Below are 72089 nucleotides of genomic sequence, written 5' to 3'. Positions count from 1 at the left end.
GTTTGGGAAAGTCCTTTTATTCCCTCTCATTTAACTTTCAAAAAGTTTCGAATTCACTCACTTTCAGACAATCAATCAAACAATCAATCAAATCTATCTATTTGTTTATAACATTCCAAAATTTAGAATTTTGGGATGTTACAGCCTCGCAGTGTGCAATATAGCTACGAGATCCCGTCATCTGTTGGAATTTCACTTTCATACGGTTGGCCTTTTTCTTTGAACAGTTCACCTACAAGAAGATAGATTTGTGTGGCACATGCGTAAATAGGGCTTCAACATGTGATCTGATCACATACATATAATGTACCTGATACTTTGGATCAGACCAGTGTTTAACGAGGCCTCTCCAATCTTCATCCGATATATTTTCCACTAGAGATGTTTGGGAAAGTTCACTGTTAGCCTTGCCTTCAAAGTGAGTTTTCCTCAAGTTATACCGATACTGTCGCAGAGCAGACTTGAAAACATGGGTGCAAGCTTGTCTGGTTGCATCATCTTGGTTATCCAACTTGAACCTCATCTGTTGAAAATTATGGGAGTCTCATTATCAGCAACCTAGAAAGTATGGCGATATTACTAGTTTCCAACAGAGCAAGACGATATTACTAGTTTCCATACATAACCATACTTACAGATAAATGGTCGAGGAAGGTGTTGAACTGGGTTTCGTCTTTGTCATTCCTGTACTGAATCCATGTTGGGAGGATACGTACATGACACCTAACGGCAACCGCTGCCACTCATACTAACTTGGCTGACTCTGTAGCATTATGTGGCCTTTTTAAACCTGCCTCAAAATGGATCTCCATTCTTCCTCCTCTAGATTTAGTTAACCTATCAAGCATTATCCCTGATGTTTGTTTCCTCTTGCACCTAGGTGCTAGTCCAACAACAAACATAGGAAGTGTTAGTGTACATCAAATTGTGAGACTACACATAAAGAAGCATGCAACTGTAACTTGACTCCAGCAACTACCTTCCTGCTGTTGAAGCTCAAAAAGTTCATCTGATCTTGCCAACTCATCTTGTGTCAAGAGTGCTTCGGAAGTAGTGTCAGGTGGCAAGGGAGCTTGGGAACGTGCTGCTAGCTGAGTTGACCAACGAGTAACTCGTGCAGATGGTGGTACTGCGGAAGGTGTTGCAACAAATATGGTTGTCTCTGCTTGGTTGGTGGCAGCTATTTGTTTCTGTTTGGCTTGTTCTGCAGCTCGTGTAGCATGGGATACCCTGTTTGTACAATTTTCCGCTGGACATTGACCTTCTATTACACCATCAGTACCAGTAGAATCTGCAGGATTCTTCTGCTTCCCTTTCCCTGTCATTATGTGTTGCTTCCCCTTTCTCTATGCCATGTTAAGTCAAGCCGACAAGAAAAACGAATAACAATTTAGTTCTTCAGAACAAATTGATGTGTGATACAGACGAATGAACTTTGATGTTAGATAACCACATGATAGGAGGATGTAATATGTACGAAAAACATGACGGCATGAGATAACCAGAACTATGATGTGTAAACTAAGCAGAAGACATTTCACTAAATTAGAAGCAATGCAATGGAAGGTAGACGTCGTATGAAAGATGCTACAAATATCGCTCTGCCAAGTTAACAGTGTCCCATCATAAATGGCGTTTAAAGAAATGTGAAGCGGTACAAGAAACAAATCATATGCAAGATGCAAACAATATCACACTACCAAGTTAAAGGTCTCTCGTCATTAGTGCCATTGCATATTCACAGTATTGCATATTCACAGCTTATGATGTGTAAACTAAGGAGAAGGCATTTCAACAAATTAGAAGCAATGAAAGCTAGACACCATATGAAAGATGCAACGAATATCACTCTACCAAGTTAAAATGGTCTCGTCATAAGTGCCATTTCAACAAATTATAAGTAGTACAAGCTAGATAAGAATGTGAGATGTAACCTATATCACACTCCCAAGTCAAACGTGTCTTATGATAAGTGATTATTGCAGGTTACACAACAGTAGTACTTTGATGTAAGAACATGGTGTGATAGACAGATATTGCATGTTCTAGAAACAGGAACACGTGTCTTATTTACAAGTATAATGTGTAAAGTAAGCAGATGGAATTCAACAAAATTAGAAGAAATACAAGCTAGGCATCATACATAACATGCAATCACATATAACAGTGCCAAGTTAGAGGGAGCACCTGTGATGGTGCATGAGGGGAGACGTGCTCATCATCAACACAGTTACGTTGAGTGTCTATGCATGTGTTGTCTTACAAATCATCTTGGGGGGATGGAGGAGTAGAATCTGTAGAGGCCCTCCGTTTGGAAGGATCACTTTTATCCGCTGACTTGCTAACTTCCTTCCTCTTTATTGATTTTGAATTGTCAAGTAAAACCGATAAGAAATAACAATAAAATTCACTCTTCAGAAATCATTCGTGCATGATACTGACAATCACTACTTTGATGTAAGGCAAACACATGATACCAGGATGGAATATGTACGAAAAATAGGATGACATGGCATATTCACAATTGTTTGTGTAAACTAAGCAGAAACCATTCCAACAAATAAGAAGGAATGGAAGCTAGACACCACATGAAAGATGCAACCAATATGACTCTGCCAAGCTAAAAGTGTCCCATCATAAATGGCATTTCAACAAATTAGAAGCAGCACATGTTATAAATCATATGAAAGATGCAACTAATAAAGCACTGCATATACTAAAGGTGTCTCGTCATATTGATTGATGTGGGATACAAAAAAACAATAGTTTTATGTAAGGACATGCTTAATAGACAGATGTACTATGTACTAAAAACACGAAGGCATGTCACATTAACAGGTATAATGTATAAACTAAGCAGAATAGCACATGCAATTTAACCATATTGGAAGAATTACAATCTAGACACCATATGCAACATGCAACCACATATCACACTGCCAAGTTAGAGCAAGCACATGCGATGCTAGTGTAGGGGAAATGCGGTAATCAACTACAGAGCTACGTTCACTATCTTCATCTAGCCTTGTTGTTTCTTGAGAATCGTGTCGGGAGGCTGACGCTGCATTCTTTAAATGAGGATCTTTACTCACAGTAGTCTACTGGCCTAACTGCCTCATCATAAGTGATTGATGAGGGATACACAAGAACATTAGTTTGATGTAAGAACATGGTTAATAGACAGATGTACTAGTATGTACCAAAAACAGGAAGGCATGTCATATTCAAAGGTATAATGTGTAAGCTAAGCAGATGCAATTTAAGCAAAATGGAAGCAATACAAGCTAGACATCCGGCTGGAGTGGTGAGCATGATCATCTAGGACCCGAGAGCCTGGTGGGAGGCGGGTTGCTTCGCCACCATCGTGGCTTTTTAGTTTGCTTCCAGGTGATGCCTGTCTATGCTGGGCTTGTCACTGGCTCGGCCAGTGCCCTGACTAGCTATTTGTATTCTGGTGCTCACGGGATGGTGGTTCATGTAAAAAATATCTTTCCTTATATTAATAAAGACCGACTTCGGCCTTTCGAATACAAGCTAGACACCATATGCAACGTGCAACCACATATGACACCACGAAGTTAAAGCAAGCACCTGGGATGGTGGTTCATTGCGAGCAAGGTCATCAACTCTAGAGCTACGTTTACCGTCTCCATCTGCTGACACTGCACCCTTTATAAGGCTGAAACATGTCTGGCCTATCCATGTACGCCGCTGGAGCGACTTCTCTCTTTTCTTTTCTGCTTCTCTCATGGCAACAGAGTCTGAAATACCCTTGCATAAAAACACAATAGTGAGAGTATGGGTGAAGTGTGTGCAGAACTAGTGCACTGTAAAAGTAGCAGATAACAGGTGGCTAGAAAATAAATGACAGGAGACATATGATAGCTCTACAACATTGCATGGCAAACAAAATTAGATTCTATTCTGTATGATGTTGTAATATATGAGCACAGGAAATGCAGGTACTCCTCCAGTAGACCACCACATGTGGTCCTATCAAGATAACAGTTGACTAAAAATAAATAGGCCAGCCAATGTTTTTTATGAACCGTCTGATCTATAAGGAACGGGCATATGGAATTCGTCTACCTCCCGCAAGTCACTGTTGACGATCTTTCTCGATCCACCAGCGACCATCAGCCCAGACCCCTGCCTCCGCCGCCCCACCCTTCCCTCGACCTCACACCACAGTCGTGCTTGGCAGCGCCCCTAGGCCATCCTTTTAATCTCGGCCGACCTCCAGATCGGGCGCCAGTAGCTCTAGGCCCCACACGCCCCTAAGATAAACACCGAGGCGCTGCTTCCCTGGCATAATAGGCGGACTAGCACCTGTTACGCCGGGGAATGCTTCCGTTAATTGAGAATCAACTGACCAGGAATTGAAATCCAGGGGGGCGACGGACGTCTAGCTAAGGTGAAATAGTATATGAGGATAAACCTTGTGCATCGCGAGTTACTAGGAACCTCTAGTATCAACAAGAAGCGGTCAACTAATGTCTTCGGTGGGATGAATACCGTGCAAGCAGACACGTAAGATTTGCATGAATAAGGGAAGAGGAGTACCATTCCTGGTTGCCAGTGTGGTGTCCTCCATATGTCGCGGCGGTCTTCTTCTTTTTGCCGGTAGAACCGATGTTTTGGAGGAGGGTGCAACCTTGGACGAACCCATGGCCAAATTGTTGATTGTGTTGCCGTGGCCGTTTGTCGGTGGAGGGGAAGCAGATCCGAGGTGGCGAAGGACGACGTAGCAGGAACAGCTCCGGTGTGGTGGACGGTGGCGAAGTTGGAGCGGCAGCGGTGAGGCCCAGGACAACGTGGTTGAACTGGCTCTGGTACAGACGGCTCGGCCTCGTCTTCAACTACTAGCCGTGGAGGGCGTTCTGGTCAAGGTTGCGGTGGACGACGACGTCGGGGTATCGGCTCCGGCGTGACGGAGGAGGGCGGCGGTTGATGGGTGGGATGGGGTGGTGGGCGGTGGATGTCGGGGTTTCGTGGCTGGTGGAGAGGTAGTTTTGGCGCCCATGGAGTACGAATGGGGAATCGAACGGGGGACGGGGGCGGGGGAGCTAAGGGAGGACCATGTTTCGGTCTGGGACGCGCTTGTTTTTGGTTTTTTTGAACAGATGGGACGCGCTTGTTTGAAATTTGGGGAAAGTAATAACTTTTCCCCCTCATAAATTTCGGACCTACTACGGGTCGGGGTAGGATGGTAATCCCAGGTGTCCCAAATAGTGGGCGGGAGCGATTTCAGCCGCACGCATTTGTGCTTAGGCGGCCATTGTGTATGAATGTTTTCGGAGGCGGTTGTGTGGCGTCTAGATGAAGCTACAAACCTACCCCGGTTTAGACCTTTGGACGTCGGGCCGGTAGGTTTCACGGGTCGAAGTTAGAAAAGTAATTTCCTTCTACTACCAAACATTGGTCTCACGTGGTTTCGGGCGAGTAGAGGCTCTTTTGGCGCTTCGTTCGAAATTTTGAAACAGAAGCATTCGCATTTAGAGTACTCTTGAACTTTGAGGATTGACCTCAATAGACAACGTGAAATTTGACCTTGTATGTTTGAAAACCTCATTAAATTATCTGCTTCTTTTTGAAATTTTGACACTTGAAAATACTATAACTATGATTATTTTGGAATGGATGAGCTAAATTTGAATCTATTTTATACACGACTATATATGCTATTATGTATAAAATCAGAGCAAAGATTGGTGCCCCATAATTTAGGTATGATTTACAAATGCCATGATATCGAATTCCAATAATTGAATGGACTTCATGTTGAATTTGAAAAAAATTTAAATCACCTTAATTTGAATTCAAATGTATGCTAGTTCATAGCTAGCTATTTATGATGTTCATTGTGTAACTTTCGTATGTATAATATGCTTTACACACACAACATGAACTATACTCACCTCGCAAAAAAAACACATGAACTATACTCACGTTTATATTCGATTGCTAAAGTGATGCATTTTCTGGAGTTCAAAATACTAACTATGTGGATCAATTATGTCGAATAATAACATAGACATGCTCAAATTCGATAGAATCTAGATGTCTTATAGATCAATGACCGTTTCTTACGCGAATTTCAAATATCATGATCCCATCCTAATATTTGGATACAATTTATATCTTTGATCAATGTGTACATCAGTCTTTTACGTGTAGTTTCACTGTCCATCGGTGGTCTCTCACACATGCTCACACACTCTCTCCTAAGGTGTCTTTCTCGCAGACATGCTCTCGATATAACCCTCCCTCCCTCTCGTAACCATTTATGACTGTTTTCACTAACCCTTATCACAAGCACTCTTTCTCTCACAAGCATACACATGCACAATCCCCATAGACCCTTTCTATATACATAGACCTGCCTACGTGTCTCCTGTACGCACATTATCTTTAGGCCTGTCTCTCATGCATTGTCTCACACCTCTCTTTCTAATCGACGAGTATGATTCTAGCAGAGCATTATGTAGGATGCCCCTTAAAGCTAGGTTGGATGAATAGTAATATCAGAGATAAGGGGTTACCTTAGTCCGAGGACCTAGGGTTACAAATCATAGCCGGCTTTGTCAGTGGACACAGAGTCCTTCACGATTCTGCTATCTTTGTCTTGTACGACTAGTCATCCATGGGTCTCCCTGAATGTGTCACGGGCCGAGGAATGTGGCGCAAGACGGAACCGAACCAAGGGCCTCACCTCGACCCACCGGACCTCACACGGTGACACACCCTCTGCCCCCAGGTCTCGTTTTCTTCTCACACCCACACATACCAACACAGACATCACACACAAAAAATTCTCCTCATGCCTCTATCCCCTCCCCCCTTGCATATACACACTCAAGGGAATCTCTCACCGTGACATCATATTCGTCTCTCTCTCTAGACCTCTCTCATTTCTCGTGCAATCTCTCCCACGCCTCCCCCTCCCCTCGCCGGCCCCTCTATCCATGCCTCTCTCGAATACGTAATACACACACATACCTCTCTAGGCCCTGCCAAATAGATCAACTACACATTCACACATGTTACATCACGTACCCCATTGATGTAAAAAGCCCTCTCTTCACGTTTATTTCGCATACAACATTCCTTTTGAATAAAGTGTGGCCAAAAAATTATTTTAGAATTTCTACATATACACAACATTACAAAGTTATATGGAGGAGTATGAACGTTAATTTGCATTCCATGGTGCCCACAATGATATTTATTCCGCGCTGTGATTTTTTATATTTTTATACTATATACTCCCTCTTTCCATCTATATAAAGCCTAATGCGTTTTTCAAGACCGTCTTTAACTATTGATAAGATTAATGGTACATGAGATGTATAATGTGAAAATTATATCATTAGAAGCTCCTTTCACATACGAATTTGACGGTATGCTTTATGTAAGTTGCATGTCATATATTGTTGCTCTAACATTTGGTCAAAGTTAGCCTCGAAAAACACATTAGGCCCTATATAGATGGAAGGAGGGAGTATAAAGTTAGTCATAATAAATAGAAACGAAGAGCATCTTCTCTCCATCGCATACACCCCCTCTACGCCCCTTTCACGTATGCACACAAACTATCTCCAAGTCCTCTAAAAGTAAGCCCCCAGCACATTCACGCATGTTTCATCTTTCTCTCGCGATATATACAGTGACGATCATTGTATTTGAAGCGAAAGCACGATACGTACATTGGACTTCAGAATCCACTCATTATGGTCACCATTTACGTTTTGTGGTTATTATACAGTCACGGGCTCACCGTACAGCTCTGTATTTGCTCAAGACACGACTAGTTGACGAGTTAAACGCTCCACGTGGCACCTCTAGCGTTGCATCACATTATCTCACTATCATTGGGCCCACCTGTCGGCTTGTATCTACTCTACACTCTAATAAAAAACAGAGTTGGTGATGATGGTGTTCCTGCCATCCTGCAATATAGGCCGTCCAATTTATATGTGACGGATAGGAAGGAAACTATGGCAATTTTGCAAAAAGGTACCCACACACCTCTCTGCATTTGCAAATAAGGCCTTCCCTCATTCATACTTTTCTCTCACAAGATAAACTAGTCATACAAATGCATCTTGATGTTACGTGCAACGCACGGGCAGTTGCACGGGCATCTTGGTAGTAAGAATGAAAACAAATGACAAAAAAATATTGGACGGTGGTTCGAAGTCATGACCGCGGGCACAGCGGACAAGGTGGCCTTGTATTGGTATGTTGAGCTATCTGTTTTAACACATAGGAGCTGGTGTGGTGATTATACACACACGCACGCATGCACATGAACTGCATGCACGCAACACTCACACAAACACATGTAGCCACGCACGCACGCAACACGCACGCACGCAACACTCACACATACACACGCAGCCACGCACGCATGCAACACTCACACGCACACACGCACGCATGCATGCACACACCACATGACCAACACACACACTCACGCTCAAGTGCTCAACCTACACGTGCATGCACACATATCAGGCTCTGACAGACACATACACAACCTGGTGATTCCAGCGCACGGGTTGGAGTCTTGTCGCGCCTACGTAAATTCGTGTTTATCGACCTTTTTCCTATGCAAACTGATAGGTGGGACCCACAAGGAACGTGGTCCATTTAACTACTCAACATGGTGCCACACAGACTATTTGGCCGGTCAACAGAGTCCACTCTGATGCTGAACGGTGAGCAAGTGACCGTATAATCACCGCAAAACGTATATAGTGACATTAATGAGCGTATTCTGAAGTTTGGTGACCGTATTACGCTTTTCTCTATAGGCCCTCCAAAACTACATCTCTACACGTTCTCGCATGTTACATCTAACAACTATGCAATACAGCACAACTACTACACTCTAACACAATAAATCATATGTGTTTTTAGTTATACTAGATATCATATTGTTACTTAATTATTCAGTTTGCATACATAAAAATTGCCTTTGAAATGTATGGCCAGTATCATCTACCGCGCAGGAAAAATCCCGCCCTTTCCTGTTTAATCGGGTTTGTATCGATGGATCGTGCGAAACAGCAAAACTATAGTACTATAGTACTATGTACAGTACAAGTAACAGTTCACTGGGCCGCCGTGTCGTGTCCTCCTCCGTCGTAAGAGTGGAGCACTAGCTTTCATAAATGTTCTAGTCCCTTTCACCGACATGTGGGACATCAAGTTACCGGGTCCACGCGCCATACCGAAATACAGTGCATAGCAGCAGGGGTGAAGCACCCCAGTCATGGCGCCGGCATAGTAATGAGCAATGAGGCGTCAAATCACAAAGCTACACCTTTCCCGCAGTTAAGTTGGAGGGACAAAGTAATAATGCTAAAAAATAAGTTGGAGGGACGAAGCAACCATCATTTCACTCATTGCTGAATCCGCTTCTCCCTCATCTTCTTCAAGTTAACCATGTGTTGCTTCTGGCGTTGTTCTGCCTCATGTGGGACGTGGATCGGCTTGGTAAAGCACTGAGACGTGGGACTGCATGTTAGCAAACCGACAGGACAATGTCCTCTAAAAATAAGAAACCTCCCCCACCATCTGCGCGGCAAAATCACCTCCTTTTTACTAATCTTGATTGTATAATTTTTAGATCAATATAATTGAGATTTGTATAGATAGCACATAGGAGCAAAACCAAGTGGTACAGTTAAGGACATCCACAATGTGTAACCAAATGTGAAAATAGCTTTTGGCATCGATGGGAACCATTGTGGACGGTGCTACCAAAGCCAAAAAGATGGAACCGAAGCTCCCTTATTGATTGATTGAAGGAATGGAAACATGCAACATCTCTCCTCTTTCTCCCGTGCTTGGACGCATGTACAGTATAGATCACAGAGTCTACTCCCCTGTCCCTTCTATCACAAATCACAAAGCAGTGAGGCATCAAATCACAAAGCACGGACGAAGAAACCATCATTTCACTCTTCGCTGACTCTGCTTCTCCATCGTCTTCTTCGAGAAACCACCTCACCGCACTAAGCTGGACGGATGACGCTATTGTGTAGTACTAGTACATTTACGGGTCCTTTCGTTCAATGGACTTCCTTGATGCAAATAAGGTGGTTGTCTCGGCTTGCAGGCGGCACTTGCGAACGACTTACCGTGGTCTCCCTCAATGGTATTCTCCGTCGAACGCACTTCGCCAAACCACAACGTTTGAGATATCGTCGACGTCACCGCAATGGGGAAGGAAGTCAAATAGTTACTACCTCCATTTTTGTTGTACACAATGGCAGTATATCAAAATTACAATTTGCAAAAGGCCACTAACACTAATCGAGGCAAAATTGATGGGGTTTGCCTCGTACTAGCAACCAAGGACACTAATATACCCTTGCATGCATGCAAAAGTGAGAAGGTTGGTTCGCATGGCGCTGCATTAATCAAGCGATGAGGAGTGAGATGGTTAGCTCTTTGGGCTTTGGAGAAAAAATATGCATTAATTGATACATCAAACAAGGATTTGTATCGATTAATCCCGTGAAGGAAAACCCCGCCTTTCTTTTTTAACACTAGTACTCCTAGTACGTACGTACTTGTATCTTGTTTGGGTCTAGGCCTTGCATTGCCATACTTCACCACACATTTTTTCCAAGCTTGCCTAAAGTTTTCAAAATAAAAATGAGGTACACTTGTGCATGGCTGTCGCGGTCGCACCGCACCCTCACACAATCGCTCCTACACACCGCGGTCGCACCGCACCCTCACACAGTCGCTCCTGCATGCCGCAAACCCAACCAAGGAAACGCACCCTCACTGACACGTGCTACCGCATGTTAAAAAACCAAACTCATCCATCCTACTGCTGACACATAATTTTTCGTTCATACAGTATGTTTATCCAACAGCATGTTGGGGAGGATCTGTATGGCCCGTGCGGTGGTCTTTTGGGGAAGAAGAAGAGGTGAGGAAGAAGGGTTAGGAGACGTAGGATATTCATCTAACCACCTAAAATGGTAGAATGGCCCAAATGATGAAAGTCAGGCGACTTGCATAACAATATATGTTTTTACACAGCAAAAGATCCCTAAAAACAACAACATAAAGAAAAACTATCACTGCTCACGGAACAAGACGGCCTCGTCGTCTTTGGCTGCCGGTGCGAACCAGCCGTAACTGCTGACGTGTGTCTCCGTGCCGTGGTTGTCCTCGGCCTCCAGAAATCGTCCATGAAAACCTCACAAATCTTTTCAAAAAAGTCAGAGAATATAGCCATCATGCATCTTTGAAAGGTAGCAGGTGCATTACATAAACCAAAAGGCATACGTCTATAAGCAAAAGTACCAAAAGGGCAAGTAAAAGTAGTCTTTGATTGATCATTAACTGACACAGGTATTTGAGAGAAACTAGAATAACCATCTAGAAAGCAAAAATGTGTATGTTTGGATAATCTTTCTAGCATCTGATTGATAAAAGGTAAGGGGTAATGATCTTTTTTAGTAGCTTTATTTAATTTGTGCAAATCAATTACCATCCTATAACCTGTAATAATTCTTTGCGGGATCAACTCATCCTTATCATTAGGAACGACAGTAATACCTCCCTTCTTAGGGACACAATGGACAGGACTTACCCACTGACTATCTGCAATGGGATAAATTATACCTACCTCAAGAAGATTTAGTATTTCCTTTCTTACCACTTCCTTCATCTTAGGATTCAGCCGGCGTTGATGATCACGAATTGGTTTGGCATCTTCCTCCAAATTTATTTTGTGTTGACACAGAGTGGGACTAATGCCCTTAAGATCATCAAGAGTATATCCAATAGCAGCACGGTGCTTCTTCAGAGTTTTCAATAATCTCTCTTCTTCATGCTCTGAAAGGTTAGCACTAATAATAACAGGATATATCTTTTTCTCATCAAGATAAGCATATTTAAGAGTATCAGGTAATGGTTTAAGCTCAAACACAGGATCACCCTTGGGTGGAGGAGGATCCCCTAGGATTTCAACAGGCAAATTGTGTTTCAGGATGGGTTCCTGTTTAAAGAATACTTCATCTATTTCCCTTGTTTCATTCATGAACATATCATTTTCATGGTCTAGCAAATATTGTTCTAAAGGATCACTAGGAGGTACAGAAATAGAAGCAAGACCAATAATTTCATCTTTACTAGGCAATTCCTCTTCACGGTGTTGTCTACGAAATTTAGAGAAATTAAATTCATGAGACATATCACCTAAACCAGTAGTAATAACATCCTTGTTGCAGTCTATCTTAGCATTAACAGTGTTCAAGAAGGGTCTACCAAATATAATGGGACAAAAGCTATCTTGTGGGGAGCCAAGAACAAGAAAATCAGCAGGATATTTAGTTTTCCCACACAATACTTCAACATCTCTAACAATTCCCATTGGTGAAATAGTATCTCTATTGGCAAGTTTAATTGTGACATCAATATCTTCTAACTCAGCAGGTGCAATATCATGCATAATTTCTTTGTGTAAGTCAATAGGTATTGCACTAGCACTAACACCCATATCACATAAGCCATGATAACAATGATCTCCTATTTTATCAGAAATAGCAGGCATGCCTACCACAGGTCTAGGTTTATCTTTAGCACAAGGTTTAGCAATTCTAGCAGTCTCATCACGGAAATGAATAACATGCCCATCAATATTATCAGACAAGAGATCTTTAACAATAGCAATATTAGGTTCAACTTTAATTTGCTCAGCAGGTGTATAAGTTCTAATATTGCTTTTACGAACCACAGTTGAAGCTTTAGCATGATCTTTTATCCTAACAGGAAAACGTGGTTTCTCAACATAAGCAGTAGGAACAATAGGATCATTATAAGTGATAGTCTTTTCTTCAACTTTAATAGGTGCAGCTACTTTTACTTCTATGGTAGGATGATATTTAAACCACTTCTCCCTAGGGAGCTCAACATGAGTAGCAAAAGATTCACCGAAAGAAGCTACTATCTCAGAGTCAAGTCCATATTTAGTGCTAAATTTACGGAAAACATCGGTATCCATAAAATATTTAAAACAATCAAACTTAGGTGTCATACCTAACTCCTTACCCTCGTCGAGGTCCCAATCTTCAGAGTTGCATTTAATTCTTTCCAATAAATCCCATTTGAATTCAATAGTCTTCGTTATAAAAGAGCCAGCACAAGAAGTATCGAGCATGGTGCGATTGTTATCAGAAAGTCGAGCATATAAATTTTGAATAATCATTTCTCTTGAGATCTCATGATTGGGGCATGAATATAACATTGATTTAAGCCTCCCCCAAGTTTGAGCGATGTTTTCTCCTTCGCGAGGCCAAAAATTATATATATAATTGCGATCACGATGAACAAGATGCATAGGATAAAACTTCTGATGAAATTCCAATTTCAATCGTTTGTAATTCCATGACCCCGTATCATCACATAGCCTATACCATGTCAGTGCATCTTCCTTCAAAGATAAAGGGAAGGTCTTCTTCTTAATAACATCTCCGGGTACACCTGCAAGCTTAAATAATCCACAAACTTCATCCACATATATTAAGTGCTCATCAGGATGCGTTGTTCCGTCTCCTGCAAAAGGATTAGCTAGCAGTTTTTCTATCATACCCGAAGGAATTTCAAAGCAGACATTTTCATTTTCAGCAGGTTCAGTAGGATGAGGAGCAACTCTTTGCTCTACTGGTCGGGGTGAAGATACCCCGAACAAGCCCCTCAGAGGATTACTTTCCATAGTAACAAGTGACAGCAAATTTCAGCACACTATATAAATTTTTCCTTACCAAATTCCACCTACCAAAGGCACTTCACTCCCCGGCAACGGCACCAGAAAAGAGTCTTGATGACCCACAAGTATAGGGGATCTATCGTAGTCCTTTCGATAAGTAAGAGTGTCGAACCCAACGAGGAGCAGAAAGAAATGATAAGCGGTTTTCAGCAAGGTATTCTCTGCAAGCACTGAAATAATAGGTAACAGATAGTTTTGTGATAGGATAATTTGTAACAAGTAACAAGTAACAAAAGTAAATAAAGTGCAGCAAGGTGGCCCAATCCATTTCATAGCAAAGGACAAGCCTGGACAAACTCTTATATGATGTAAAGCGCTCCCGAGGACACATGGGAATATCGTCAAGCTAGTTTTCATCACGTTCATATGATTCGCGTTCGGTACTTTGATAATTTGGTATGTGGGTGGAACAGTGCTTGGGTACTGTCCTTACTTGGACAAGCATCCCACTTATGATTAACCTCTATTGCAAGCATCCGCAACTACAACAAAAGTATTAAGGTAAACCTAACCATAGCATGAAACATGTGGATCCAAATCAGCCCCTTACGAAGCAACGCATAAACTAGGGTTTAAGCTTCTGTCACTCTAGCAACCCATCATCTACTTATTACTTCCCAATGCCTTCCTCTAGGCCAAATAATGGTGAAGTTTCATGTAGTCGACGTTCACATAACACCACTAGAGGAGAGACAACATACATCTCATCAAAATATCGAACGAATACCAAATTCACATGACTACTAATAGCAAGACTTCTCCCATGTCCTCAGGAACAAACTTAACTACTCACAAAGCATATTCATGCTCATAATCAGAGGGGTATTAATATGCATATAGGATCTGAACATATGATCTTCCACCAAATAAACCAACTAGCATCAACTACAAGGAGTAATTAACACTACTAGCAACCCACAGGTATCAATCCCGGACTTGGAGACAAGAATTGGATACAAGAGATGAACTAGGGTTTTGACAGGAGATGGTGCTGGTGAAGATGTTGATGGAGATTGCCCTCTCCCGATGAGAGGAGCGTTGGTGATGACGATGACAATGATTTCCCCCTCCCAGAGGGAAGTTTCTCGGACAGAACAGCTCTGCCAGAGCCCTAGATTGGTTCCGCCAAGGTTCCGCCTCGTGGCGGTGGAGTCTCGTCCGGAAAGATGGCTTATGATTTTTTTTCCTCATCGAAAGACTCCATATAGCGGAAGATGGCCATCGGAGGGCCACCAAGGGGCCCACGAGGTAGGGGGCACGCCCAGGGGGTAGGGCGTGCCCCCCACCCTCGTGGGCAGGGTGTGGCCCCCTGGTGAACTTCTTGCGCTCAGTATTTTTTATATATTCTGAAAACGTCTTCCGTGAAGTTTCAGGACTTTTGGAGCTATGTAGAATAGGTCTCTAATATTTGCTCCTCTTCCAGGCCAGAATCCAAGCTGCCGGCATTCTCCCTCTTTATGTAAACCTTGTAAAATAAGAGAGAATAGGCATAAGTATTATGACATAATGTGTAATAACAGCCCATAATGCAATAAATATCGATATAAAAGCATGATGCAAAATGGACGTATCAGGGCAGTGCTTGTCATAGGCCGAGCAGCGAAGGTTCTGGTGTGAATAGTGGTTCCGGTGACGACCGGCCAATTGGTTTTGACTGTACATCGCTCTTGTCACATTCGCGTTGCACCCAGGGATGCTGGACCATCCACGTCGCTCACCGAATGGAACACGCTTCGTCTTGCATTTTCGCTCGCTTGTGGGACCATAGTTGAGAGCAAACCGACGTCCCTCCCCCGCCCGCGTCATTTATACTACCACTCCCTCTGTTTTATGCAGAGTAAATAAAAGCAGAGGGAGTATACTATGGATGAGGATCCCCTGACGTGGCTGAACCCATTGAGTAACTGACATGCGGGGCCTAGCAAGCATGGGGTCCGCCAGTAAGTGACCGAAAGGTAGGGTAAGGTACCTACGTCAGAAGATCCACTTCCACTACTACTCCCTCCTTCCATCTACAGGGCCTAATGCATTTTTTGAGGCTAACTTTGACCAAATGTTAGAGTAATAATATATGAAATGCAACTTACACAAAGCATACGGTCAAATTCCTATGTGAAAGGAGCTTCCAATGATATAATTTTCACATTATACATCTCATGTACTATTAATCTTGTTAATAGTCAAAGGTGGTTTTGAAAAACGCATTAGAGCATGGTTAATAATATAGCCAGCCGATGGCTATAAGGAACTGCCATGTCATCTATAGCCATAATCTATATGCACTCATATAATAGTGTGGGCTATAAGGTTGGCTATTTCCCGCAAAAAAATATAACATTGGCTATTGTATTAGTACTTTTTTCCACCTCCTCTCTATCTCTTTCTTCATATTTATTGTATTTACCTTGGAATGTGTATATAGCTAGGCTCTTGCATGAGAGATCACTCCCCTTACTTTTTCACATCTCTCTCCTCCACATAGGCAAACGTGCCATGTAAGTTGGCTCTTAGAATGGCTATTAGGTTGTCTCTAAGAATTTAATATTTGCACGAGCAAGGTATATGATTGGAAGAGAGTTGCATACATACTATTTTTTCTTGATCTATGTGTTATAGCCGGGCTGTAGAATAAGAGCCTGCTTCACTCTCTCTCCTCTCTTCTCACTCCTCCAAGTAGCATTTTAATGACATGACAAGTCTTATAGCCTGCTGACTAGGCCTTATTAAACTTGCTCTTAGGCCCTATATAAATGGAAGGAGGGAGCACTATGAGCACTACATACTCTACTACAGATGTTGTCAGTACTCCACTAGTACTATTGGATAGGGAGCTTAAAAAGTTACTATTGGACTGGCTATACGTGGCGAAATCCTAGTAGGAAGAGCATGCACGAGAACAAGCACATTCACGTGGTTGAAAACAAATTGGAAACCATCTCTGTTTGAATACAAATCTAGGAGTACGTATGAATCTAACAATATTGGTTGGGCATTGTTGAATGTTGATACTTTTTTGTAAGTTTGATCAAAGTAGAGATACTTTGTAAACTAGAAAGGATCGGAGGGAGTATATTGTACGTTCAAAAGTGAAACAAACATTGAATACCCTTTATATATGATTTGCGGATGCTATGATCGCCGGTTCAAAATTTTGAATCTGCCTTAGGTTTCACACATGCACCCACTCATTTTCTCTCGATTTCATCTCAGGGTCCGGAGATCGATTGAAAGAGGACTAGGGTGGGTACAATACGTTCGTTTCGCTTATGAACGTACAATATACTCCCTCTGATCTCCACAGACCCCCCCCCCCGCGGGTCATTTCTATGATAGAAACAGATCAAACCTTTATATCCTTGCATGACACGCAATTGATCTCTCAACATCAATCGATCTCGTCAAGATGTGTCGGGGCATGAACCGAATGGGATGTCAAAACTAAGACGGGAAGCGACACGTAGTGGAGGCAAAGTGAAACTTTAAACAAACCATTTGTTTGTATGCATGTCGAACAAATTACAACATTGGAAATACAAGCATGGTCTAGGCCCACATGCGAATGATACTCGGCGGAATGTTCGAATGAGGCATGCGGGAGGATGGACTCGACCGGAGGGCGATATGATCGACGGAGAAGAGAGTTGTAGAGGAATGAGAAATAAGAAACACCACATGATTATACTTGAACGGCTCAAATAAACAATAAGTTATCTCGTTTTCCCTTCTGTCTTGGTCACAGAGTAAGATACTCCCTATGTTTTTATTTACTTTGCATATTAGGTTTGACTGAAGTCAAACTTCATAAAATTTGACCAAATTTATAGAAAACTAGCAAGGTGCCCATGCGTTGCACTGATAACCCACAAGTATAGGGGATCATAACAGTTTTCGAGGGTAGAGTATTCAACCCAAATTTATAGATTCGACACAAGGGGAGTTGTGAGAACCCGGAATTAACTTCCAGACCCTCCTATGTATATTTGTCAACCCCAGGATCATTGTTGACAACACAGTGAAATGATATCATTGCACAATACATAAAAGGTATTACAATTTTAAATATATCTTGCCACAAGGCATACCTAGATAAATGTCACATGACACTTATTACAATCAAAAAAACAGCGGAAAGTACAATGCGTAGCGACTCCATCTCAGCCATAGGCAGTCGATGCAGTCCACGTGACCTCACTCCTACGGATCGCCATAGTAGTCGTAGTCATCACCTTCGTCTTCATGGAACTCTGTTGTCAACAAAATTATTGCCATGAGTACATTACGTACTCAACATGCCTCCCTCGGGGAAGGACCTAATAGCTACATGTGGCTTCAAAGGAAGGCTGTATGGCTCATTTGCATAAAGCTAATTTTGTTTGTCAAATAAAGTAGTTGGATAAAAGCAGTTTTAGATGAAAACATGTTTTATTTCCAGGACAACTTTCATCAAGTGAGGATCCTTGATCAACTCACGTCCTTCATAGGTTTCAAGCATAGGGGCAAAGAGGGAATAAGCAAGACAGGTCCTGTACGTCAAGAAATATTCATGTGTTGTCCATGACCGTGGACACGGCTATTCGAATAGTTTTACACTCTGCGGAGGTCGTACACTTTACCCACACGACACAATCCCGACTTGTTGCCACTAGTGGTCGCTGGTATAGTACTCCATTTGGTGTACCGGCAGGGGGATTGTGATGAGGTCTTTGGACTAGATCCCCCAAAGATGTGACATGCCCACCGGGTCTGGCGCACAGAACTGAGAGTACGTCCTCAAACCGGTCCCCCCATCTGTGTCGAGGATACTCCTCGCAAGGCAGCTATCCCATCTGCTGTACGGCGACATCGACACCTAAGGCTGACTATACTTGACCAAGACAGTGCCCATATAGCATGTGGTTGTACTGTTATCACAATCTTCAAATCCAAGACTTATTAGGACTTAAGTGGCACGGACGACTGATTGCCCCCTTCAACTCATGAAGGGCGGCCAATCGCTCCTTCAATCCTTGATTCAGCTGTCGCCCGCGCCAGTATTCAGATGCTAAGTTTCACCCAGAGTAGAAGAGGATATGGAGGGTCAACAAGGCCAACCGGCCTAGCTCAGCGATAAGTACCAACTATAAATGACTCAGAGGTCATTCAACAAAGCACCTGTAGGGTGATAAGCATGGCTAAGCATTTTTACTCTACCGGAATACTATAATTCTACTCAGGTGTCAAATGAATAGGCGACAAGCGGATCAAGGTAATGTGTCAATCGACACGCTAGCTACGAGAATTAAAATAGCATGCACATAAAAAATCAATAAAACTCAATGCAATTTTGTAAACCATAGGATAAGTATGATCAAAGAAGAAGGCATGCCTTCGTTGTTGAGTCCTTCTTCGGTAACCTGATTCTGTCCATGTACAACACCATCGTCACTCCCAACTCATTGTAACGATAGCAAAAGACAAACCATAAATACCAAAGCAAAAGTAAATCCAAATAACATCCAAAACAATTAAGAGTGGATGGATAACAAGATATTGATCAGATGGAGATTCCAAAACGAGATATAGCATGATTGGAAGGTAAGTAGAGGACTCAATGAATTGACAGGGTTTAGGTTGATGATGGGTAATCGAGGCTTTCCAATAAGACTAACGTCCCAATATGAACTATGCTATTGACCACAAGTAGTTCCCACTATGCATCTCGACTAACTATAAAGAAAACTACTATATAACAAACACAATGGCATCAAACACACATGAAATTAAACCATCCTATGCATTATAACTACATAATCACAACATGGCATGACGAGGGTAAAGTCAACCACAAATAAATAATTAGACATAATCTAAATATTTATAATGATCATCAATAGCATCCAAACATATACATCATCTATTATATTCAAAAGCAAGTAATCCATATGATAATCAAACCAACATTGTAAACCATACTAGTTAAGCAATCAAATACCATTCAACAACATGGATTTAATTAATCTAGGTCTAGCCATAAAACATTATTAAAAGAAATAGGATCAAGTCTATTATATCAAACCAATTCATTTGTAAAGCAATTAACAAGAAACTGTACAACACATGGAACAAAAGGATGTACAACTATCCTAAACATGAGATGAACTATCACAACAAGTATAAAGCACTCATAATACTACGTGAGACAAGTCAATCATATAAGAGCAACACAAGTACAACTATAACACCTAGAACATCATAAAACATGAAAGATCACTTGCATGAACGACATCTAGATATACAACAATGTAATAACTAGGTACAAATGTATAACGCTAAGTATGAATGATCATCACACAAGATGCCAAAGTATGATACTAATATAATACAACTCGCAACAGTGAGATAACTTAGTTGATGTCAACTAACATGAACATCAAGAATGGCAAGAGCACACAACCTTACATACTAGTTATCTCATATAAGCACATGGACATAGTTATGTCCTATAAGCACATGGACATGTCATACTAAGCATTTAGGCAAGTTAGACAACCAGATCATGACATCAAGCAATGTACTATACTAGAATGAGTGAAAATGACATGCATTTCTAGTTATTACAATCTATAGTTGCAAAGACATAGATACACCACTAGGCATGATCTAATACATGAACTGCTACATACATGCTATACAATCTAGTTATGCAGTCGCATCATCATGCGGGGTATTGATGAAGCATCAAACTTAAGTCATATGAGATCATACACTGGAAACATGTATCTCTAACAGGCAAAGGCTAACCATATGTGTGATCATAAAGTACAAACTAACACTCATATAACACATGTAAAGCATCCAATGGAACACACACAACTTTGAGAAAGTGCTAACAAAATATGACAAGCAATTCATCATGCATAACTACTGCCTAGGTAAGTAAATGGATAATTACTAAGAAGTAATAAACTAAGTTTTATGCCACGAGCACAAATTATATATAGCACTAAGACCTAAATCATGACATAAAGGAACCAACCATGTAATCTACGATGGCGACATGTACGAAAATAGAGGAACACCTACACAAAATGTGTTATGCCACAGGAAACTATAATGGAATTGTTCTAAAGTAACATAGCACTTTATTTAACATATATAACCTAGCATAAAGAAAACTATGCAAGAACACACATGACAAATACCTAAACAACTATCACAGGCATGGCATGATTTCAAACCAATAAAACAACATGTGACATGGATGGAAATGAACATGTGAACCATATCTAAGATATATCAATGCTAAGCAACAATTAAAATTAATCAAGACATGAAGTAATTAATGATTCAATGAACAAAGCAAAGCCTAGAATAATCCTATAGAATTGAAGCATGGCGAACATTCAACAAAAATTGTACACATGCATAAGATAGCGCTACATGCTATGCAACAATATCACATGAGACAATTTACAAATATATAATAGGTAAGTAAAAGAAATCCTTACAATAAATCTAGTCAGTCACATCTAACATCTAACATTATGAAATAATTATGAGCGACTCCTAGGCATGTCATGAACATATAAAAAAATATCAAACCAACACAAAAGTTCACCGATCAACTACCACACATAATAATAATTTGCCGAAACTTGTACATAGTAATATCATACGACTACATACCCCACGAAAGAAATATCACATAACTATAATCGTTAAATAAATAAATCAAGCAATCATATATATACAAGACACACAAATTACAAGATAGCTAGCACACACTCCAAATCAAGAACACAAGAAAATAACATATTAATAAATAGTCCGATAAACAACCAAAAATCTATAATAAAACTCGATTAACCAAACAAGTAACCTAACTCCACTACGGGATTGCTACAGCCATATAAAACGCTTCTTCTACTGGGGAGATCAAACGATGAACAAAAACGATGGAAATGTGACCATGACCTACGGTTTATGCGACGGATAGCATCAACGCACCCAACGATAAAAATAGGAGGAACTATGATGTCTAGGAGATAAATTGAATGATGTTTTGAAGTCGCACAAAAGGAATTGGATAGTTGCTCACCGAGTTTGACAGAACGACGCGAAGAACTCGACGAATAGTGTTGGCGGACATGCAAAATTGTTCGCATCTGGTCAACGGAACGCGTTCTTTCTTCTTTGAATGGATTCGTGGTGTGGAGAGGAACCTTGGGAGCAAGGGTGCTGATGGAGATGGTCTACGCCACTGGGAACGAGCGCCGGCATCCGTGGAGTAGCAGTAGTTCGGAGAGAGTTTTAGAGAGATTGAGGAAGGGAGAAGGGAGGAGTTGATATGGGTCTGCAAGAGGAGGAAGGGGCACACATATATATACTCATGGATTTGAGAATGCTTGAGAGAATCAGGAGTGCTAGTGCATGTACGTTTCAACTTTGTGTGCTCATGTACGTTCAAGTGTGGGTGGAGCCGTGAGGAAGGAGAAGCGCTTGGGTTGGCGTTGGAAGATGGAAGGTGGAGAGAAATAAGGAAGGAAAGAGGAATTAAAGGAGGATGCAGGAGTTTCCTATGTACCTGTAGGCGTTTGTTTCTCTTCCTGTCATTGTGAACATACTGAAGGAAGGGGAGCAGGTGCTTGCTAGCTAGAGAGATGGGCTAGTTTGGTCAGGCCCATCTCTCTAGCTAGTAAGAAAGGAAGTGGGAAAGTGGGAAGAGAGAAGAGGAAAAAGAAATGGGCTTGGCCAATTCGGATAGAAAAATAGAAAAGAGAGGTGGCAAATTGGGCTAGCCAATTTGTCCAGAGTTAGAAAAGAATTTACTCAAAAAGATAGAGAAAAGAGTTAGATTTCCTATGAGAAAATTATAAAAGAAAAGCATTAGATTTTTCTAAAAGACAAACAAGAAAAAGAAATTCCAAAAATACAAATGTGCATAATTTAATATGCTGAAGCGAGAAAAACAAAACCCAACTAAAAGAGAAGAACAAAACTCAAATTTAAATTTAAGTTTGCATTAGATCAAATTAAATCCTCCAAATAATAAAAAGTCCAATTTAAGCTTTGTTAACCAATAAAGCAAACAAAATTTTCCCATCCTGTTTTTTGGAAACAAAATCTTAAACATTTCGAGAATTGGGATGTTACAAGAGCCAAAGCATATTTGAAGGTATTAGCAGCTGAGTTCTCAATTCAACCACACATGGAGATTAATTATCTGCAGCAAAGTGATCAGTAGCAAAGTAGTTTGATAGTTTTGATAGTGGTGATAGCAGCAATAGTAATAGTAACAGTGATAGCAGTAGTTTGTAGCAAGTGTAACGGTGATGATAACAATAGTAACGCAGCAAGATCAATAAGGGTAAATTCGTAGGCATTGGATCGGTGACTTCTTGGATGATATTCATCATGTGACAGTTATAACCTAGGGCGATACCGCACTAGCTCCAATTCATTGATATAATGTAGGCATGTATTCCGTAAATATTCATACATGCTTTATTAAAATAACTTGCATGACATCTTTTGTCCTACCCTCCCGTGGTAGAGGGGTCCATATTAGAAACTAAGGGATATTAAGGCCTCCTTTTAATAGAGAACCGGAACAAAGCATTAACACATAGTGAATACATGAATTCCTCAAACTGCAGTCATCACCGAGAGTGGGCCCGGTTGTTGCCACTCCGGGGTTGTCAGATCATAACCATAGTAGGTGACTATAACTTGCAAGATCAGATCTAAAACATGGATATAATGATGAATTCATAAACGGTTCAGGTCTGAGTTCATGGCACCCGGGCCCAAAGTGACAAGCATTAAGCATGGCAAAGTCATAGCAACATCAATCTAAGAACATAGTGGATACTAGGCATCGGGCCCTAACAAAACTAACTCGATTACATGATGAATCTCATCCAACACCTCACCGACCAACGAGCCTACGAAGGAATTGCTCACTCCCGGTGGGGAGCATCATGGAATTGGTGATGGAGATTGGTTGGCGATGACGAAGAACGAAGATCCCCCTCTCCAGAGCCCCAAACGGACTCCAGATCTGCCCTCCCGAGGAAGAACAGGGCCTGGCGGTGGCTCCGTCTCGTGGATCGCGATAATTCTTTCTCCCTGATTTTTTCTAGAATAATGTGATTTTATAGTATCAGGGGGGCATCCACGGGGCCACCAGGTGGGTACAACTCACCTGGGCGCGCCAGGAGAGGGGGCGCACCCTGGTGGGTTGTGCCCAACCATGGTCCCCTCTCTGGTGGGTCTTGGCTCCAAAAATTCTTATTATTGATATAAAAAAATCCTCACAAAGTTTCATTCCATTCCGAGAACTTTCATTTCTGCACAAAAACAACACCATGGTAGCTCTGCTGAAAACAGCGTCAGTCCGGGGTTAGTTTCATTCAAATCATGCAAATTAGAGCCCAAAACAAGAGGAAAAGCGTGAGAAAAAGTAGATACGTTGGAGACGTATCATGCACGGAACATCAAGATCTTGTGGGAGAAAAGGAAGAACGAGGGAAGACCTTGTCTGCAAATGTGGAGAGGAGTGCCGGTAAATTGTCATAGTTTCCTTCCTATCCGTTAGATATAGATCGAACGGCCTATATTGCAGGATGGAAGGCACACCTTCATCACCAACTCTGTTTTTTATTTACACAAGCAAGATGCCCGTGCGTTGCACGGAACATCAAGATGCATTTGTATGAGTAGTTTATCTTGTGGGAGAAAATGATGAATGGGGGAAGGCCTTATTTGCAAATGTGGAGAGGGGTGTGGATATCTTTTTGCAAAATTGCCATAGTTTTCTTCCTATCCGTCAGATATAAATCAGACGGACTCTTATAAAAAAACAGAGTTGGTGATGATGGTGTGCCTGCCATCCTGGAATATAGGCCGTCCGATTTATATCTTACGGATAGGAAGGAAACTATGGCAATTTTGCAAAAAGGTACACACACCTCTCCACATTTGCAAATAAGGCCTTCCCTCGTTCATCCTTTTCTCTCACAAGATACACTAGTCATACAAATGCATCTTGATGTTACGTGCAACACACGGGCATCTTGCTAGTAAGAGTAGAAATATGAACATTTACAATAGCAAATATATATGATGTGAATGTATATTAAATAATGAATCTAATGGTATTGATTTTTTATTGTATATGTTATTATTTCTGTCTATAAACTTTGTCAAAGTTTACAAAGTTTGACTTTGAGCAAAGCTAAAATGTGGAGTAAATAAAAACAGAGGGAGTACGCGGGGACTAGTATAGTTACTACTGCCAGAAGATGGTAAGTTGGACCCCTAAATGTGGGCATGGACCAGGCACACCTCAATTATTCTTTCAAAGAGTCGGACACCTACATTTAGCAAACCATCCGGCTACTTAATCAAGTGTTACGCTTCACTACTTGAAAAGGAAAAGGGTGGTACCGTACCCAAAACAACCACACCTGGGGCTAGGGTAATAACTTGGTACTGTACCACATTTGAACCAGGGCATAAAAACCATCTGTTCTGCACCTATGCACAACGCGGAGCACTGACGCTCCAATATGGCCGGGAAAACAGGGAAACCGACATGTGGGGCACACCTGTCGAGACGACGTGGCGCAGACTAGTCCAATGGAGGAGCTGTACCACGACCTCCTCGCCACCGGCAACCGTTCATGTGGGTCGTGGGGGCCAGCAATGTGGCGCAGCTCCAGAACCGCCTCTGGACAGGCCGACCACGGTGAGCGGCACGCTCATCATCGCTGGACACGGTCGGTTTCAGTGTGCCGAGGGTGGCGTTAGCGTTGTGGCACGACCAGTAGATCAACACCCGGCTCGTCAAGGATGCACGGGGCGCCGAAGTGCGCGCGCGCCGCAACGCGTCCGCGAAGTGGTGTAGCGCGGCCAACTGCACCCCCATGACCTGAGACCATGCTGGGTCGTCTTGCTTTTTCAATGACATGTGGGGTCGCATGTGAGCAAAGGGCATCTCCAACGTTGCCACAACCGCAGTTGAGTACCCTAGCACACCAAAAACCCTCGTCCGTCGCGCTGTCGCGCGGTGCATTCCCAGCCGGCGCCAGCTACCCGCATTCATGTCGTCCGTTCGTATGCTGTCGTTAAGAGGCTCGGTGCCCGAGGAACTGATACGTCTCCAGCGTATCTATAATTTTTGTGTGTTCCATGCTACTATATTATCTGTTTTGGATGTTAATGGGCTTTATTTTACACTTTTATATTATTTTTGGGACTAACCTATTAACCCAAGGCCCAGTGCAAATTGCTATTTTTTTGCCTATTTCAGTGTTTCGCAGAAAAGGGATATCAAACGGAGTCCAAACGGAATAAAACCTTCGGGGCCGTGATTTTTGGAACAAACGTGATCCAGAGGACTTGGAGTGGACATAAAGCAACCCACGAGGAGGCCACGAGGCAAGGGGGCGCGCCTACCCCCCTGGGCACGCCCTCCCCCTCGTGGGCCTCTCGTGGCTCAACCGACCTACTTCTTCCTCCTATATATGTTCACATACCCCAAAAACATTCAAGAGCACCACGAAACCTTATTTCCACCGCCGCAACCTTCTGTACCCAAGAGATCCCATCTTGGGGCCTTTTCCAGAGCTCCGCTGGAGGGGGCATTGATCACAGAGGGCCTCTACATCAACTCCATGGCCCCTCCGATGACGTGTGAGTAGTTTACTTCAGACCTTCGCGTCCATAGCTAGCAGCTAGTTGTATTTTTCTCTCTCTTTGGATCTCAATACAAAGTTCTCCTCGATGATCTATTCGATGTAAATCTTTTTGCGGTGTGTTTGTCGAGATCCGATGAATTGTGGGTTTATGATCAAGTCTATCTATGAACAATATTTGATTCTTCTCTGAAATCTTTTATGCATGATTGGTTATCTTTGCAAGTCTCTTCGAATTATCAGTTTGGTTTGGCCTACTAGATTGATCTTTCTTGCAATGGGAGAAGTGCTTAGCTTTGGGTTCAATCTTGCGGTGCTCGATCCTAGTGACAGAAAGGGAAACGACACATATTGTATTGTTGCCATCGAGGATAAAAAGATGGGGTTTATATCATATTGCTTGAGTTTATCCCTCTACACCATGTCATCTTACCTAAGGTGTTACTCTGTTCTTATGAACTTAATACTCTAGATGCATGCTGGATAGCGGTCGATGTGTGGAGTAATAGTAGTAGATGTAGGCAGGAGTCGGTCTACTTGTCACGGACGTGATGCCTATATACATGATCATGCCTATGTATTCTCATAATTATTCGCTTTTCTATCAATTGCTTGACAGTAATTCGTTCACCCACCGTAATACTTATGCTATCTTGAGAGAATCCGCTAGTGAAACATATGTCCCCCGGGTCTATTCTCCATCATATAAGTTTCCAATCTATTTTATTTTGCAATCTTTACTTTCAATCTATATCATAAAAATACCAAAAATATTTATCTTATCATTATTATCTCTATCAGATCTCACTCTCGTAAGTGACCATGAAGGGATTGATAACCCCTTTATCTCGTTGGTTGTGAGGTTCTTATTTGTTTGTGTAGGTACGAGGGACTTGCGTGTGGCCTCCTACTGGATTGATACCTTGGTTCTCAAAAACTGAGGGAAATACTTACGCTACTTTGCTGCATCACCCTTTCCTCTTCAAGGGAAAACCAACGCAGTGCTCAAGGTAGCAAGAAGGATTTCTGGCGCCGTTGCCGGGGAGTCTACGCACAAGTCAAGACATACCAAGTACCCATCACAAACTCTTATCCCTCACATTACATTATTTTCCATTTGCCTCTCATTTTCCCCTCCCCCACTTCACCCTTGCCGTTTTATTCGCCCTCTTTTTCCGTTCCCCTTCTCTTTTCCAGTTTGCCTCTTTTGCTTGTTTCTTGTTTGCTTGTGTGTTGGATTGCTTGCTCGTCACGATGGCTCATGATAATACTAAGTTGTGTGACTTTTCTAATACCAATAATAATGATTTTATTAGCACTCTGATTGCTCCTCTTACCGATGCTAAATCTTGTGAAATTAATGCTGCCATGCTAAATCTTGTCATGAAAAATCCGTTTTCCGGCCTTCCTAGTGAAGATGCCGCTACCCATCTAAACAACTTTGTTGATTTGTGTGATATTCAAAAGAAGAAAGATGTGGATAATGATGTTGTTAAACTGAAGCTATTCCCATTTTCTCTTAGAGATCGTGTTAAAACATGGTTTTCATCTTTGCCTAAAAATAGTATTGATTCATGGAATAAGTGCAAAGATGCTTTTATCTCTAATTATTTTCCTCCCGCTAAGATCATCACTCTTAGAAATGATATTATGAATTTTAAGCAACTTGATCATGAACATGTTGCACAAGCTTGGGAGAAGATGAAATTAATGATACGTAATTGCCCTACAGATGGTTTGAATCTTTGGATGATTATACAAATATTTTATGCCAGATTGAATTTTGCTTCTAGAAATCTTTTAGATTCAGCCGCGGGAGGCACTTTTATGGAAATCACTTTAGGATAAGCTACTAAACTCCTAGATAATATTATGGTTAATTATTCTCAATGGCATACTGAAAGATCTACTAATAAAAAGGTGCATGCTATAGAAGAAATTAATGTTTTGAGTGGAAAGATGGATGAACTTATGAAATTGTTTACTAATAAAGTGTTTCTTCTGATTCTAATGATATGCCTTTGTCTACTTTTATTGAGAATAATAATGAGTCTATGGATGTGAATTTTGTTGGTAGGAACAATTTTGGTAATAACGCGTATGGAGGTAATTTTAATCCTAGGTCGTTTCCTAGTAATTCCTCTAATAATTATGGTAATTCCTACAACAATTCTTATGGAAATTATAATAAGATGCCCTCTGATTTTGAATCTAATATTAAAGAATTTATTAGTTCGCAAAAGAGTTTCAATGCTTTGATTGAAGAAAAATTGTCTAAGATTGATGAGTTGGCTAGGAATATGGATAGAATTTCTCTTGATGTTGATTCTTTGAAACTTAGATCTATTCCACCTAATCATGATATCAATGAGTGTCTGAAAGCTATGAGAATTTCCATTGATGAGTGCAAAGAAAGAACCGCTAGGATGCGTGCTAAAAAAGATTGTTTTGTGAAAGCGTGTTCTTCTAGTTTCCATGATGATAAAGATGAAGATCTAAAAGTTATTGATGTGTCACCTATTAAATATTTGTTTTGCAATATGAATCTTGATAATGATGGGACTGGAGATGAGTCAACTTTAGTTAGAAGGCATCCCAATGATTCGTAGTTTTTAGATCTTGATGCAAAAATTGATAAAAGTGGGATTGGAGAGGTCAAAACTTTAAATAGCAATGAACCCACTATCTTGGATTTCAAGGAATTTAATTATGATAATTGTTCTTTAATAGATTGTGTTTCCTTGTTGCAATCCGTGCTAAATTCTCCGCATGCTTATAGTCAAAATAAAGCTTTCACTAAACATATTGTTGATGCTTTAATGCAATCTTATGAAGAAAAGCTTGAATTGGAAGTTTCTATACCTAGAAAACTTCATGGTGAGTGGTAACCTACTATTAAAATTAAGATTAAAGATCATGAATGCTTTGCTTTATGCAATTTGGGTGCTAGTGTTTCCATGATTCCTAAAACTTTGTGTGATTTGCTAGGTTTCCGTGAATTTGATGATTGTTCTTTAAACTTGCATCTTGCGGATTCCACCATTAAGAAACCTATGGGAAGAATTAATGATGTTCTTATTGTTGCAAATAGGAATTATGTGCCTGTAGATTTCATTTTTCTTGATATAGATTGCAATCCTACATGTCCTATTATTCTTGGTAGACCATTCCTTAGAACGATTGGTGCAATTATTGATATGAAGGAAGGAAATGTTAGATTCCAATTTCTGTTAAGGAAGGGCATGGAACACTTTCCTAGAAAGAAAATTAAATTACCTTATGGATCTATTATGAGAGCCACTTATGGATTGCATACCAAAGATGATAATACTTAGATCTATCCTTGCTTTTGTGCCTAGCTAGGGGCGTTAAACGATAGCGCTTGTTGGGAGGCAACCCAATTTTATTTTTGTTTCTTGCTTTTTGATTATGTTTAGTAATAAATAATTCATCTAGCCTCTGTTTAGATGTGGTGTTATGCTTTTAATTAGTTTTTGTGCCAAGTAGAACCTTTGGGAAGACTTGGGGAAAGTCTTTGCGGTCTTGCTGTAAAAAAGAGAAACTTTAGCGCTCATGAGATTTGCCGCCATTTTTTACTGGAGAGTGATATTTAGTTAATTATTTTTGAAGATGATTAATAGATAAATTTCTCACGTCAAGAAATTTAGTTTAGAATTTTTGGGGTTCCAGAAGTATTCCAAACCTACAGATTACTACAGACTGTTCTGTTTTTGACAGATTCTGTTTTTCGTGTGTTGTTTGCTTATTTTGATGAATCTATGGCTAGTAATAGAGTTTATAAACCATAGAAAAGTTGGAATAAAGTAGGTTTAACACCAATATAAATAAAGAATGAGTTCATTACAGTACCTTTAAGTGGTGGTTTCACTAACGGAGCTCACGAAGATTTTCTTTTAAGTTTTGTGTTGTGAGGTTTTCAAGTTTTGGGTAAAGATTTGATGGATTATGGAACAAGGAGTGGTAAGAGCCTAATCTTGGGTATGCCCAAGGTACCCCAAGTTAAAATTCAAGGACAACCAAAAGCCTAAGCTTGCATGCCTGCAGGTCGACTCTAGAGGATCCCCGGGTACCGAGCTCGAATTCGCCCTATAGTGAGTCGTATTACAATTCACTGGCCGTCGTATGTGTTTTGCTTGGAGCGTCTTGTATGATTTGAGTCTTTGCTTTTTAGTTTACCACAATCATCCTTTCTGTACACACCTTTTGGGAGAGACACACACGAATTGGAATTTACTAGAATACTCTATGTGCTTCACTTATATCTTTTGAGTTGGATAATTTTTGCTCTAGTGCTTCGCTTATATCTTTTAGAGCACGGTGGTGGTTTTATTTTATAGAAATAATTGATCTCTCATGCTTCACTTATATCATTTTTTGAGTCCTTTAGAACAGCATGGTACTTCACTTTGGTTATAAATTTTAAATGCTAAGAGAAGTTGGATGCTTGATATAGATGGTTTTGAGATATAAAGGTGGTAATATTAGAGGTGTGCTAGTTGAGTAATTGTGAAATTCATGAATCTTGTATTGAAGTTGGCAAGTCCCATAGCATGCAGGTATGGTAAACATTATGTAACAAATTTGAAGCATGGGGTGTTCTTTGATTGCTTTCCTTATGAGTGGCGGTCGGGGACGAGCGATGGTCTTTTCCTACCAATCTATCCCCCTAGGAGCATGCGCGTAGTGCTTGGTTTTGATGACTTGTAGATTTTTGCAATAAGTATGTGAGTTCTTTATGACTAATGTTGACTCCATGGATTATACACGCTCTTACCCTTCCATCATTGCTAGCCTCTTCGGTATAGTGCATTGCCCTTTCTCACCTTGAGAGTTGGTGCAAACTTCGCCGGTGCATCCAAACCCCGTGATATGATACGCTCTATCACACATAAGCCTCCTTATATCTTCCTCAAAACAGCCACCATACCTACCTATTATGGCATTTCCATAGCCATTCCGACATATATTGCCATGCAACTTTCCACCGTTCCATTTATTATGACACGCATCATCATTATCAGATTGCTTTGCATGATCATGTAGTTGACATCGTATTTGTGGAAAAGCCACCATGCTTAATTTTTCATACATGTCACTCTTGATTCATCGCAATCCCGGTACACCGCCGGAAGCATTCACATAGAGTCATATTTTGTTCTAAGTGTCGACTTGTAATTTTTGAGTTGTAAGTAAATAAAAGTGTGATGATCATCATTAGAGCATTGTCCCATGTGAGGAAAGGATGATGGAGACTATGATTCCCCCACAAGTCGGGATGAGACTCCGGACGAAAAATTAAAAAAAGGCCAAAAAAAGAGAAAAGAAGGCCCAAATAAATAAATAAAATGAGAGAAAAAGAGAGAAGGGACAATGTCACTATCCTTTTTCCACACTTGTGCTTCAAAGTAGCACCATGATCTTCATGATAGAGAGTCTCTTATTTTGTCACTTTCATATACTAGTGGGATTTTTTCATTATAGAACTTGGCTTGTATATTCCAATGATGGGCTTCCTCAAATGCCCTAGGTCTTCGTGAGCAAGCGAGTTGGATGCACACCCACTTAGTTTCTTTGATGAGCTTTCGTATATTTAAAGCTCTAGTGCATCCGTTGCATGGAAATCCCTACTCCTCGCATTGACATAAATCGGTGGGCATCTCCATAGCCCATTGATTAGCCGCGTCAATGTGAGACTTTCTCCCTTTTGTCTTCTCACACAACCTCAATCATCATATTCTATTCCACCCATAGTGCTATGTCCATGGCTCGCGCTCATATATTGCGTAAAAGTTGAAAGAGTTTGAAAAGGCTAAGTATGAAACAATTGCTTGGTTTGTCATCGGGGTTGTGCATGATGGGAGCATTTTGTGTGACGAAAATGAAGCAAGGACAAACTATATGACTTTGTAGGGATAAGTTTTCTTTGGCTATGGTATTTTGATAAGACATAATTGCTTGATTAGCATACTTGGAGTATTACTATATTTATGTCAACAATAAACTTTTATCTTGGTCTTTCGGATCTGAACATTCATGCCACAATAGAGAAAAATACATTGAAGAATATTCTAGAAAGCATTCCACATCAAAAATTCTGTTTTTATCATTTACCTACTCAAGGACGAGCAGGAATTAAGCTTGGGGATGCTGATACATCTCCAACGTATCTATAATTTTTGATTGTTCCATGCTATTATATTATCTGTTTTGGATGTTAATGGGATTTATTTTACACTTTTATATTATTTTTGGCACTAACCTATTAACCCAAGGCCCAGTGCAAATTGTTGTTTTTTGCCTGTTTCAGTGTTTCACATAAAATGGATATCAAACGGAGTCCAGACGGAATGAAACATTCGGGAGCGTGATTTTTGGAACAAACGTGATCCAGAGGACTTGGAGTGGACGTCAAGCAACCAACGAGGAGGCCACGAGGCAGGGGGCGCGCCTACCCCCTGGACGCGCCCTCCCCCCTCGTGGGCCCCTCGTGGCTTAACCGACCTACTTCTTCCTCCTATATATGTTCACATACCCCAAAAACATGCAAGAGCACCACAAAACCCTATTTCCACCGCCGCAACCTTCTGTACCCAAGAGATCCCATCTTTGGGTGTTTTCCGGAGCTCTGTCGGAGGGGGCATTGACCACGGAGGGCCTCTACATCAACTCCATGGCCCCTCCGATGATGTGTGAGTAGTTTACTTCAGACCTCCAGGTCCATAGCTAGTAGCTAGTTGGCTTTTTCTCTCTCTTTGGATCTCAATACAAAGTTCTCCTCGATCTTCTTGGAGATCTATTCGATGTAACTCTTTTTGTGGTGTGTTTGTCGAGATCCAATGAATTATGGGTTTATGATTAAGTCTATCTATGAACAATATTTGATTCTTCTCTGAAATATTTTATGCATGATTGGTTATCTTTGCAAGTCTCTTCGAATTATTAGTTTGGTTGGGCCTACTAGATTGATCTTTCTTGCAATGGGAGAAGTGCTTAGCTTTGGGTTCAATCTTGCGGTGCTCGATCCCAGTGATAGAAAGGGAAACGACACGTATTGTATTGTTGCCGTCAAGGATAAAAATTTGGGGTTTATATCATATTGCTTGAGTTCTACATCATGTCATCTTACCTAAGGCGTTACTCTGTTCTTATGAACTTAATACTCTAGATGCATGCTAGATAGCGGTCGATGTGTGGAGTAATAGTAGTAGATGCAGGCAGGAGTCGGTCTACTTGTCATGGACATGATGCCTATATACATGATCATGCCTAGATATTCTCATAATTATTCGCTTTTCTATTATTTGCTCGACAATAATTCGTTCACCCACCATAATACTTATGCTATCTTGAGAGAAGCCACTAGTGAAACCTATGCCCCCCGGGTCTATTCTCCATCATATAAGTTTCCAATCTATTTTATTTTGCAATCTTTACTTTCAATCTATATCATAAAAATACCAAAAATATATATCTTATCATTATTATCTCTATCAGATCTCACTCTCGTAAGTGATCGTGAAGGGATTGACAACCCCTTTATCTCGTTGGTTGTGAGGTTCTTATTTGTTTGTGTAGGTGCGAAGGACTTGCGTGTGGCCTCCTACTGGATTGATACCTTGATTCTCAAAAACCGAGGGAAATACTTCCGCTACTTTGCTGCATCACCCTTTCCTCTTCAAGGGAAACCAACGCAGTGATCAAGAGGTAGCAGGAACCAACTCCGGCAACTTAATGACGCGCCTGAATGCTTTGGCCTCACTGGAATGCGCTACTTAAAGCGGCAATGCACAGCTAACCTCCACACCATAGTGCATCGTCCTGCTACCTGGCACCACATCCGCCATGAGCGCGGGCGTGAACGCTCTACGGGAGATCTTTGTCTTCGGGGATGAAGCTCGAGGTCGCAGCCCTCGCTCAAGTCGCCGCTCACGACGCAATAGCGGCGTAGCCGGACGCGGACGTGACTGCACAAGCGGTGGCCCCGATGGCGGCCGACAACGGGAGCATCGTCAGCCATGCGTCCTACTTGCCGCCGTCCAATGCCCGACACGGCCGAGGTCGGTGATTCCTCCGAGGATGAGTAGGGCATGGGAGGTGATGTCTACTACACAACCTTCTTCTTGTAGACGTTGTTGGGCCTCCAAGTGCAGAGGTTTGTAGGACAGTAGCAAATTTCCCTCAAGTGGATAACCTAAGGTTTATCAATCCGTAGGAGGCGTAGGATGAAGATGGTCTCTCTCAAGCAACCCTGCAACCAAATAACAAAGAGTCTCTTGTGTCCCCAACACACCCAATACAATGGTAAATTGTATAGGTGCACTAGTTCGGCGAAGAGATGGTGATACAAGTGGTATATGGATGGTAGATAATAGTTTTTGTAATCTGAAATAATAAAAACAGCAAGGTAGCAAGTGATAAAAGTGAGCGTAAACGGTATTGCAATGCTAGGGAAATAAGGCCTAGGGTTCATACTTTCGCTAGTGTAAGTTCCCTCAACAATACTAACATAATTGGATCATAAAACTATCCCTCAACATGCAACAAAGAGTCACTCCAAAGTCACTAATAGCGGAGAACGAACGAAGAGATTATGGTAGGGTACGAAACCACCTCAAAGTTATTCTTTCCAATCAATTCGTTGGGCTATTCCTATAAGTGTCACAAACAGCCCTAGAGTTTGCACTAGAATAACACCTTAAGACAAAAATCAACCAAAACCCTAATGTCACCTAGATACTCCAATGTCACCTCAAGTATCTGTGGGTATGATTATACGATATGCGTCACACAATCTCAGATTCATCTATTCAACCAACACAAAGGACCTCAAAGAGTGCCCCAAAGTTCTACCGGAGAATCACGACAAAAACGTGTGCCAACCCCTATGCATAGGTTCATGGGCGGAACCCGCAAGTTGATCACCAAAACATACATCAAGTGAATCACGTGATATCCCATTGTCACCATAGATATCCACGGCAAGACATACATCAAGTGTTCTCAAATCTTTAAAGACTCAATCCAATAAGATAACTTCAAAGGGGAAACTCAATTCATTACAAGAGAGTAGAGGGGGGAGAAAACATCATAGGATCCAACTATAATAGCAAAGCTCACGATACATCAAGATCGTATCACCTCAAGAACACGAGAGAGAGAGAGAGAGATCAAACACATAGCTACTGGTACATACCCTCAGCCCTGAGGGAGAACTACTCCCTCCTCGTCATGGAGAGCACCGGGATGATGAAGATGGCCACCGGAGAAGGATTGCCCCCTCTGGCAGGGTGCCGGAACGGGTCTAGATTGGCTTTCGGTGGCTTCGGAGGCTTCTGGAAGCGGAACTCCCGATCTAATCTCCGTTCTGGAAGTTTTAGGGTACGATGATATATATGGGTGCAGGGAGTACGTCGGAGGAGCCAAGAGGGCCCCACGAGGCAGGGGGGCGCGCCCCCTACCCTCGTGAGATCCTCCTTCCTTCCTTGACGTGGGGTCCAAGTCCATCGGGTGGCTTTTGTTCCAAAAATAACTTCTCTAGTTGATTTCGTTCCGTTTCGACTCTGTCTGATATTCCTTTTCTTCAAAACACTGAAATAGGCATAAAACAACAAATCTGGGTTGGGCCTCCGGTTAATAGGTTAGTCCCGAAAGTAATATAAAAGTGGATAATAAAGCCCAATATTGCCCAAAACAGTAGATAATATAGCATGGAGCAATAAAAAATTATAGATACGTTGGAGACGTATCAGGGGGCAGCAGGGCATGGTGTGCCAAACTGGTCGGTCCCATCTCCCGTGTTATACTCTTCCTCGCTGGAGACTGCACCTTCGTCTTGAACCCCGCCCCCATACATGGAGATCGTAGATGGAGGACGTCAGTCGCCGCTGTAGAATAGGTTTAGGGTCGTGTTTCTTTTATTTTTCTATCCTATAAAAGTTCAAAATGTAATGAAAATCTGTCGTGTTTGCATTAATCTCGGTCGGTGTATATGAACTTTCAAAATAATATAGTATATTGTAGCAGTACTAGCAAGAAGCCCGTGCATTGCATGGAACATCATGATCTTATGGGAGAAAATGATGAACGAGGGAAGGCCTTATCTGCAAATGTGGAGAGGAGTGCGGGTAAATTGTCATAGTTTCCTTCATATCCGTTAGATATAGATCGGACGGCCTATATTGTAGGATGGCAGGCACACCATCATCATCAACTCTGCTTTTTATTGAACCGAGACAAAGCTAACATGTGAAGTAAATAAACACATAGGGTCTACGCACACAATTTATCTTAGGCACCCCAATAGTACGTCCACTACACTTCACGCATTTCACATCTTTCTACATCTACGGGAACATACGAAAGGGTTAACGTAAATTGCCTCTCTCTCTCCTCCCTGATTTTCATGGTGGTGGGACCATCCCTCCCCCTAATCTACAATCAAAAACTCACACATTTCACATTACGTTAATTACGTAAATGGGATTACGTAGGTGTAGCATTACTCATCCTAAAAACCCAACTAAGCCAATCTCCCAGCATATCGTGCGGGAAAAGACCCGGCTGCGCCGTTTTAGTCGGGATTACCGTATTACTAGTAGTAGTATCGATGGATCACGCGAAGCACCAAGTTTTTTTTGAGGGGGCGAAGCACCTAGTTTAAAAGGAAAAAAGGTGGTACACTCACAGCACCCCTGTTGCGGTCGTAGTGCACCCCACGCACGTTCGGTCCTGCACACGGCTCACGCAAATGGAATGTGCTTCGACTTGCCTCTTCACTGACACGTGGGACTGCACTTGGAGAAACCGACCATGCCCCAAACTCCCCCCGCCCACCACGCGAAAATTCCCTCCAAATCCCAAATTCAACCGCCCTTCGGCCAACTAGCCAATACTATTCCCCAAACCCCCCCCCCCCCTCCCCATCCACTCCATTCGCTCTGCCAAAGTCGCCCTCCCTGCCGCGCTGATACGTCGGCGCCGCGGTTCGTCAAGGGGGTGCACAGCGATCCTCTCGCTCCCACAGTACGCTCTCGTAGACTGCCATCCTCTAGCCACGCCGCCACCGCTGGTGACGTTCTTGTGGAGGCGCACGGCGGTTAGCACCGCCACTGCTGGCGACGCTCATGTGGAGACGCACGACTGTCAGCTTCTCCCATGGTACGCGCATTCCAGACTAAGGCCACGTGCATGTTGGTGTAGCGCTAAATGTTAGATGATAGACGATGTTAATCTCACTGTTTGTCAAAGTAGTTTACAGTCAATATGCTCTTCTTAAGAAGCTTCCTTGCCCTGTTCTGCACTCAATCTGCTTAGCTGAGATGGCATGCCAAGCCTGATTAGTTGCTAAAATATCCTACCATATATTTATTGTGATGTAGATTGCCATGGTCTAGTAGCCAATCTGCTAGGTGAAATAGCTCTACACCATTTTATACTCGATCTTTCTTGCTGCGATGGCCTTCGATAGTTTGATGGTTGTGTGCTTGGCCTCATTGACTACTGAAACAGCCTGCCATAATTTAGCACTCAAATCTATTTGCTAAATTGGCTTTAAATATATTTCGTTACTTAGATCTGCTCGTCCAAATATCTTGCCATAGCTTTAGACATCGACCTAGGTATTTTTTCTGGACTTCATAAAAAAGCATATATGTTTTTCCTGTAATATCTACTAGAAGAACTAATTTGTATGTCTAACAGATGGACAGGACTTGGATAACATCCGCTCAAAGATTCTCTGCTGCACATGTCGAGGGGGTTGAAAACTTCATGAACTTTATCAGAGCTGAGTACGGTGGTCCGAAATCAGATGTGCTCTACCCATGTAGCAGTTGTATGAATTCAGTTACAAGACCCCAGTCAACTATGCAAAATCATCTAAACTTGCATGGGATGTCGGTCACATATACTAGGTGGGTTCATCATGGTGAAGCTGTGAACATCAATGTTACTGACTATGTGGAAGCAGCAGATCACCATCTTGATCTGCCTGATGCTCACGTGGAAGAGGAGGAGGAGGTGGTGGTGCCGGAGCCAGTGAGTTTGACCAACATTGAAACAATGCTACGAAATTCTCGTGCATTTCATGAACTTTCACCTGTAGAAGAAAACGGTGGGCCCGCATGTTGGAACAATGCAACGTGGCTACCACCCCAAGAAATAGCCGTCAATATTCTTAGCTATGGTTACCTTTCTTCAGGTGAAGACATCTGAGCGGATGACCAACAAATCATTCTATGCGATGTTGGCTGCTTTCCGCGAATCTTTCCCAGATGCGTCTGAGCTGCCACAAACCTACAGTAAAATGAAGAATTTCCTTCGTGTAGTTAGAATTGGATATGATATGATCCATGTTTGTAAGAATAATTGTGTTCTGTTCCGGAAGGATTATGCCAATTTAAGTGAATGCCCGAAATGCAAATCATCAAGATGGAAAGATGGCGATGTTGTGAAGAGGATTCCTCATAATGTTCTGAGACATTTTCCAATTACACCAAGATTGCAGAGGTTGTTTCATGATGCTGAAACAAGAGAGGATGTACTGTGGCATTCTAGGAACCAGGAGTACAAAGATCAGAATATAATGAGCCATCCATCTCATGGTGGTGAGTGTAAAAGCTTCAATCAGAAACACAAAAAGTTTGTTGCTGACCCGAGAAACATTAGACTTGGCTTAGCTTCAGATGGATTTAACCCATTTGGCCACCAGAGCGCCACATATAATATGTGGCCAGTGCTTGTTATCCCTTACAACATGCCTCCAAATGTCGGCACCAAAGAATCAAACTACATGATGGCCTTGCTCATCCCAGGTCCAAAAAGTCTTGGAAAGGATTTTGATTTGTTCATGGAGCCTCTTGTGGAGGAACTTCAATAGCTATGGGGGGGTGTTCTCACTCAAGACCTATATAGCAGCCCACCAGCTGATTTCTTTCTGCGTGCTGTTATAGTTTGGTGCATCCATGATTATCCGACTTTGGGCACTATATCAGGGGGAACAACACATGGTTACAATGCATGTGTTCGCTGTGACAGGAATCCGCTGTCATACGCAATACTTAGCAAGATCTGTTACATTGGACACCGTCGTTTCCTTGCCAAGGACAAGCCGAGTCCTACAAAATACCGAAGACATGTGTTCAATGCAAAGCATGAAAACCGTGATGCGCCAAAGAGGCTCACCGTCGATGAGTTGCAAGTGGAATTAGAGAAGGTCGGGCATATTACACCAGGAAACCATATTGGTAATGGTAGTGGGAAAAGGAAGCATGGCAGGGCAGAAGAGAGATTATTGTTTACCCGCAGGTCCACTTTGTGGGACTTGGAGTATTGGAAAGATTTGGATCTGTGGCATAATCTTGATGTGATGCACATCGAGAAAAATATATGTGACAACATTATCGGCACACTTCTTAATATTCAAGGCAAGACAAAAGATACCTTAAAATCTAGGATTGATTTGACACACCTGGGTATCAGACAGGATTTGCAGGTATAAGATAAAGGTAAACCACGGGATATGGCACCAGCTGTGTACGTCGGACAAGGTAAAAAGAAAAGAATTATGCGAGGTCCTGTCATGTGTGAGATTCCCACATGGATTTGCTCCAACCCTGAAAGGAGAGTCAGTGCAGATGGAAACAAGGTACAAGGGTTGAAAACTCATGACTGCCACGTCCAACTTCAAAGGGTTTTACCTGTTATCCTTAGAGGATTGGGCCGCCTTGACTTATACAGAGCATTTGCAGAGTTGGGACAATTCTTCAGGGAACTCTGTAGTAGAAATATCAGGGTAGATGCTTTGGAGCGTCTTAGAGACAAGATACCAACTATCTTATGCGACCTTGAGAAGATATATCCTCCACCCTTCTTGTTGGGGAACGAAGTAATTTCAAAAATTTCCTACGCACACGTAGGATCATGGTGATGCATAGCAACGAGAGGGGAGAGTGTTGTCTACATACCCTCGTAGACCGCTCGCGGAAGCGTTATATCAACGAGGTTGATGTAGTCGTACATCTTCACGATCCGACCGATCCAAGTATCGAAAGCGCGGCACCTCCGAGTTCTGCACACGTTCGGCTTGGTGACGTCCTCGCCTTCTCGATCCAGCAAGAGGGGCGAAGTAGTAGATGAGTTCCGGTAGCATGACGGCGTGGTGACGGTGTTGGTGAAGAACAATCTCCGCAGGGCTTCGCCTAAGCACTACGAAAACTATGATGGAGGATAAACTAGAGGGGACGGGGTTGCCGGCACACGGCTTGGTGTTTCTTGATGTGTCTTTGGTGCTAGCCCTGCCCCTCTATTTATATTTTGAGCCCTGGGGTCGAAAGTTGGAGCAAAAGCCTCCTCAAAGTCGGTTTTGCCTGAAAGCCAAGAGTCCCACTCGGACTCCAGGACCAAATGCCACAATCCTTGGCGTCTGGCCCAGACGCCATGGGCCCCGGCATCTGGCCCAGGGCCAGACGCCAGGGTCTCTGGCCTTTGGGCCCCTGGCCTCCGCAAAACTCCTTTTGCACCGACTTATAGCCCCATGGGCTTGACCCCTTGGCCAAACCATATCATCCAATATATGAATCTTTACCTCCGGACCATTCCGGAGCTCCTCTGCATGTCCGTGATCTCATCCGGGACTCCGAACAACATTTAGTCACCAACATACATAACTCATATAATACTATATTGTCAACGAACGTTAAGCGTGCGGACCCTACGGGTTAGAGAACTATGTGGACATGAACGAGACACCTCTCTGGTCAATAACCAATAGGGGGACCTGGATGCCCATATTGGCTCCTACATATTCTACGAAGATCTTTATCGGTCAGACCGCATAACAACATACGTTGTTCCCTTTGTCATTGGTATGTTCCTTGCCCGAGATTCGATCGTCGGTATCTCAATACTTAGTTCAATCTCGTTACCGGAAAGTCTCTTTACTCGTTCCATAATACATCATCCCGCAACTAACTCAGTAGTTGCAATGCTTGCAAGGCTTGTAGTGATGTGCATTACCGAGTGGGCCCGGAGATACCTCTCCGACAATCGGAGTGACAAATCCTAATCTCGAAATACGCCAACCCAACAAGTACCTTCGGAGACACCTGTAGAGCACCTTTATAATCACCCAGTTATGTCGTGACGTTTGGTGGCACACAAAGTGTTCCTCCGGTAAACGGGAGTTGCATAATCTCATAGTCATAGGAACATGTATAAGTCATGAAGAAAGCAATAGCAACAAACTAAACGATCAAGTGCTAAGCTAACGAAATGGGTCAAGTCAATCACATCATTCTCCTAATGATGTGATCCCGTTAATCAAATGACAACTCATGTATATGGTTAGGAAACATAACCATCTTTGATCAAGGAGCTAGTCAAGTAGAGGCATACTAGTGACACTCTGTTTGTCTATGTATTCACACATGTATTATGTTTCTGGTTAATACAATTCTAGCATGAATAATAAACATTTATCATGATATAAGGAAATAAATAATAACTTTATTATTGCCTCTAGGGCATATTTCCTTCAGTCTCCCACTTGCACTAGAGTCAATAATCTAGTTCACATCGCCATGTGATTTAACATCAATTGTTCACATCACCATGTGATTAACACCCATAGTTCACATCGTCATGTGACCAACACCCAAAGGGTTTACTAGAGTCAATAATCTAGTTCACATCGCTATGTGATTAATACCCAAAGAGTACTAAGGTGTGATCATGTTTTGCTTGTGAGGGAAGTTTAGTCAACGGGTCTGCCATATTCAGATCCGTATGTATTTTGCAAATTTCTATGTCAACAATGATCTACACGGAGCTACTCTAGCTAATTGCTCCCACTTTCAATATGTATCCAGATTGAGACTTTGAGTCATCTGGATTAGTGTCAAAACTTGCATCAATGTAACCCTTTACGACGAACCTTTTGTCACCTCCATAATCGAGAAACATATCCTTATTCCACTAAGGATAATTTTGACCAATGTCCAGTGATCTACTCCTAGATCACTATTGTACTCCCTTGCCAAACTCAGGGCAGGGTATACAATAGGTCTGGTACACAGCATGGCATACTTTATAGAACCTATGGCTGAGGCATAGGGAATGACTTTCATTCTCTCTCTATCTTCTGCCATGGTCGGGTTTTGAGTCTTACTCAACTTCACACCTTGTAACACAGGCAATAACTCCTTCTTTGACTGTTCCATTTTGAACTACTTCAAAATCTTGTCAAGGTATGTACTCATTAAAAAACTTATCAAGCGTCTTGATCTATCTCTATAGATCTTGGTGCTCAATATGTAAGCAGTTTCACCGAGGTATTCCTTTGAAAAACTCCTTTCCAACATTCCTTTATGCTTTGCAGAATAATTCTACATTATCTCCGATCAACAATATGTCATTCACATATACTTATCAGAAATGTTGTAGTGCTCCCACTCACTTTCTTGTAAATACAGGCTTCACCGCAAGTCTGTATAAAACTATATGCTTTGATCAACGTATCAAAGCATATATTCCAACTCCGAGATGCTTGCACCAGTCCATAGATGGATCGCTGGAGATTGCATATTTTGTTAGTACCTTTAGGATTGACAAAACCTTCTGGTTGCATCATATACAACTCTTCTTTTAATAAATCCACTAAGGAATGCAGTTTTGTTTATCCATTTGCCAGATTTCATAAAATGTGGCAATTGCTAACATGATTCGGACAGACTTAAGCATACATACGACTGAGAAACTCTCATCGTAGTCAACACCTTGAACTTGTCGAAAACCTTTTTGCGACAATTCTAGCTTTGTAGATAGTAACACTACTATCAGCATCTGTCTTCCTCTTGAAGATCCATTTAATCTCAATGGCTTGCCGATCATTGGGCAAGTCAATCAAAGTCCATACTTTGTTCTCGTACATGGATCTCATCTTAGATTTCATGGCCTCAAGCCATTTCGTGGAATCTGGGCTCATCATCGCTTCCTCATAGTTCGTAGGCTCGTCATGGTCAAGTAACATGACCTCCGGAACAGGATTACCGTACCACTCTGGTGCGGATATCATTCTGGTTTACCTACGAGGTTTCGGTAGTAACTTGATCTGAAGTTACATGATCATCATCATTAGCTTCCTCACTAATTGGTGTAGTAGTCACAAGAACAGATTTCTGTGATGAACTACTTTCCAATAAGGGAGCAAGTACAGTTACCTCATCAAGTTCTACTTTCCTCCCACTCACTTCTTTCGAGAGAAACTCCTTCTCTAGAAAGGATCCATTCTCAGCAATGAATATCTTGCCTTCGGATCTGTGATAGAAGGTGTACCCAATATTTTTTTTTGGGTATCCTATGAAGACGCACTTCTTCGATTTGGGTTTGAGCTTATCAGGCTGAAACTTTTTCACATAAGCATTGCAACCTCAAACTTTAAGAAATGACAACTTAGGTTTCTTGCCAAACCATAGTTCATACGCTGTCGTTTCAACGGATTTAGATGGTGCCCTATTTAACATGAATGTAGCTGTCTCTAATGCATAACCCCAAAACGATAGTGGTAAATCGGTAAGAGACGTCATAGATCGCACCATATCTAATAAAGTACAGTTACGACGTTCGAACACACCATTACACTGTGGTGTTCCAGGTGGCGTGAGTAGTGAAACTATTTCACATCGTTTTAACTGAAGGCCAAACTCGTAACTCAAATATTTTACTTTTGCGATCATATCATAGAAATTTTTATTTTTGTTACGATGATTCTCCACTTCACTCTGAAATTCTTTGAACTTTTCAAATGTTTCAGACTTGTGTTTCATCAAGTAGATATACTCATATCTCCTCAAATCATCTGTGAAGATCAGAAAATAATGATACCTGCCGCGAGCCTCAATATTCATCGGACCACATACATCAGTATGTATGATTTCCAACAAATCTGTTGCTCGCTCCATTGTTCCGGAGAACGGAGTCTTAGTCATCTTGCCCATGAGGCATGGTTCACAAGCATCAACTGATTCATAATCAAGTGATTCCAAAAGCCCATCAACATGGATTTTCTTCATGCGCTTTACACCAATATGACCTAAACGGCAGTGCCACAAATAAGTTGCACTATTATTATTAACTTTGCATCTTTTGGATTCAATATTATGAAAATTTGTATCACCACGATCGAGATCCAACAAACCATTTTCATTGGGTGTATGACCATTGAAGGTTTTATTCATGTAAACAGAACAATAAATATTCTCTAACTTACATGAATAACCATATTGCAATAAACATGATCCAATCATATTTATGCTCAACGCAAACACTAAATAACATTTATTTTAGGTTTAACACTAATCCCGAAAGTATAGGGAGTGTGCGATGATGATCATATCAATCTTGGAAGCATTTCCAATACACATTGTCACTTCACCCTTAACTAGTCTCTGTTCATTCTGCAACTCCCGTTTCGAGTTACTATTCTTAGCAACTGAACTAGTATCAAATACTGAGGGGTTGCTATAAACACTAGTAAAGTACACATCAATAAAATGTATATCAAATATACCTATGTTTACTTTGCCATCCTTCTTATCTGCCAATTACTTGGGGTAGTTCCGCTTCCAGTGACCAGTCCTTTTGTAGTAGAAGCACTTAGTCTCAGGCTTAGGACAGACTTGGGCTTCTTCACTTGAGCAGCAACTTACTTGCCGTTCTTCTTGAAGTTCCCCTTCTTCCCTTTGCCCTTTTCTTGAAACTAGTGGTCTTGTCAACCATCAACGCTTGATGTTTTTCTTGATTTCTACCTTCGTCGATTTCAGCATCACGAAGAGCTTGGGAATCGTTTCCATTATCCCTTGCATATTATAGTTCATCACGAAGTTCTACTAACTTGGTGATGGTGACTAGAGAATTCTGTCAATCACTATCTTATCTGGAAGATTAACTCCCATTTGATTCAAGCGATTGTAGTACCCAGACAATCTGAGCACATGCTCACTGCTTGAGCTATTCTCCTCCATCTTTTAGCTATAGAACTTGTTGAAGACTTCATATCTCTCAACTCGGGTATTTGCTTGAAATATTAACTTCAACTCCGGAAACATCTCATATGGTCCATGACGTTCAAAACGTCTTTGAAGTCCCGATTCTAAGCCGTTAAGCATGGCGCACTAAACTATCAAGTAGTCATCATATTGAGCTAGCCAAATGTTCATAACATCTACATCTGCTCATGCAATAGGTTTGTCACCTAGCGGTGCATCAAGGACATAATTATTCTGTGCAGCAATGAGGATAAACCTTAGATCACGGATCCAATCCGCATCATTGCTACTAACATCTTTCAACTTAGTTTTCTCTAGGAACATATCAAAAATAAAACAGGGGAGCTAAACTCGAGCTATTGGTCTGCAACATAGATATGCTAATGCTACCAGGACTAAGTTCATGATAATTTAAGTTCAATTAATCATATTACTTAAGAACTCCCACTTAGATAGACATCCCTCTAATCCCCTAAGTGATCACGTGATCCAAATCAACTAAACCATGTCCGATCATCACGTGAGATGGAGTAGTTTCAATGGTGAACATCACTATGTTGATCATATCTACTATATGATTCACGCTCGACCTTTCGGTCTCCGTGTTCCGAGGCCATATATGTTATATGCTAGGGTCGTCAAGTTTAACCTGAGTATTCCGCGTGTGCAACTGTTTTGCACCCGTTGTATTTGAACATAGAGCCTATCACACCCAATCATCACGTGGTGTCTCAGCACGAAGAACTGTAGCAACGGTGCATACTCACGGAGAACACTTGTACCTTGATAATTTAGTGAGAGATCATCTTATAATGCTACCGTCAATCAAAGCAAGATAAGATGCATAAAAGATAAACATCACATGCAATCAATATAAGTGATATGATATGGCCATCATCATCTTGTGCTTGTGATCTCCATCTTCGAAGCACCATCATGATCACCATCGTCACCGGCGCGAAACCTTGATCTCCATTGTAGCATCGTTGTCATCTCGCCAACTTATGCTTCTACGACTATCGCTACCGCTTAGTGATAAAGTAAAGCATTACAGGGCGATTGCATTGCATACAATAAAGCGACAACCATATGGCTCCTGCCAGTTGCCGATAACTCGGTTACAAAACATGATCATCTCATACAATAAAATTTAGCATCATGTCTTGACCATATCACATCACAACATGCCCTGCAAAAACAAGTTAGACGTCCTCTACTTTGTTGTTGCAAGTTTTACGTGGCTGCTACGGGCTTTAGCAAGAACCGTTCTTACCTACGCATCAAAACCACAACGATAGTTTGTCAAGTTGGTGATGTTTTAACCTTCGCAAGGACCGGGCGTAGCCACACTCGGTTCAACTAAAGTTGGAGAAACTGACACCCGCCAGCCACCTGTGTGCAAAGCACGTCGGTAGAACCAGTCTCGCGTAAGCGTACGCGTAATGTCGGCCCAGGCCGCTTCATCCAACAATACCGCCGAACCAAAGTATGACATGCTGGTAAGCAGTATGACTTATATCACCCACAACTCACTTGTGTTCTACTCATGCATAATACATCTACGCATAAAACCTGGCTCGGATGCCACTGTTGGGGAACGTAGTAATTTCAAAAATTTCCTACGCACACGCAGGATCATGGTGATGCATAGCAACGAGAGGGGAGAGTGTTGTCTACATACCCTCGTAGACCGCTCGCGGAAGCGTTATATCAACGTGGTTGATGTAGTCGTACATCTTCACGATCCGACAAATCCAAGTACCGAAAGCACGACACCTCCGAGTTCTGCACACATTCGGCTCGGTGACGTCCTCGCCTTCTCGATCCAGCAAGAGGGGCGAAGTAGTAGATGAGTTCCGGCAGCATGACGGCGTGGTGACGGTGTTGGTGAAGAACAATCTCCGCAGGGCTTCGCCTAAGCACTACGAAAACTATGACAGAGGATAAACTAGAGGGGATGGGGTTGCCGGCACACGGCTTGATGTTTCTTGATGTGCCTTTGGTGCTAGCCCTGCCCCTCTATTTATATTTTGAGCCATGGGGTCGAAACTTGGAGCAAAAGCCTCCTCAAAGTCGGTTTTGCCCGAAAGCCAAGAGTCCCACTCGAACTCCAGGACCAAACGCCACAATCCTTGGCGTCTGGCCCAGACGCCAGGGTCTCCGGCGTTTGGCCCCCTGGCCTCCGCAAAACTCCTTTTGCACCGACTTATAGCCTCATGGGCCTGACCCCTTGGCCAAACCATATCATCCAATATATGAATCTTTACCTCCGGACCATTCCGGAGCTCCTCGTCATGTCTGTGATCTCATCCGGGACTCTGAAAAACATTCGGTCACCAACATACATAACTCATATAATACTATATCGTCAACGAACGTTAAGCGTGCGGACCCTACGGGTTCGAGAACTATGTAGACATGACCGAGACACCTCTCTGGTCAATAACCAATAGCGGGACCTGGATGCCCATATTGGCTCCTACATATTCTACGAAGATCTTTATCGGTCAGACCGCATAAAAACATACGTTGGTCCCTTTGTCATCGGTATGTTACTTGCCCGAGATTCGATCATCAGTATCTCAATACCTAGTTCAATCTCGTTACCGGCAAGTCTCTTTACTCGTTCCGTAATACATCATCCCGCAACTAACTCATTAGTTGCAATTCTTGCAAGGCTTATAGTGATGTGCATTACCGAGTGGGCCCAGAGATACCTCTCCGACAATCGGAGTGACAAATCCTAATCTCAAAATACGCCAACCCAACAAGTACCTTTGGAGACACCTGTAGAGCACCTTTATAATCACCCAGTTACATTGTGACGTTTGGTGGCACACAAAGTGTTCCTCCGATAAACGGGAGTTGCATAATCTCATAGTCATAGGAACATGTATAAGTCATGAAGAAAGCAATAGCAACAAACTAAACGATTAATTGCTAAGCTAACGAAATGGGTCGAGTCAATCACATCATTCTCCTAATGATGTGATCCCATTAATCAAATGACAACTCATGTATATGGTTAGGAAACATAACCATCTTTGATCAACGAGCTAGTCAAGTAGAGGCATACTAGTGACACTCTGTTTGTCTATGTATTCACACATGTATTATGTTTCCGGTTAATAAAATTCTAGCATGAATAATAAACATTTATCATGATATAAGGAAATAAATAATAACTTTATTATTGCCTCTAGGGCATATTTCCTTCACTTCTTTGATGTGATGGTACATTTGGTTGTTCATCTACCTGATGAGGCACTACTTAGAGGTCCAGTATAGTATGGCTGGATGTAACCTATTGAAAGGCGGCTAGGCACTTTCAATAGATATGTTAGGAACAAAGCTAGACCCGAGGGTTCCATTGGAGAGGCCTACATTGCTACAGAAGCGTTGACATTCTGCTCAAAATACATTGAAACAACTGATCGGCTTAGCAAAGAGGTGGGTGAAGACAATTCTCGGTGTCAAAACCGGCGGATCTCAGGTAGGGGGTCCCGAACTGTGCGTCTAGGCCGGATGGTAACAGGAGACAGGGGACACTTTGTTTTACCCAGGTTCGGGCCCTCTCGATGGAGGTAATACCCTAGTCCTGCTTGATTAATATTGATGATATGGGTAGTACAAGAGTAGATCTACCACGAGATCAAGGAGGCTAAACCCTAGAAGCTAGCCTATGGTATGATTGTTGTGTATGGAGTTGATTCCCTATCGACTAGTCTGGCCTCGGTTTATATAATGCACCGGAGGCCTAGGATAACAAGAGTCCTAGCCGAATACGCCGGTGGGGAGAAGTCCTTGTCTTGATCGCCAAGTCTTGTGGAATCTTCATTGTATGCGGTAGCCGTCCGAACTGGCCCATGAGTATACGGCCACGGGGGTCCTCGGCCCAATCTAATAGATCGGGAGACGACGTGGTGAGTACCCCCTAGTCCAGGACACCATCAGTAGCCCCCTGAACCGGTCTTCAAGTTAGGGACGCTCCTCGATTCTTTCGAACTGTTCTTCATCTTCAGTTGCCGGTCTTAAAAACTGGTTCAACAAATCTTCTTTATCTTCGATCTTGAGGATCGCCGAAATGCATTCGACGAGTTTACTCGTCGGGTATCTGAGGAGCCCCTTTAAGTTTCCGGCCTTTATCAATGCCTTGTTTATTTTTATGCCACACCTCGGGTTTGAAGTTGTTCCCAGGAGGCAGGGTCCTCTTGCGTCCGAGCTCCAACGCCGGACTGCATTCGAGGTATCTTATGTATCCGAGCTCCAACGCCGGACTGTATATCCGAGCTCCAACCCCAAAATATATCCGAGCTCCAACGCCGGACTGTGTCCAGGGTCCAATGCCAGACTATATCCGAGGTGTCATATCACCTTGGTTCAAAAAAGTTGAAGGAGTTTAGCCGAGCTTAATGCCGGAAATGCCCTCTACGGAGCCAGCCACTAGCGCCCGAGCTTTATGCCGGACTGCTTCCGAGGTGGTTCACCACCCCGACTATGGGCCGATTTTTTGTCAATATTTTTTATTGGTGCAATTTATTCTCTGCCGAGATATATAGCCAGTAGCCCTCAAGGTGTGTATCGGTCTAAAACCTGAGATGCACGTGAAGGATGACATAAGACCGCTGATCCCAGTAGCCGCTGAGACTCAGGTTGATTTGCAAAATCGGCCTGAGGATCAAGTCCTAGCTCGGCAGAATACTTCGGGACACAAAAGCGGCGTGCTCAGTCCTCAAGACTCGGGTTGGGTGCGGCCGACCAACCTGAGGATCAAAATCTCCTCGGAAACTATATTGCACATAAAATTTTCTGCATTGGACAAGCAATGCAGTAGCCCCCGAGACACTGGTCGGGTGGCAACACCAGATCAGGGGATCGATGTACCCCTTTAATATTTGTAAATAATAAGCCCGAAGCCCAGTAGCCCCCGAGCCTTAATGCGGGCACGGGTGGCCGAATTAAGGATCAATATCCATAGTAAAATCACAAATTATGTGTAATGACTCTATGTATCCAAGTACTTTACGTCATTAATGCTCAGATCCGCATTGTACAAAACTTTGTTGACCGACCATCGTCTTCCACCTCCTTGGCCAGTAGCCGAGGAGTGTTTGTCCTACTTTATAAAGCCTTTATGAGGGCAAAGATTTACGACAAACAAGGCAGGCCACACGGTTTTATAAACAAAGGTACGCAGAGAGATATGTTATATTACTGTTTAACAGAAGAAATGTATTCCAAAGAAAATAGTCCCGCTATCGGTTCCTTTCTTTGGGTTGTCATGCTAAGCATGATCATGAAACCTCAGCTCGAATGTAAGAGCAAAATATCGAGGATTTAGTTTGGCAGGCCAGTTAATAGCCCCCGGTAGTGTTCGGCGACAGTCAAGGTCAAGCCGTAAACACTTCGGCCAATGTTATGAATGGCCCGTCATAGTCATCGGATCGCTGACCAGTTTACGCTTATTGTGACAGTCAGTTTTCGGCTTTCTCCACTAAGGTGCTTAACCATGTGAGCTGGAAGCACAATCGCAGTGGTTCTCCCTTTGCACGCCGAGCCGAACAAAACGGAACGTAGGAAGCAAGTGCAGGAGCCGGGCAACCCAACTATTGACCAAAGACACAATTCGAAACCGATGCATATATAGCAATATCTGAGAATGTTTTTGCCGAATCCCTAAAGGTGTCCGGCGTTGCACTGCGAGACTAATGCTGGAAAAGCACAAATAGTTTAAAAGTGCCAAAAAGCTTGAAAAACCAAGAAACGTCAGTAAAAACATGACGTCCGAACAAGATCAAGTGTTCGGTGCCAATCCGAAAATTGGTCTTAGAAAGAAGTGCTTCTGTCGTCCTTTAACATGACACATCCTATCTCAAGACTTTGAGCGGGTCAGCCTACGGCTTCAACCTCCTATCCCGAGGGCGGAGTACTTCTCATTAGGCCAGTTTAGCAAACTAAACTCTAGCGGCTTTGAGAGAGAAATTAGGCTCCCCGGCTAGTGACCGCACACTCGCGTCGAAAAAAGGAGTGATAAATAATAATAATAATAATAATAATAATAATAATAATAATAATAATAATAATAATAGAACTTTGCAACGACTAAGAAGAAGAACACTTATTATAAAACGGCTCAAATAAACTTAAGAGCCCCCAAGTGACTTGGGTAGAAGAATGATTGCATGTACCGAAGTACTTATATCATATCTATGTTCAACCAAACTTTAAACGCGTCTTAACCGACCGTCGGCTTCTCCCTCTTCGGTTAAGGACCGAAAAGTGTTATGTACTCCATCGGTCGAGAATATCGACGGTGTTTCCAATAACCAGGCAATCAGGCATAAGGCTGTAACAGACAAAGCGCGCTCAGGGAACTTATGCTATATTACTGCGAAGAGTAAGAAGCATCTTCGAAGAAAATAGTACCCCCGCCGATACCTTTCTTCGGTGCTCATTGTTATTATGAGACTTGTGTAATAGGATTTTTGTACTCATGAGTTCCATTGTGTGCCGACCATCATTGAATAACTATAAGAGCGCTAGCTTTCGGCTTCACCCAGTCTGAGGTCCGGCTCGGGTGACCCGATCGTGACAATCGCAGAGGTGCTCCCTTTACTCCCTATCCGAACAATCGGGAACGTAGGGGTAAACACAGGAGCGAGGCAACCCAGCTTGCAAATCGCTTAAGTCAATGTGGTGCATATTGTGGCGTAATACACGAACAAGGAACGAAGCCGTACAAGTATAATCATATGCAAGAGGAAAAAGCTTCATGAAGGAAGCCCCCAAGTAAACGGGGTATTTGAATTTGCGTGTCACAAACAAAGTTTGGACAACGAAAAAAATTTACAAGCAACTTTTTTCCAAAAAAGTATAATGCTTGGTCGAGCCGAACACAAGTTAAAAATTTTAAACTCTGAGCATGAAGGCAACTTAGCTGGCTAATGTGTTCGGTATAGATGACGTGGTCCGAGCTAGATGCGGGACAAGGTGCCATCCCCCAAGCCGGTCCTGAGGTGGCGGAGCGAAGAGCTCGGCACTCCGAAGTGATGACATAGCACGGTCAATGCAGGCCAGCAGAGTGATGCCGAAGTCCCCGGCATGGGGTAATGAAGTGTTGACGAAGCCCCCCGTCCAGCCGAGGTGACGCCAAAGGATATAGTCCGGCTGGATCATTTTCCTGTACCACATAAAATAGTGCAAACCGGGGATAATAGTAATAATAATAAAAAAATCGTTGCATAATCAATAATTTATGCAAAGTGAGTAATAAAAGAAATATGGCCTGGCGCCAAAGTCAATGTCGATGCAGGGCGTTGGCGTGATGCGGTAAGGGCGTGGCAAAGCCTGAATTCACAGGTCAGTCCGAGTTCCGGATGCGGCATTCACCGGACTATGTATGGAGACTGACCGGACCACCATGCGACCGTCGTTAATGCGGCCACCATTTGATAGACCTGTGCACATATGATGGACAAACCAGAGTAATAATTCCTTGGGAAAAATTGAACCCAAACAAGCAAAAAATACTAGGATTAATAGCACCTGGTTTATTTGTTGTAGCAATCCGAAGGAAGGTGATTCCCAAAATTGGGACTCGACCCGCACACCCGTTACCGGAGTAGGTTGATGAAGAGATGATGAAGCCCCCGGTCCAGCTGAGATGTCGAAGTAGGTCGACGTGATGGACACCGGCTCGGAGGAGCAATAGTGCGGCCCTGCCAATGCAGGTCGTGACGTGGTCAATGCCGGCTTGATGAAGTGACCGTGCGGTGATGCCGGTATGCCCGCTCCGTGTAATCCGTGGGGCAGCGATGTTGGTGATGATTTATCCTTCGCGATGCCGGACTCTTGTTCGGCTTGACGAGATGATGATCTGAAGAAGTTGAGCTCGGCTCAACAAAGTGACGACGTGTCTAGCGCAGGTCGGCAGCCGTGGAGCAATATTGCCGGACTGGTTTGACACCAGCATGATGTTGAAGATCATGTTCAAAAGATCTTAAAGTTAGTGGGATGTGTTCGGGAACAAAACACAATACCCCATACAAAACTTCCTTCAAAAGGGATGTCCGAAATCCTGTTCATAAAAAAGATGAACTCGGGTCGGATTCGTTTTCACGCAGAAAACAGATCCGAAAAGTGATGCACTAATCGGAAGGTTCCCGGAGTTTGGACGGTCGGATCGAGCCAAAATTTTGAGAGGTGGTAGATATAGGAATTCCGCAGCCGATCAACGGTTGGATCTTCCAAAGGACGTCCGAGCTAGAAGCTGGACACCACGCCCTAAACTCATCCAAATTCCCGTCCAGATTTGACAGGGCTCCGGTATGTCGTGGATTGCCAGAGATTCCTCCATCGGAACTCGACCAAATTTTCCAGGGTTGTTGTAGACTCAATTCTGCACAATTCCACCAAAGCGATCGTCAAAGCGATACTCGAGGAGATAGTGGTGGCAGATACGAGTTCGCTGTCCAGAAAAACAGCACGGTCGCTTGAGGGCAATGTTGATGTTGAGCCCCTGAGCTCCATAGATGATCCCTCCGTGATCTTGATAGAGATCGGAGTTGATGTTTGATGAAGGCCCTCGTCTGGACATGGTGATCCGAACACGGGGCGCAATTCTTGGTCGAACCAAGGTGACCAGTCGAGCTGGTGACGAAGATGCCGAAGTCGCAGTTGATCTGCAGGCGAGCCATTGATCCTTTTGTCGATCACACAGCGGAACTCTCAATGAAAGCACCAATGTTGGTGTCAAAACCGGCGGATCTCGGGTAGGGGGGTCCCGAACTGTGCGTCTAGGCCGGATGGTAACAGGAGACAGGGGACACTTTTTACCCAGGTTCGGGCCCTCTCGATGGAGGTAATACCCTAGTCCTGCTTGATTAATATTGATGATATGGGTAGTACAAGAGTAGATCTACCACGAGATCAAGGAGGCTAAACCCTAGAAGCTAGCCTATGGTATGATTGTTGTGTATGGAGTTGATTCCCTATCGACTAGCCTGGCCTCGGTTTATATAATGCACCGGAGGCCTAGGATAACAAGAGTCCTAGCCGAATACGCCGGTGGGGAGAAGTCCTTGTCTTGATCGCCAAGTCTTGTGGAATCTTCCTTGTATGCGGTAGCCGTCCGAACTGGCCCATGAGTATACGGCCACGGGGGTCCTCGGCCCAATCTAATAGATCGGGAGACGACGTGGTGAGTACCCCCTAGTCCAGGACACCGTCAACAATCATGGGCTCAATGTTTTCGATTATTCTGTTCGAGTTACAGGGAAGAGTCGATAACAGGACAAACCTAAAGATTTCGACAAAATGGTTTGGTATGTCTTGAATAATTGTCCTAAGATACTACCTTATATCAAGTAAGTGCTAAGTACTGCAGCTTATACATCGTAATCTACTAAACTTGCAGCACATTCTTATATATTTAGATGTTTGACGCGATCGCTATGTTGTATGGCATCTACAAAAAGGAGTTACTACTGCAAAATCCAAGAAACATTGACAAACTGATTATGACAGGATTTGCGAAATGGTTCAAGAGCCATGTAAGCTTTTGAATTGCACTGTCAGGTTTTTTTTAATATATTGAGTACATAAGATGATCAGCTTGTCTATTTTCTAACCATAGGTTAAGAAGATGCGGGAGGATGGGCAAGCAGTTGATGATGCCCTTTACGCACTAGCAATGGGTCCTGATACTCGGGTAATACATTATGAATCTTGCATTGTTGGATATGTGCGCTACAACACCCTTGCACGAGACGAAGGCAGGAAGACACAAAACAGTGCCATCATGAGAATGGATACGTACGACAGAGAGACAAGTGAAATGTATGCTAACATAACAGACATTGTTCAGTTGCAGTATATCTCCAGTTTCGAGGATTATCGGTGTGTGGTTCTATTGTGTTGTCGTTGGTATAACCTGTTTTCCAGGATCGCAAAACCCAGAGCTGATGATTATTTCAAATCCATCAATGTCAAGGCGGCGTACCAGACCAACGAGCCTTTTATTTTCGCCAATCAAGCAACACAGATATTTTTCTTGGAAGACACATTTGCATGTAGCGATGACTGGAGAGTATTGCAAAGGTTTGAGCAGAGGAATTCGTTTAATGAAGTTGCACAGCAAGATGATGCTTACACTGCTCCTGATGTACAAGATTCCACAGATGTTCCTAATATCTTTGCAAACCATCACGTCAATGACGCTGGCGAAAAGATTGCATGTCATGCTATGGACATACAAGAGTTGATCAAGAAGAAGCCAACGTTCGAGGACATTGAGGATGAAGAAGAAGATGACACTCTGGGGAATTATGATTCAGACTGATACACATGGCGAAGATGTTGACGCTGCTGCTGCTGATGATGATTAGATTGTTTTTGTCGTATTTGCCTGTCAGAAGACGTTTTTTATCTACTATGTGAAATTGTGTTTGCTATGACAACTGAAACCTGATGAACGTGTTCTTTAGTATTTTGCTATGAGAACATCACTTGTTACGTATGTTCATTTGTGTTTGGTGATTGTATGACGACTAAAACATGATGAAATTGTTGTTTAGTTGTACTCATATTTGGCAGTGAAACTTGAATTTGATGACATAGTTTGCAGTTGGCCAGCAATTTGCTCGATGTCTTTGAATGGGAACAAAGCTGACCCAATAGGGCCTCTGCTAATTTATTTATTTATTACCAAAAGGGCCTCTGCTATTTATTTATTTATGAGCAATAGGTGATACCCCCTGATTTCCGTTAATAGAAATAATTAGATGTTCACAACACTACGCCCAGCCTGCTACATAGGTTTCATTCATTACTAGTTTCAGCAAAGTGCTCGTGTCATAGCCACTGAGTACATCACAAGTGCTACATACACTGCAAATAAAGAGACAATCATCCTACAGAGCACATCAATTTTTCCCATTGTCTTCATGAGCTCTTTCATCTCCTCATTGCTATCAAGGTCGTTCAACAAATGTTGCTTAGCCATGATCAGAGGAACTGCATCTTTAACCTTATGCTCTACATCTTCCTCTTCTGGTGTTCCTTCAGTTACTTGTCCAACACCCCAACCTACTGGTATTGGGATTCCTCGGCTAACCAAATAGTCAGCGTAGTTGCATTACCACACATCAGCAACTTCCCAGAAATACAAATCACAAGAATCTTTCCTTTTCTGCACGAATCAAATTGGAAGATCATCAACCAAACTATTAAAAAAATCAACAACTGAAAGCAGCAGAACAACACTTAAACATATTATTACCCCATGATTCGGGCATTTGTACATGACTCAGCCAGGGTTGAGGATTGTGGTTGAGATGCGATGGATGACTCTTCGTGATTTGCAGCAGTGGCACCACACCAATGGCAGCGGGTTGCGATGAGCAACCGGCTGCGGTGCGTGTGTCGGCGGGGGTGTGATAAGACCCAAAAGCGATGGTACGGGTGGCGACTTGGCGCATATCTGGTTGTTGCCTGCTAAAGAGCAGGTGGGCAAGTAGCCAACGGACATGGTTGCTACGGCCAGAGCTTCTGATGCTAGGCAGAGTAAGTAGAGAAGAGGAGAAGCGAACGTTGGATATGTCCGTTTCATTACTTGCAGAGTAGCATAGAACCATACATAGTCATAGTCTAGGTTTGGATTTGAACCAACTACAGGAGCACATTTCTCTTTTTTTCTAAAACTCAGCAACGTCTCTTTACTGGTACACTAGCTTGTTCTGTACGCCTTCTCAAGTCTTTGATTTTCTTTCTCTCTTTTTTGCGAGGAATGGAGGAGGACAAAATTGAGAGTCCTGGGATTCGAACCCAAGACTTCTCGGTTGAAAACCAAGGGTGCTAGTCACTTATGTGGCAAACGTTCCCTGGGAGGAGGACGGTAGACGAACGCATTTTCCTCATAGTTTTAGTTGCGACGCAAGATCGAACGGTCGTAGTTTCAGGAATGTTATCAGGCGAACGAGCCCAATTTTTCTTTTCTTCCTATATATAAAAAAGTATGCTACTTGGTGTCAGCTTAGTCAACAAACGATTGTGCCAACCTTGACCGTTGGATTGACATTCAACGTATATTGTGTTTCTTCAGTCTCTTCTTCCTCCAGCCGCCAAAGCCAAACCAGCGTCAGCGGGACTGCCTGCTCCCGCCTCCCATGGCTGGCTATGCTGCCGCGCACACATCGTGGCCACATTCCAGCCTAAAACTCTGTGCATCTTCCCCGGCTCCTGTTCGTTCCTGTCTAAGGCCTCAACATCGTCCTCCGCCTTGGTTCGCTCGCCGCGGCGCCGCCCTCCGGTGTTGTCAACATGGTCAACAACCAAGAGGAATAAGGAGATGACTGTACATGGTGAGGATGACAGTACGGACCCAGCAGCGCGCGCAGTACTTTTGGTTTTTGGGACGGAGAAGGGTATCAACTGGGTTGTTCGGGAGCTATGACCCGCCTAGCACATGACCAGCCCAGTTTGTTTTTTTCCTTTCTAAAAATGGCTAGCCCAGCTATTTTGTTTTTTGCAGAATAACCAACGTAGGCCTACTTGCTTTTCTACGTCCTGCTGGGCCGGAAATCTTTCAAGACGAGGAGGGATGCATTTTGCCCAGAAAATGGGCTATAAGTAATAAGAAATGGGTTGTAAAATGAAAAAATACAGCAAACAGGCAATGTAACATCCCAAAATTCTAAATTTTGGAATGTTATAATAAATAGATAGATTTGATTGATTGTTGTGTGATTGATTGACTGAAAGTGAGTGATATTCGAAACTTTTTGAAAGTTAAATGCGAGGGAATAAAAGGACTTCCCCAAACTTTCACCTTTTGCATTTTGATCTCCGTGAATTCAAATTCTTTTCAAATACAAAACCCTCGAGAGAAGATGACATGACTTCTTCCATTTAAATAAATGAAAAGGGTTTTGAAAAGATTTGAATCTCATTTGGAAATATTTTTTAATTCAGAAACTTCAAGCAACTCAATGATTTTCAAGAGCGAAGATAAAATGACTTCTTCAAAACATATGAAATATGAGTTGGGAGTTTCAAAGAATTAAATTCAAAGCCCCTTTGAATTTATTTCCAATTTGGAGTTATTTGGGTTTTATTCAAATTATTTGTCTCCAAAAATAAAATATATAGAAATTAGGGTAAAATGATTCCCTACATTAGAAAATTGGAGAGAGATAAATTTGAATTAATTTTGGTATTTTTAAAATGATTTTTATGGGCTTTTACTAGAGCAGGAGCACTCTTTGAATTATTTGAATTTTTCTGGATTTTATTTGACTTTAAAAAAATGTTCATGTTGTAAATATTCTTTTTCTGAAAATTTTGATATATTATATGCCTATATAATGTTTTTATTTATTTTGTCTTATTGTTTTTATTTGTATGTGTTAAAAAATGTGTTTATTAAAAAAAGAGAACTACGCCGACTGGCCGGCCCAGCACCCAGCAAGGCCGCGGCCCAGCCAGCCCGGCAACATCGCCCCCGACCTCACGACGGGAGCCCTGCTCCCGCACGCCACCGACGCCGCCGTACAACCGCCGGAGTCCTCCCTCTCCTTGACCCCTTCCCCAAGCCGCCGTCGCCCCCCCCCCCCCTATAAATTCGGGCACCCCGGGCCCCTCCCTCTCTCTCCTCTCCCCGCAATCGCCGCCTCCCGCCGCTGCTTGCTGCTCGTCGCCACCGCCGCTTTGCTTCGCCGCGCCGCTGCTACGCCGGTGCAGCACTCCACCGCCACGCCGCTGCTCTACCGCATCACCTGCCGCCGCCCGCGCCGCATCGCCCTGCCCCGCGCCGCCTTCGCTGTTGCGCCATCGTTGACCGCCGCCGCCACTGCCGTCGTCCGCCGTTGCCTGATCCGATCTGTAGCCGGCCGAACCGGTTACCACCCCGGTTTTTTCTCGGTTTAGTTCGGTTCTTTTAAAAAAAACCTAGACCGTTTTTTATAAAACCGGTTTTCTTTTAGATGGATCTATTTAGAGAACGTTCGCTGGTTAGGTTTAGAAAACGAATGTTCGCTTTTTAGTCTTTTCCTTTTTTTTGTTAGTTTTAGACAGGGACTTCTTTGTAGATGTTTTATTTACACTTTAGCCCCTAATCTTCAAACCCTCACTACTTTTTGCTCGTTAGTCCAAATCCAACGAAACCAACGCCCACTTCTTCATTATGATCTCCTCTATCCAGTAATCCAACTCAAACATGTTTTTGAAATTTTAAAATTTGAATTAGATCAGATTTAGATTCAAACTTCGTTTAATCATAACTTGAGTTTCATAGCTCCGTTTGAGTTGATTCTTTTTGCAAATCGAAGCTCTCGTCCTAAACTTTTTGATAAGGCCAAATTCAAATAATTTGTGTACTATTTGAAATTGTTTTATGTTGCAAGAGTTATTTGCTTGGTTTGAAGTTTTTTGAATTGTTTTCTTCGTTCTTTTCGATCTCTTGAGTGATTGCCTATGTGTGGTTACTATTGCTTCCTTACGATAGATTGACCGGAGTGTGACGAGTAAAACTATCAAGAGTGTTGAGTGCGAGTCATCTTCATCAACATTGCAGGCAAGTGCACACTTTGATCATATCCCTTTCATACCTAGTTTTTATGCATTAGTTTCACCCTCAAACATTGCATGAGTAGGATTGATAACATGTGGGTTGGGAAGTAGTTGATGAGGTAGAACCTATTGCCCTGTTACATTCAAAACCTTGGGAGTTACTGTTACATTATGCTTACATCCCAAGTTCTGGTAATGCCTAGTACTAAAATATGGTGTTGCATCATGTCTACTTTACTCAGAAAATTGAAATGGGGATAACAGAACCCCCAGCACCCCATTAATCCAACTAGGATTTACTAAAATCTTTTTCAATGAACCTGAAATGCCCTTCTAAAATGTTCATCATCTTTGCCTTGGTCTTAAACCTCTGACAGAAATGGTGCACATATTTCTAGGACATCATAGGGTCACTGAATTAAATCATACTTTATTTGCATTCGGGCATTTAAATGCTATAGAATATTTTAGATGTCCAAATAATCCTAAATTGAAATGTTCCATGTTGGTTATATGCTAAACAGTGGGCATGAGCAGTTTGGTGATTTTTGAAAGTGCCTAAGCATTTTTAGAAAAGCCACAAAGTTGCAGAAAAATATAAAACAGGAAATAAAATAGAGAAAGGAGAAACTTACCTGGCTTACCTGCAGCCCAGCTGTGCGGCCCAACACTGTAGCTAGCCCAGCCCAACTCCTCCCCTGTCTTCAACCTCGTGCCAGTAGGCACGAGGGCGTGTGCCCGCGGCACGCACGCGCGCGCCCGGCCACCTCCTGCTTTCCCGGGGCGCCCTGAGCCTTCCGTCGCCACGCCACCCCCCAGACCCGTATGGATCAATCTCTCCCTCCCTCGCTCTCCCCCTCGCCCGTTCCCCGCCATGGCCGAAGCCTCCATGGACGCACCGCCGCCCGAGCCACGCGGCCATCGCCTCCCCCCTGTTCCCGAGCAGCCCAGAAGCACCGCCGCGTCCTCCCCTTCCTCTCCACCGAACCACGCCCCGCCGGAAGCCCTGCAGCGTCGCCTTCGAGCTCTTCTTCAACCTTCGGCCGCCGGCGACCTCGTCTTCGATTCGCCGCCGTCCGTGCTTCCCCGACCTCGACTTCGACTCCGTTCGACCCCTCTGTGAGCCTCCGTCGTTTCCCCCTTGTTTTCCCTCTCCAACCCTTCCTCTAGCTGTGCTTTTCGCCGGAGACCGAACCACGCCACCGCCGAGCCTCTCGCCGCCGTGGCCACAGCCACCGCAACCTCCAACCGAGCACACCCACGTGCTCACCGCGCCACGTAGGTGTCGTAGGAGCCAAGCACGCCACCCCACGGGCACCGTAGCCCTGCTCCCGAGTGCACCCGTACTCCGGCCGCCGCAAAAGCTGCCGCCGCCGTCGATTTCGTCCACTCCGGCGCGAGTCGTTGCCCCCTTTAGATGCGCGAGACTTTCAGGTTTCCGTAGCCGCAAACCGCGTCCAAAACCGAGCTCTGTGGAGATTTTCCAAAGCCCGCGGCCGCCGCTGACCTCGCCAGCGGCTTAACACCGGTGGGTTGAGCCCGCTGACCGAGTTGACCCCGGGTGGGCCCAGTTTGACCGCTCTGGGTCAATGACAAATGGGAACCGCCTGCTAATTAAGTTAGGATTAGGACTAACTAAATTAGTTGGGCTAATCACTGACAGTGGGCCCAGTGGCTGTTAATTTGATTAGTTAAGATTTAATTAACCCTGTTAGTTAATTGTGTCACTGACCAGTGGACCCCACTGGTCAGGTTTGACCTGGACCGGGTCAGTTGACCTGCTGACGTCACAGTGACATAGCGCTGACGCCATAACTCATTTTCTGGATTAAAAATAATTCATAAAATTCCAAAAATTCGTATAAACTTCTAAAATTCATAGAAATTCAACCGTAACTCCAAATGAAATAAATTATATATAGAAAATGATCAGAAAAATCCAAGGAATCTGAATATGGCATTTTCATGCATGTTTGAACAACTTAACCTCACTGTTTAGTCCAAAACATGATAATGCACTATTTGAATTCATAGTTTGAATTTGAATTTGAACCTAGTGTTCAAACCAACTCCATTTAACTTGTTGCTAGTTGCATTAGCTCAATAAACGGCATATTGCCATGTCATGATCATGCATCATTTGTTGCATCGCATTGATTATGTTCTTCCTTGTTTGCCGGTAAATGTCCCCTCTCGGTAGACGCTGCTCTGACGCTGTGATCGTTGACACTGATGAAGACTCAATGTTATCTTCAGAAGTGCAAGGCAAGCAAAACCCCCTTGTTCATTCCGATTCAATCCCACTCTCTCGCTCCTGCTCCCTTTTACTGCATTAGGACAACAACAATTTTACATGTTGTGGTAGTTGAACCCCTTTCCTCTGCATGACCTGTCATTGCCACAGTAAATAGATGAAACCCACTAGCATGAGTAGGAGTTGTTTGAGCCCTGATGTGCCTACTCATTCATGCTGTGTTTGTCATGCCTGCTACTGCTTAGAGTTGAGTCAGGTCTGATTCATCGGGGATGAATTGGAATAGTGATGAACACGTCCTACTATGTGTGAGCTAAGGGTGTGAACACAATTTGGTAAAGGTAGCAGTGAGAGTCCATGTAGGAGTACATGGTGGGTTGTCTCATTGGAGCCGTCCTCAGGAACTGAGTTATGTGTCTGTGATCCATGAACAGTTACTACCACCCATTGGGATCCTTAATTGACCCTCTCGGCTTCTTAATCACCCTAGTACTCTGTCCAGGAGTTGCAACTAGTTTCTGGTGTTTGTAGGTTATGTGTTGGCGGCCGTGCGTAGCGCTGACCCTAGGGGTGGGCTATGTTGCGGTAGATACACCGTGGCACGGTGTACCGGGCGCCCGTTTGGTGTCTCGGGAACCCTGTTCACATCGTTCGGGGCCGTATGTGGAAACCTCGGCCGGACTCCCTGCGGATGGAACCTGGATAGGCGATAAACCTGGACTAGAGACTTAAGTGTTTAGGTAGGCCGTGGCCGACACCCTCGCCAGGCTTCCGCTTGAAGGTTGCCGAGATACATGACGTGTATATGGTGGTAAGTGGTGGGAGCGTGTGTGAAGAAGTACACCCCTGCAGGGTTATCATTATCTATTCGAATAGCCGGATTCCTCGGATATGGAAACTTGGACCCCTTGCATAGTTCATAGACAAGTGAAAGTGGATACTCTAAAACTCGCAAGATAAGCAGGAGTGCTATGGATGGCGTTCTCGTAGGGAGGCGGGAGCGGATCCATAGTGGTGTATTGAATGGTGAATATGTGGACTCATGTGCGCCACCTCAAAAGAGTTGCTTGCAGTCGTAGTTCAGGTTAGCCACTGAGTCAAAGCTGGCTTGCTGCAGTTAAACTCCACTACCCCTTTGTTGATACCGATGCATATGTAGTTAGTTCTGATGTAAGTCTTGCTTGGTACATTTGTACTCACGTTTGCCTATTCTATGTTTTTGCAGAGAGATGTCAGTCTCGCTAGTAGTTCCGTTGGACTTCGACGTTTAGCTTGATACCTCAGCTACAATCTTGTGCCCTCGGCAGGATCTGGTAGATAGTCAGGCTTCTCAGGCTTTTTCTTTTGTAGATGTCTGTACTCGGACATATTAAGCTTCCGCCTGTGCTTTGTCTGGTATTCTCTGAATGTTGGGTCATGAGACCCATGTTTGTAATATCTAGCTCTTCGGAGCCTAATGTATAATACTTGAGTTGTAGAGTTTTGTTGTGATGCCATGTTGTATTCGCACATATCGAGCATATTGTGTGTATGATTGCTTGGCAGCCTCTCTTATGGGGAAATGTAGTCTAGTGCTTCCATGAGCCATAGTAGTCCGCTACAGCCCGGTTCACTGGAGTCCTGTTAGCCCAGCACTACTGCTCAGGACACTTGACTGGCCGACATGTGTTTCACTTCGTTCCTGTGTCTGTCCCTTCAGGGAAATGTCACGCGGTGACATCCGGAATCCTGCCTAGCCTGCTACAGCCCGGGTTCTCGGAGTCCTGTTAGCCCAGTGCTACAGCCCGGATTCACACGCTGCTGACCGACATGCTCGATGTGATTCATGTATGCCTGTCCCCATAGGTTAGTGCCACTTTGGGTTCACGACTAGCCATGTCGGCCCGGGTTCTCTGTCATATGGATGCTAGCGACACTATCATATACGTGAGCCAAAAGGCGCAAACGGTCCCGGGCCATGGTAAGGCGACACCCGTGGAAATACCGTGCGTGAGGCCGCAAAGTGATATGAGGTGTTACCGGCTAGATCGATGTGACTTGGAATCGGGGTCCTGACAGCGTTGGTATCAGAGCCTGACTGCCTGTAGGATTACCAAGCCAAACTGGTTGAAGTCGAGTCTAGAAATGCTTTAGTTATATAAGGGAATTGATTGTGGAAGGAAACGTAAGGCTCTTTTTACTCCTTATATCTTATGCCCTTCTGGTCTGAGTCATCCTCTTCTCTTCTACGGGGATTAAGAACTAGGCCTTCTCATCTATCTATCAGGATGACGTGTTACTAATCCGTAGACTTATAGGATTGTTGGATTCGAGTTTCAGTTCAGTTTCTACTACTTTTAGTATGTTGTCAGTTAAATCAGACCCTTGATATGATGATGTTAAGTGGTTATGCCACTATTTTGCAGGATGTCTCAAATCTTTTTGAGCATTTACAGTCGTTATGCTGTCCGAGTCATCCCAGGTTTCTAAGTAGTCTGATGCATTTGCAAACCCCTTCCTCCTGTTCCTGATGTCCATTTGGGCCAGATTAATCACACTAACAGGTCAGTTGAGGTACTCTATTGCCTCGACATATATGTTGGAGCTATTATTATGACCCTAGGTGTTTTAGGAAGTCACCTAGTAATCTAGCCATCTTTTGTGTTCCGGTGTGATGATTCTGGCCACCATTCTCGAAAGCATCCCGTGATGCCATGTAGTGGTAGGTATTCTATTCATGGGTTCTTGAACCCGAGATTCACCCTACTTACCTCATGTTGATAGTGTTGCTAGTTCCTTTAGGATATTAGTAACGTTTGCGATAGTCCTCGAGGTCCGTGGTATTTCCTTCTTCCAAATACTATGAACCACTTATGGCAGAAGTTTGTTGTATCAAAAGATCACAACCAGAGTGCTCTTAATGAGTTCTCCATTCTACATTGTGAATCTGCCAGTCCTACCTATCTGCATGGGTTGTCCGGAAGAAATGTTGAGCTTTGCTCGACATACTAATCTATGCATCCACAACTCAGAAAATTATATGTTCCTCGAGTTGTTCCTCTTCAGTTGTATTCCGACCATCTTCTATCAGTTGATAGTCAAAAATATCTATGCATTGATGTTATCGATGCCTATTATTCTTGTGGTCCGTCAAGCCATTCTATTCCAGAATGACTAGGAGAAACAAACTCCAGTACCTCATCCATATCTAGGATTGGGTCAAAGTAGTTGTTTTTTGTAGATCAAAATGCCAATCCAGCTTTTGATTCTGTTCTACCCTATAGTATTACCGTCTTATGTCAAGAATGTCATGGGAATTGCGCACCATCCTATGAACTCTTGATACAGTGTTACTTCTCGCCATCATTATTCATTCCTCGGTTCCGTGTTGTTGTAACCGGAATGCCGACAAGTGAATTGTGATGTGTGAAATCAATACTCCGAGCAACTCATTGCTTTGTAGTAAATGGACTATATTCTCATTCTTAGCGTGTTGGTTATTGAATCACCATCCTAGGACTGATCGTGCTACCTAGTCCATATTTCCGGGTGCACTCATCGACCAAGGAGTTAGGATTGTGACAATCCCTTGCTCCTTGATCATATCGTCTTGCCTGAAAAGAAAGATTGTTCTCGAGCTTAATAACATATCGGTGGTTCGTGATTTTCCGAAGATCTTCTCGGAAGTATTACCTGGTTGTCACCTGACCGCTATGTTGAGTTCGTGATCAAGTTGGTTTTCTTATAAATCACCCCTTCTCCAAGATTCCGTGTTGGATATCTCTGAGCTAGTTGGTTGAGCTAAACAACAACTTGGAGAATTGGAAGATGGAAGCTTGTCTGACATAGTTCTTATTAAGGGATATCCTGGTGGTGTGTGTGTGTGTGTTGAAGATAGATGATATCTTCATCGACCGATCCCCGTGATCAGTTGTTGAACCTATTATCTTGTCCAAACCCTGATTTGAGTATGGGCTATCGTCAAATCAAGTTAAAACCAACGATATTCGTAATGTTGTCTTACTCGTGGTTGATTCCTCGAGCATACCCATTACATCTTTTGGTCTGACCAATGCTATCACCGTGTTCACATGATGGTGGAAGTCCAGTGATATGGAAATTCCGATGAGTTGTTGTTGAGCCCATCAGCAACATTTTGTCTCCCCCATGATTCATGTTGAACATCAACCTAGTGTTGGAAACTTTATAAGTAATGCCTTCGTATTCCATTCATGAAGCTTATGCTTGGATGGAAGAAGTGACTTCCTCGAATTCATGTGCATTTGGGGCAAGTTACCGCCGTGAGTTCGAGAAAGATTGTTTTTGTTTTCCCTGGTACCATTCCAAGTCAGTTATGCATGTGTGAATGTATTCTATGGTTTGGTAGATTAATTACCTCCACTCCATATGTATTCCCTAGCACACCAAGCCACTGATTGAATTGTCCAAGGCAAAGAAGTCAACGCTTGGGATCTAATCCATGGACTTGCGTAAAGACTTCGAAATCCTTGATGATGGTTCCCCACCTGAACTCGATAGTGTTTTACTATAAGACTACTACGTGGTCATGCTCGTCTTGGATAGCGTGTTCACAGGTTTGTAGCAGAACCAGCTCATGTTTTGGAGCTTGCTATCGTAGTTCATTCCCCGAGAATCTCGCAACGTCATCTCGTCAAATTGTGTTGCAAACTCTCATTTTCTTTCTAGACTGGATGGGTCTGGAATATCCTAACACCAACCAGATCTGAATCTCAGGCAGATATGATGGTTGGAACGTACTCCAAGAACTATAATGTTGGTCTCTCTGTAACCGGTAACGTGGATGTCGTGGCCAACACACCTAGCCAGAAGCCTATTATTGTAGTATCTTGGTTAAAGAAGTTGGTCACCTCCCCATAAAGATCTCGCAGGATCTGCCTCCGTAGTTATTCCTTATGGATTCTTGAGCTTCCGAAGTCCGACCTTTTACTTGATGTTCTATATATCAAACCATATCTATGATTGGGATACACTAGCACATCAAGGAGAACATTAGAAGCGGAGTGCTATATGTCTCTCGGTCGATCATCCATATTTTGTTCCCTTGGCCTCGCTAAGGTGAAATCTGAGAAAGTGTTATCTTCCTTTGCACCTGCATCACCCATCACCATTCATCATGGTGGTATGTTGTTTTGCCAGGATCCTTGACACGAATATTGGTAAAACCTTGATGAATATGGAGATGCTCAAGTTCTTGAGGGCACGCGCAAGCACCAGATTTTACCGTTGGCGTTAACTAGGATTTGCTTCCAGTTTCCTCGGTTATGTTATAACCTTTTCAAACAGTGGACTCACTCTCGACTGTTGAGTTCTTCCCCAGTTACCAGAATCATTCCCAACATTTGCATTTTGTTCCCAGCTTGCACCTCAGTAGTTGTTGTTCAGGATCATCTTCAAAAGTGGACTTACCATGGGTCCCATCCATTTCCGATGATAAGCAAAAATCATCCATTGCATTGTCTTCAATAAGGTAGTCCACATCATCCATCCTAGTCCGAGTATGTCATTCTTTCGAACTCCTTCAAATGATCGTTGTGATTGCCTTAGGCTGGTATAGAGAGTTTCAATGATCTTTGTATCAAAAGTAATTCTTTTTGCCACCTAAGGGAAAATCCCACGGGTAATCCCCCTTAAGGTGCCCCATTGTGGAATCATGGCAATTATTTCCTCGCTATCTTGAAATCATGCACCATCCTTTTCAGCGTGGAATTTTTGCCTACCCGGTAGAACCTTGTCATCTACCTCTTTTCCATCACTCCTGATCTGTGTTTTGTGTCTCAGCTCAAGAGATGTTCTAATGTCTCACTCCATGAGTTGATCTTGAGTTGCTCGATCTTTGAGAAGATCGTTTCCTATAGAGTTTCCTTCCCTCTTCATCGTGTTGGATGAAGATCTCGAAGACAAAGACGTAAAGAGCAATGTGATGCAATATATCGATATCTTCGAGAAGGGCAGTTGGATCAAGAAGACTGTGATAGTTTTGTGTCCCCTCTGTCTTCTTACTCCACTTCTTGAATCTCGGGACGAGATTCTTGTTTTAGTGGGGGTGAGTTGTCACATCCCAAGTTCTGGTAATGCCTAGTGCTAACATATGGTGTTGCATCATGTCTACATTACTCAAAAAATTGAAATGGGGATGACAGAACCCCCAGCACCCCATTAATCCAACTAGGATTTACTAAAATCTTTTTCAATGAACCTGAAATGCCCTTCTAAAATGTTCATCATCTTTGCCTTGGTCTTAAACCTCTGACAGAAATGGGGCACATATTTCTAGGACATCATAGGGTCACTGAATTAAATCATACTCTATTTACATTTGGGCATTTAAATGCTATAGAATATTTTAGATGTCCAAATAATCCTAAACTGAAATGTTCCATGTTGGTTATATGCTAAACAGTGGGCATGAGCAGTTTGGTGATTTTTGAAAGTGCCTAAGCATTTTTAGAAAAGCCACAAAGTTGCAGAAAAATATAAAACAGGAAATAAAATAGAGAAAGGAGAAACTTACCTGGCTTACCTGCAGCCCAGCTGTGCGGCCCAACATTGTAGCCAGCCCAGCCCAACTCCTCCCCTGTCTTCAACCTCGTGCCAGTAGGCACGAGGGCGTGTGCCTGCGGCACGCACACGCGCGCCCGGCCACCTCCTGCTTTCTTGGGGCGCCCTGAGCCTTCCGTCGCGCCACGCCACCCCCCCAGACCCGTATGGATCAATCTCTCCCTCCCTCGCTCTCCCCCTCGCCCGTTCCCCGCCATGGCCGAAGCCTCCATGGACACACCGCCGCCGCCGACGAGAACCACCACGGCCACAGCTACCCCCTCGCCCCTCTGTTGTGCCCACGAGTTCCGCGACGTCGTCCTCGACCCCCCCACCGAACCACGCCCCACCGAAAGCCCTGCAGCTCGCCTTCGAGCTCTTCTTCAACCTTCGGCCCCCGGCGACCTCGTCTTTGATTCGCCGCCGTTCGTGCTTCCCCGGCCTCGACTTCGACTCCGTTCGACCCCTCTGTGAGCCTCCGTCATTTCCCCCTTGTTTTCCCTCTCCAACCCTTCCTCTAGCCGTGCTTTTCGCCAGAGACCGAACCGCGCCGCCGCCGAGCCTCTCGCCGCCGTGGCCACAGCCGCCGCAACCTCCAACCGAGCACACCCACGTGCTCACCGCGCCGCGTAGGTGCCGTAGGAGCCAAGCACGCCACCCCACGGGCACCGTAGCCCCGCTCCCGAGTGCACCCGTACTCCGGCCGCCGCCATGAGCTCGTTTCCGGCGAACTCGCTCCACCCCAGCTCCTCCCACTTGCCCCACTAGATGCGCGCGAGCCCCAGCTACGCGTAGGACCAAACCGCGGTCGATTTGGTCGCCTGTGGGCGATTCCCGAAGCCCTCCGTCGTCTCTGTCGTCGCCGGCGATGAGCCGTTGACCTGGTCCGGCGGGTTTGACCCAGCTTGACCGGGGTTTGACTTCCCCTGACTCACTGACATGTGGGCCCCAGGCCACTAACTAAACTAGGATTAGTATTAGTTTAACACAAACTAACTTTAGTTAGTTAACTAACTACTGACCAGTGGGTCCCACTGGTCAGGTTTGACCTGGCCAGCCACAGTTGACCTGATGACGTCACACTTACATCATGCTGACGCGGTATTTGTTTTCTGGAATTAAAATAAATCAGAAATGATTTATAAATTTCAGAAAATGCTCTAAACTTCTAAAATTCATAGAAATTCAACCGTAACTCCAAATGAAATAAATTATATATGAAAAATTATCAGAAAAATTCAAGGAATCTTTTTATGGCATTTTCATGCATGTTAGAACAACTTATGGCTGCTGATTAGGCCAATTCATATAAATGGAATTTAAACTCTCACTTATGGAGTTTGAATTTGAACATAGGGTTCAAACCAACTCCATTTAACATGTTGCTAATTGCATTAGCTCAAACCACAGCATATTGACATGTCATGATCATGCATCATATTGTGCATTGCATTGATTGTGTTTCTTTCTCTGTTGCCGGTATTTGTCCCCTCTCGATAGACGTGGTTTCGACGATGAGATCGATGACACCGATGAAGAACTATGTTATCTTCATGAGTGCCAGGCAAGCACAACCCCCTTGTTCATTCCGATACAATCCCATCCTCTCGCTCCTGCTCTCTTTTACTACATTAGGACAACATGATTCCTCTGTTACTTGCTGCGGTAGTTGAACCCCTTATCCTCTGCATGACCTGTCATTGCCACAGTAAATAGATGAAACCCACTAGCATGAGTAGGAGTTGTTTGAGCCCTGATGTGCCTACTCATTCATGCTTGTTTGTCATGCCTGCTACTGCTTAGAGTTGAGTCAGGTCTGATTCATCGGAGATGAATTGGAGGTGTGTAAACATGTCCTACTGTTGAGAGCTAAGTGTGTGAACACGATTTGGTAAATGTAGCGGTGAGAGGCCATGTAGGAGTACATGGTGGGTTGTCTCATTGAAGTCGTCCTTAGGATCTGAGTTCTGTGTTTGTGATCCATGAAACAGTTACTACCACGCATTGGGCCCGAAACCAATGGACCCTCTCAGCTTCTTGATCACCCTTGTCCTCTGTCCAGGAGTTGCAACTAGTTTCTAGTGTTTATAGGATATGTGTTGGTGGCCGTGCGTAGCGCTGACCCTAGGGGTGGGCTATGATGCGGTAGATACACCATGGCACGGTGTACCGGGCGCCCGTTTGGTGTCTCGGGAACCCTGTTCACATCGTTCGGGGCCGTACGTGGAAACCTCGGCCGGACTCCCTACGGATGGAACCTGGATAGGCGATAAACCTGGACTAGAGACTTGAGTGTTTAGGTAGGCCGTGGCCGACACCCTCGTTGGGCTTCCGCTTGAAGGTTGTCGAGTACATGTCGTGTAAACGGCGGTAAGTGGTGAGAGCATGTGTGAAGAAGTACACCCCTGCAGGGTTAACATCATCTATTCGAATAGCCGTGTCCGCGGTAATGGACTTCTGGGTTGCCTATAACAGTTCATAGACAAGTGAAAGTGGATACTCTAAAACTCGCAAGATAAGTGTGAGTGCTATGGATGGCCTTCTCATAGGGAGACGGGAGCGGATCCCTAGTGGTGTATTGGATGGTGAATATGTGGACTCGTGTGCGCCACCTCAAAAGAGTTGCTTGCAGTCGTAGCTCAGGTTAGCCACTGAGTCAAAGCTGGCTTGCTGCAGTTAAACTCCACCCCCCCCCCTTGTTGATACCGATGCATATGTAGCTAGTTCTGATGTAAGTCTTGCTAAGTACCTTTGTACTCACGTTTGCTTAATTTATGTTTTGCAGAGAGATTTCAGTCTCGCTAGTAGTTCCGTGTGGACTTCGACGTTTAGCTTGATACCTCAGCTACGATCTTATGCCCTCGGCAGGATCTAGTAGATAGTCAGGCTTCTTAGCCTTTTCCATTTGTAGATGTCTGTTCTCAGACATGTTAAGCTTCCGCATGTGCTTTGACTTGTATGCTATGATTGTTCGGTCATGAGACCCATGTTTGTAATATCTCGCTCCTCGGAGCCTAATTAATAAATACTTGAGTTGTAGAGTTATGTTGTGATGCCATGTTGTATTTACACATATCGAGCATATTGTGTGTATGATTTAAATGCTTGGTATGTGTGGGATCCGACAATCTAGTTGTTTATCCTTGGCAGCCTCTCTTATGGGGAAATGTAGT

Source organism: Triticum urartu, chromosome 7, assembly GCF_003073215.2.
Source record: "Triticum urartu cultivar G1812 chromosome 7, Tu2.1, whole genome shotgun sequence".
NCBI lineage: Eukaryota > Viridiplantae > Streptophyta > Magnoliopsida > Poales > Poaceae > Triticum > Triticum urartu.
Note: the sequence above shows the minus strand (reverse complement) of the source record.